Below are 71,886 nucleotides of genomic sequence, written 5' to 3' on the forward strand. Positions count from 1 at the left end.
ACAGACAATTCAACAATAGTTGGAGACTTCAATACCCCACTTTCAATAACGTATAGAACAATTAGACAGAAGATCAACAAGGAAATAGATGACTTGAACAACACTACAAACCAACCAGATATAACAGACTTCTACAGAGCACTCCATCCAACAACAGAATAGACATTCTCAAGTACATAGGGAACATTCTCCAGAACAGATCAAATGTTGGGCTATAGAACAAACCCCAATAAATTTAAAAGCATAAAAATAATACAAAGTATGTTCTCCAACCATAATAAAATAAAATTAGAAATCAATAGTGGGAATAAATTTGGCAAATTCATAAATATGTGGGAATTAAACAACACATTCATGAATAACCAATGAGTCGAAGAAGAAATCTAAAGGGAAATCAGAAAATGCTGGTTCTTTGAAGAGATCAACACAATTGACAAACCTCTGTCCAGTCTGACCAAGAAAAAGAGAGAAGATTCAAATTACTTGAATCAAAAACAAAAGAGAGAAAACAACACTAAGATATCACCTCATGCCCATTAGAATGGCTATAATCACCAAGCCAAAAAAGAACAAACACTGGAGAGGATGTGGAGAAACAGGAACCCTCATACACAGCTGGTGGGAATGCAAATTGGTGCAGCCTCTATGGAAAACGGTATGGAGATTCCTCAAAGAATTAAAAATAGAGATGCCCTATGATCCAGCTATCCCACTACTGGGAATCTATCCAACGAACCTGAAATCAACAATCCAAAGGGCCTTATGCACCCCTATGTTCGTTGCAGCATTATTCACCATAGCCAAGAAGTGGAAGCAACCTAAGTGTCCCTCGACTGACGACTGGATCAAGAAAATGTGGTATATATATACAATGGAATACTACTCAGCCATAAAAAAAGACAAAATCGTCCCATTTGCAACAACATGGATGGGCCTGGAGGGCATTATGTTAAATGAAGTAAGCCAGAAAGAGAAAGACAAACACTGTATGATCTCACTCATATGTGGAATATAAACCAACACATGGACAGAGAAAACTGTATTGTGGTTACCAGGGGCAATGGGGGTGGGGGGTGGGCACAAGGGGTGAAGGGAGCCATATATACGGTGATGGACAAACAAAAATGTACAACCCAAAATTTCACAATGTTAAAAACTATTAAAACATCAATAAAAAAAAAGACAAAACTGAAGGAAAAAAAAAAAAGAGAGAGCACAAGATTACCAACCTTACAGAAACAAAAAGGATTATAAACAAATACTATGAATAATAGTACACAAATTAGATAACTTAGATGAGATACACAAATTACTAGAAAAACACAAACTACAAAAATGACTCAAGATAATCTGAATAAACCTATAATAAGTGAAGAGATTGAATCAGTAATCCACAAACTATGCACAAAGAAAAGCCCAGGCCTAAATGGTTTCACCGCTGAAATCTACCAAACACTCAAGGAAGAATTAATACCAATTCTTCCAAAAAAAAAAGAAGAGGAAGAAACACTTTCCAACACATTTTATGGGGCTAATATTACCCCGATACCAAAATCAGACAAAGATGTCACAAGAAAGCAAAACTACAGGGGCCAGCCTGGTGGCGTAGAGATTAAGTTTGCACGCTCCACTGTGGCGGCCCAGGGTTCACAGGTTTGGATCCCGGGTATGGACTGATGTACCGCTTGTCAAGCCATGCTATGGCGGTGTCCCATATAAAAAAAAATAAATAGAGGAAGATGGGCACGGATGTTACCCCAGGGCCAATCTTCCTCCGCAAGAAGAGGAAGATTGGCAACGGATGTTAGCTCAGGGCTAATCTTCCTCACCAAAAAAAAAAAAAGAAAACAAAACTACAGACTAATATCTCTTATGAACATGGATGTAAAAGTCCTCAACACAATACTAGCAAACTGAATCTAGCAATATATAAAAAGAATTATACACCATGACCAAGTGGGATTTATCCTAGGGATGCAAAGTTGGTTTAACATCCAAAAATAATTAATGTAATAGATCATACAAATAGAATGAAAAACAAAAAAATCACAAGACCATCTCAGCAGATGTAGGAAAAAGCATTTGACAAAATCCAACACGCTTTCATGATTTAAAAAAAAACTCAATAAACTAGGAACACAAGGGAAGTTCCTCAATATAAAGGGCATCTACAAAAAATCTCCAGTTAACATCATACTTAATGGTGACATACTGGATGGTTTCCCTTTAAGATTAGGAACAAGACAAAGATTTCCACTCTTGCCATTTCTATTCTAAATTGTAGCGGAGGTTCTAACCAGGGCAATTAGGCAAGAAAAAGAAATAAAAGGCATCTATATCGGAAAGGAGGAGGTAAAACTATCTCTATTTGCATGAAGTGATCCTGTATATAGAAAATCCTAAGGAATCTACCAAAAAACTATTAGAAGTAATAAATGAGTTCAGCAAGGGTGCAGGATACAAGATCAATATACAAAACCCAATTTAATTTCTATACATTTGCATTGAAAAACCCAAAAGTAAAATGAAGAAAACAATTCCATTCACAATAGTATCCAAAACCAGGAATAAATTAACCAAAGAAATGCAAAACTTATACTCTGAAGTTGATTCTAAATTCATACGGAATCCTAAGGCAACAAGCTACAACTAACAAAACAATTCTGAAAAAGAAGAATAAATAGTGTAAGACTCATACTTCCCAATTTCAAAAGTTACTACAAAGCAACAGTTGTCAAGACAGTGTGGTACTGGTACAAGGACAAACATACAGATCAATGGAACAGAACTGAAAGACCAGAAATAAACCTATACACCTATGGTCAACTGATTTTTCACAAGGGTGCCAATGGTGCTGTGACAATTGAATAGCTATATGCAAAAGAATGAAGTTAGACCCTAACCTTATCCCATAAGCAAAAGTTTACTCAAAATGGATCATACACTTAAATTTAAGAGCTAAAACTGTAAAACACTTAGAAGAAAACACAGGCATAAATCTTCATGACCTTGTATTTGGCAATGGACTCTTAGATCTGACACCAAAAGCAGAAGCAACTAAATAAATGAATAAATAAGTTAAACTTCATCATCAAAATTAAGAACTTTTATGCTTCAAAAGACACTATCAAGAAAGTGGAAAGACAATCTAGAATGGGAAAAAATATCTGCAAATCATATATCTAATAAGGAACTTGTATTCGGAACGCATATTAAAAAGCCCTTGGGGCCAGCCTGGTGGTGTAGTGGTTAAGTTCGCGCGCTCCACTTTGGCGGCCCAGGGTTCATGGGTTCTGATCCCAGGCGCAGACCAACGTACCGCGTATCAAGTCATGCTGTGGCTGCGTCCATATAAAGTAGAGGAAGACGGGCATGGATGTTAGCCCAGGGCCAATCTTCCTCAGCAAGAAGAGAAGGATTGGCAACAGAAGTTAGCTCAGGGCTGATCTTCCCCACCTCCTCCTCCAAAAAAAAACTTCTTACAATTCAGTAATAAAAAGACAACCCAATTTAAAAATAGGCAAAGAATCTGAACAGATAGTTCTCCAAAGAAGATATACAAATGGCCAATAAGCACATGAAAAGATGCTCAGTATCATTAGTCATAAGGGAAACGCAAATCAAAACCACAATAAGATACCACCTCATACCCACTAGAATGGCTAAAATTAAAAAGTTAGATAACAAGCGTTAGTGAGAATGTGGAGAAACTGGAACCCTCAAACACTGCTACAGGAATGTAAAATGTTGCAGCCACTTTGGAAAATAGTCTGGCAGTTTCTCAAATAATTAAACATAGAGCTACCATGTAACCCAGCAATTCTACTCCTAGGTATATATCCAACAAATGGAAACATGTCCACACAGAAACTTGTACATGAATGTAACAGCATCACTCATAATAGTCAAAAGGTGGAAACAACCCAAATGTCCATTGACACACAAACAGATAAACAAAATGTGGTATATCCACACAATGAAACATTATTTGGTCATAAAAAAGAATGAGATACTGACATATGCTACAACATAAATGTACCTTGAAAATATAATGCTAAGTGAAAGAAGTCAGCCAAAAAAAAAAACCATATACTATATGATTCTATTCATAGGAAAGTCAGAATAGGGAAATCTATAGAGACAAACAGTAGCTTAGTGGTTGCTTAGGGATGGGGTAAACAGGGGCAGGGGATGAAGGGATGGTAGCTGAAGGGTTCAGGCTTCTTTTTGAGGTGATGAAAATATTCTAAAATTTACTGTGGTGATGGTTACACACATCTGTGAATATACAAAAAAACCACTGAATTATAAACTTTAAATGGGTGAATTGTATGGTATGTGAATCATATCTCAATAAAGCCGCCTAAAAAATGTAGTAGCCAGCTCCAAAAAAAAACATCATAGTGAAGAAAACAGAATGTAGGGTCAGGGAGCAACATCGTTTTTGTTCATTATTAATCCTTCCTGCCCTTAAAGCCATGCCTGCATGTTTGCAAAAAAAAAAAAAAAAAAAAGGACTAAATGAAGTAGACGAGTGACAGGTAAAAAGCAGGGTAGGAAACCTGGATTTCACCACATGAAAAGAGCACAATTCTACACTATGCAATGTCACCAAAAATTAGACATAAAAATATCCTCACTTATACCTGGACATACAAACTACTAAAAACTAACTTACCAAATAAATTTCTGAAACATCAAATGAGTCTGTGTAAGGCATTGTTTGAAGAACTTAACTTGTATTAATTGATTTAACCCACACAACCACCCTATGTGGTACATATATAGCTGATCTTCATTATTTACAAGTTCCATATTTGTGAATTCAACTACTCACTAAAATTTTTTTGGAATCCCAAATCAGTATTTGCAGCATTCTCGTGGTCATTCGCAAACATGAGCAGAGTAGTGAAAAATTTCAGTCTATCAACACACACGTTCCAGTTGAGGTCAAACAAGGTGACACTCTGCCTTATTTCAGCTCTCATACAGAAACGACCAGAGGATAGAGATGGTAGGGAGCAGTGTGGTGTAATGCAAGAAGCTCCAGTTCTTTAGAGTTTAGGAGAGTTTAAGTCATTTTCCTAAGATCAGAAAGCTAACGAATGGAGGACTGTATGAGCCAAGGACACAAAGTGAAGAAATTGATGGTTGAATGAATTAATAGTTAAAAGGCTAAAAAAGAGACAAAACGAGATCATAAGAAATACTTAAACCAAAAGAAGAAGAAATGGAGAACGGAAACAAAAAACAGATGAGACAGAAAACAAACAGTAAGATGACAGATTTAAATCTAACCAAATCTAATCACATTCAATGTAAATGTTCTAAATGCCCCAATTACAAGGCAGAGATTGTGAAAACAGTGTGGCAGTTCCTCAAAAAGGTAAACATGGAATTACCATATGATGTAGCAATTCCACTCATAGGTATATACCCAAAGAAATGAAAGCAGGAATCGCTCACAGGTATACACCCAAAGCATTGATGTGGCATACAGATACTTGTCCACCAATGATCGTAGCAGCATTATTCACAATAGTCAAACGGTAAAAATAACCCAAGTGTCCAAACAAAATGTGATACACACATACAATGGGATATTATTCAACCCTAAAAATGAATGAAACTCTGATATATGCTAAACATGGATGAAACTAGAAAACATGCTAAGTGAAATAAGCCAGACACAAAATGCCAAATACTATACGATTCCACTCATCTTAGGTACCTAGAATAGGCAAATTCATAAGACAGAAGGTAGGGGAGAAGGGAGAACGGGGAATTATTGTGTAATGGGTATAGAGTTTCTGTTTAGGATGATGAAAAAGTTACAGAAATGAAGAGTCACAATGGTTTCACAATATTGTAAATGTACTTAATGTCACTGAATTCTAAACCTTATAATGGTTAAAATGGCAATTTTTATGTTACGTATATTTTGCCACAATAAAAAAAAAAAGGGCAGAGATCATCAAACTATAAAAAAGCAAGACCCAAGTGTATGTTGCCTACAAAAACAAACACTTTAAATATAAAGACACAAACGGCTAAAAGTAAAAGGATGGAAATAGACCATGCTAGCACTAGTCAAAAGATCTGGCTACATTAATATGGGACAAAGTAGACTTCAGAGCAAAGAATATTACCAGGGATAAAGAGGACCACTTTATAATGATAAAGGAGTACATTCATCAGGAAGACATAACAATCCTAAGCATTTATGTACCTAATAAAAGAGCTTCAAAATGCAAGGAGCAAAAAACAATGGAACTAAAAGAAGAAACAGACAAATCCAAAAAATCACAATAGGAGATTTCCACACCCCTACCAATAATTGACAGAACAAGGAGACAGAAAATCAGTAAATGTTGTTCAAGTCTTTCATATCCTATCAACAAACGTGATAACATTTATAGAACACTCCACCCAATAACAGCAGCACATATATCTTTTTAAAGTCAAAATGAAACATTTACCAAGACCATATCCTGGGACATACAACAAATCAGATAAGCTTTTAAAAGATTCAAATTATGCAAAGCATGTTCTCTGACAGGGGAACTAAATTAGAAATCAATAACAGAAAAAAAGTCTGGAAAATCCCCCAAATATTTGAAAATTAAATAACACTCTTCTAAATAAGCAATGGGCCAAAGAAGAAGTCAAAGAGCATATCAGAAAATATCTGTTACTGAACGAAAATGAAAACACAACATGTCATTATTTGTGGCATATAGTTGCAACAGTATCTAGAAGGCTGTTTATGGCACTCAACACCTTTATTAGAGAAAATGCAATGTACCAAAGCAATGACCTAAGTTTCCAACTTAAGAAATGAGGACAAGAAACGCAAGCTAAACACAAAGTGAGCATAAGAAACAAATAAGAGCAGAAGTTGACGAAAAAGAAAACAGAAAAACAACAGAGAAAAATCAATGAAACCAAAAGCTAGTTCTTTGAGATCAGTCTAGCCAGACTATTAATGGAACAAAAGAGAAAAGACAAAATTAGTATCAGAAATAAGAGAGGTGACATCACCACATTTTCTATCAATAGTAAAAGGATAATAAGGAATACTATGAACAACTTTTGTCAACACATTTGACTACTCAGATGAAATGGACAAAATCTGTGAAAGTTAAAAATTACAACAGCTCATTCAAAAAGAAATAGATAATCTGAATAGCTCTATATCTACTAAAGAAATTGAATTTGTAGACAAAAACCTTCCCCCAAAACTTCAGGCCCAGAAAGCTTCACTGGTGAATTCTACCGAATATTTAAGCAAGAAATAACACCAATTCTAGACACACCCTTCCAGAAAACTGGGGAGGGTATATACCGAGCAGCTCAATCTGAGGCCAAGGTTACTCAAAAACTAAAACTAGACAAAGACATTTCAAGAACACTACAGACAAATATCCTTTTTGAACATAAATGTAAAAATGTAAATGAAGAAATCTTTAGCAAATTGAATCCAACAGTATATAAAAATAATATACCATGACCAAGTGGGATTTACCCAAGGAACACGAGCCAAGTTTAACATTTCAAAATCAATGTAATTCATCATATTAAAAAACTAAAAACAGAAACCATGGAATGAATTAAAACTATAAAACATCTCTAAGAAAACACAAGAGAGAATCTTAGTGACCTTGGCTTTGGCAAAGATTGTTAAATACAATACAAAGAGCAGAAATATAAAAATATATATATAAAACAGACTTCATTAAAATTAAAAACTTCTGTTCTTTGCACTGGTAAGAAGTAAAAAGGTAAGCCACAGAGTAGGAGAAAATATCTGCAAAAGATATATCAACACGTAAGAAACTCTACAATTCAATAAGACAAACAACCCAACTTAAAAATGAGCAAAAGATCTGAATAGACACCTTGCTCGAGAAGATAGACAGCACACAAATAAGCACCTGAAAAGATGGTCACACCATCTGTCATCAGGCAAATGAAAATTAAAACGACAACGAGATAACACTAGACTAGAACGGCTAAAACTAAAAAAGACTAACCAGACTAAGTGCTGGAGAGGGAGTGGAGCAACTAGAACCTGCACACATGCTGGCGGCAATGTAAAATCGTACAACCACTTTGGAAAACAGCTTGGCAAGTTTTTAAATAATCACACACCTACCACACAATTCAACCATTTCACTCCTGAGTATTTTCTCTAAAGAAATGAAAGCACATGTCCACACAAAGACTTGTACACCAATGTTCACAGAAGTTTTTTTGTTTAATAGCCCAAAACTGGAAACAATCCAAATGTTCCTCAATCAGGTGAAGGAACAAACAAAATGTGATACATGCACAACATAGAATACTACTCAAAAATAACAAGAAATGAACTATTGATATATGTAATAACATGGGCGAATTTCAAAATAATTATTCTGAATGAAAGTAACTGAGCCAGGTAAAACAAAGAGTACATATTATATAATTCCATGTATATAAAATTGTAGAAAATGAAAACTTATCTACAGAGTCAGAAATAAATCAGTGGTTGACTAACGACGGGCAGCACACAGTTGTAGGGAGGAATAACAAAGGGCCAGAAGGAATGTTTTAGAGGTGACGCTCATTATCTTGATTATGGTGATGGTTTCATGGATGTACACATATCTCAAAATGTATTAAACTGTACACTTTAAATATGTGCAGTTTGTGGTAGGTCAATAATACCTCAATAAAGCTGCAAGAGGAGGAGGAGAGGAGGGGGAGAACAGAGAGACGAAAGAAAAATAAATCAGTCTAGGAGGACCAGGATCCAGAGTTCAGAGAGGGCAGTGAAAAAGGAGGTCAAGAAACAATCAAGGAGCATTCCCCAGAACTGAAGAACACAAGTCTTCAGCCTCAGAGTCAGCCAAGCACCGATCAAAATAAACTGAAATTTTAAAAAAATCTATACCTAAGTACATAATCATGAACACTTACACTACCAAGGATAAAGATCTTGAAAAAATTCAGAAAGAAAAATAGATCAACTACAAAAGAACGAAAGCAGAACATAGAAATTAAGAGCATGGCCTGCCTGATTTTGACAATGGCTCTGCCATGTATTAGCCAAGTGACCCTGAGTACATTACTTAACCCCTCTGTGCTTCAGTTTTCTTATCTGTAATAATAATAGTAAGGAGTAGTAGTCATGTGGTTGTTATGAGAATTTAATAAATTAATCTATAAAGTGCCTAGAACAGTGCCTGGTATGTGTTAAATACTACATAAGTATCGGTCAAATAAATAAATCACATTAACATTCAACTTCTCATCAAAGGGCCGGCCCGGTGGTGCAACCAGTTAAGTGCTAGCACTCCAATGCGGCGGCCCGGGGTTTGCCGGTTTGGATCCCGGGCAGGCACCGACGCACCGCTTGGCAAGCCATGCTGTGGCAGCGTCCCATATAAAGTGGAGGAAGATGGGCACAGATGTTAGCCCAGGGCCAGTCTTCCTTAGCAAAAAGGGGAGGATTGGCAGATGTTAGCTCAGGGCCGATCTTCCTCACAAAAAAAAACCTCATCAAAAATACTGGATGACATAAGTCAAAAGAACAGCACTTTCAAAGATTTGAGGGAAACTAATTTGCAAACTCAAACTTGATGCCTAGCTAATGACCACTCATGTGTACAAGGGTAGAACAGATTCAGAAAACTCACACCCCGCACAGCATTTCTTAAGAATTCAATTGAGAATAAAAACCAAGGAAGGATTTAGGCCAAGAAAGATGATCAGAAAATAGTACCCTCAACTGAAGAAAGGAATTTTTAAAAATCTCAGGAAGCAGCTTTCCAGCAAGCCTAAAGAACCAGGTGTGACAGCAACAGAAATAAAGACCTCAAGAAGGAGTCTCCAAGAAGAAAGAGGACTTGATAGAATACCTAATAAAACAGCGAGTTTGGATGTGGAACCGTATAAAGAGGAAAACAGAAAGATAACACCAAGAAAAAGACAAAAGTAGCACAAGAAAAGAAACAGTATCACAGCATAACTTGAATCTGGAAAGTGACAAGAATTTACAATACTATTTGATTTTTCAGCTTTTAAAACAATCCCATATATAGCCAAAGCCCTGACAATTTAATTTGGGATGCCAACAAGGCAAAAGGACAGCTGGCAAGCTTGGGGTGAAGAGTAAGAGCAGCAGAGGTAGAAAAGCTAATACCTAACCTTAGAAAGTGAGAAGTCAAGGGATACTTTAAATAGAAGATGTAATAAAAAAGACACATTACTCAAAGTTATAAAGCTTACCAAGAGAAGAAATAAGGACCGTAATTTACTATTAGGAATGGGGCAGGGGATGCCGCATAAGTGACGAAACCCTCTTCTATCATAGCTAGAATTCAATAGATAGATCCAAAACCAATAAATCAGGCATAATCATGATATCTAGAGACAGAACCAAAACAGTTAAAAATGGTTATCTCTACAGAGTAGAAATGGGATGAGATGCAAGTAAAGTTTGATGGAAGTTTTAAAAACAAAGGAAACCAGCATTCAGTTTAACAGTTTCTCTTTGGGAAAAACACAAGGAATACTGAAACTGCCGTCAAAACAAGGCTTTCGGTTCCTCCTGGATAGGAGCTAAGTAAAATTGAAGCTCTCACCAACCTCAGCAAAAGAATGCAGTTCACTGTGACTGACGGGCACTTCCTTCAGAAGCGAAGGGGCGAGGGGCATGAAGCGCCGCTGAACCCTCCCAATCCAGAAATTCTAAGCACAAAATCGAACTCGGACGGGATCACGGGAACGATAAAGAGAAAACTCAATAATGGCCAGAAGTCGACATATACGTTCACAAACAAACAACAAAGTATTTAAGTGCATCCAGGAATTCTGAACATTTCAACAAGCCTTCTGTCCAGCAGTCGGGGCACCTAGAGAAGGGGGCACTTATGAGACTCTGTCTCGTCCTAGACGTTGCTAAGACGCTGCTTTCACCGCAGGATCTAAGACAGCCACAGAAGTCCTTTCACAGCAGGAGAAGACCTTTCGAGCACGGGCAGTAAACAACAAAAAGCTCGCGCGGGGGGTGACTTGACAAGGTTGCGAGAGGCCGCGCTCAACACGCGCGCCTCGCTGCCGCGCTCACTCAGCGGGCCAGGCGCGCAGCCCCACGCCTTCCGGCCTGTTCGCAAACCCGAGCCCGCTGCGCCCGAGGAAACACAGCCGCGGGCGGGGCCTTCCGGCCGGAAGAAGCGGGCAGGGGAGGAGCCGCCCGCCAGCGAGGTCAGACCCCGCTCGGCCCTCGGCCCGCCGAGGCCGCTCTCCCGGGGCCCCGACGAGTGTCGGCGACCAACCGCGTGCCGGGCCGCGGCCGCCCGCGGGGCCCACAGAGCAGCGCGGGCCCCGGACGGCACCCCAGGGACGGGCGGCGGGTCCCGAGGGCCGCGGCCCAGACGCGCTGGGGCTCCGGGCTTGCCGCCAGGCACCGCCTCACCTTCTCTTCCCCGCCGCTGACAGTGATGGACGGGGCCCTGCGGCTGAGCCGGCGAGAGAAAGCCGGGCCTCCCACAGCGGCGGCGCGGCCCCCGCCCAACGTAACCAGAGAGACGGCGGGAGCGGCAGCCGCGGCGCCGGGACTTCCTCCCACGTGCGCGCCGTCGACGGGAAGCGCATGCGTGCAAACACACACGCACTCACGCGCATCCACTCCTCCAGCCCATTGCCATCGACAACCTCAGTTCATTTTACCAAACACAATTTTTGTTTGAAGAAACCCAACACGGCGGTATGTTCTGAAGTCGTGGTATCGTCATCATCTCAATTTTTCAATGCAAATCTCTAGAAGGCACTTTCTACAAATCTTCCAACAGGTCCAGGTAAAAGTTTGCAGATAAATCACTTACAAAGAGTGGGAGAACGCGTTAGTCCCAGAGGCAGTGACTGAAAACATGGGTTCTGCCTCATCCTCAAGCAGTACGACTTTTGTAAGTTACACAACCACGCAAGGTTGTTGTGAGGTTTCACTAAGGCAATGCATGCAAAGCATTAGCACAGTGCCCAACAAATAGGGAGGATCTGATAAATGGTAGTTATTATTACTCTTTTCCTTTTCAGAGTCATGACATTTAAAGCCATCGCTCAGCTATTTATCCTGGGCTGTCCTCGGGGCCTTGGTTTTTTTATGGTTGAAGAAGTCGGGGAGACAATCAGATCAGTCGTTGCCTACGCATTCAGCATCATCAATGTCCTGCAGGGGGGTTTTCTCTTTGTGATACACTGTCTCCTTAATCGCCAGGTAAGGCCAATAATTCTGTCTCTCACCAGCCTAGTCCCGAAGTCTTGTTGAATGGTTGTTTACATTCTCACTCCTCTCTGAACTTTTGTGTTTGTATTTTGGGGTTGTCTTGATTATGGGAAGAGCGTTTCGGTGCTGCTTGGGTATGCCGTGTGCGCTGGGTTTCATAGCATTCTAACCTTTAGCTTTCTGACATCTCTCTCAAGAGCGTGCATTCATCGGCTTGGGATGCCATAACAAAATATCATAGACTGTGTGGCTTAGACAACAGAAATTTCTCTTCTTACAATTCTGGAAGCTGGAAGGCTGAGAGTAGAGAGTGAGTACAGTCAGGTTCTGACGAGAGGTCTCTTCTTGGGAGAGGTCTCTTCTTGACGTGCAGATGGCCACCTTCTCACTGTGTCCTTACGTGGGAGAGAATGAGAGAGAGCTTTCATGGCATAAGGAATTGATAACTAATCCTCTCGGATCAGGGCTCAACCCTTATGACCTCATTTAACCCTAATTACTTTCGTAAAGGTCGTATCTCCAAATACAGTCACATTGGGGGGTTAGGGCTTTACCATATGAATTTTGGGGGGACACAATTCAGTTCATAGCAGAGCATGTATGAGTCAGGATAAGGCAGATTATGCTGCAGTAACAAATAGCCCCACCCTTTCTAATTTCAGTGGCTGACAACAATAAAGGTTTACTTCTCACTCAAGCTACACAGCTGTGGCTTGAACTACATCGTCTTCACTCTGGGTTGTAGACTGAGGGGGCAGCCCTCATTTAGAACATTGGTATTCTTATGGCAAAGGGAAAAAAGATCATGGCAAAGCACAGCTTAGCTCTCTTTTATTGGCCAAAATAAGTCACATGGCCATACTTGAATTCACCAGAGAGAGGATGAATAATCCTCCGGTAGTGAGGTGAACTATAGGAAGGGGCACTGGAATATTTGGCATCATCTACCACAAACTCAGAGAGACTTCAGCTCTAATTCCAATTTTTCCACTGAGTGAGTTGCTCTGTGACCCTGGGCAGGTTGCTTACCCTCTCTGAGCCTTGGTTTTCTCATCCACAAATGTGGCAATACCTACCTCCCAGAGTTGAGAATTAAATGAGATAATGCTATGTAAATCTCCTAGCACAGTTCTTGGCACATATTAAGTTTCCAATGAGGGTCATTATTATAATTTTACTCTTTACAGAAGATTGGGAACAGTTTTCCTGAATTTTTTCCTTTGCTTTTAAGTGAAACCACCAGCAATTAAGATTGGCAAAGAGACCATCTTAACACTTCATTAATTTCTCTTTCATCTTTTATTTCCTTATTAATGCTTGGAACTCTTCACACAGAGAAGAAGTAAAATACAATTTAAGTGTCTTGATGAAATCATGTTGAGTATTAAATACTTAAATATCTTTTAAGAACGTGTTGAGGAGGTTAAAAGAAGGCAACTGATGGAATCACAGGGGTGGTTTAGTGTAGGGGTTAGTGTCATGGCTCTGGAGTAAGAATGACATGATTTTTGAACACTGGCCTTGTGACCTTAGACAAGTCAGTTTACCTCCAAGAGCCTCAACTTCTTCATCTTTAATTGGGGATAAGAGAAGTACCTTCCTCATTGGGCTCATGTAAGAACTAAATGATACATTGTTTATAAAGTGTCTTGAACATGGCTATGTTCAATAATTGGTGACCTTCATCATCATAATCACCAACACCACCATCACTTTCATTATCATCCTTATCATGACCACAATCACTTTTGTAATTACTACCATCATCATCATCATCACCATCACCACCTTCTTTATCTTCATCATCACCTTGATTATCATTATCATCATGACCATCATAACCTTCATTGTCATCACCATCATCACCATCATCACCTTCATTATCATCACCACCATCTTCATCACCTTCACCCACACCATCACCATCATTGTCATCACCATCATCACCTTCATCATCATCATCATCATCATCACCACCACCGTATATAGAGTCCATATGGTGTCTGACATTTAGTAAAGCAGCTTTTCTACAATTGAGGAAGTTGAATTTAAGTAAAATGAATCAACATAAGCATGGCCAAGATTATACAGAAAACCAATGAAAGAGCAGTAGAGAGTAGGGCTTAGATGTATATCTTTAGTCTCCTACTTTAAGGTCTTGTCTCCTGAACCAAGCTCTGGATACAACACAAGCCTCTATATTCCTCAAACTTTCAGGTGCGAATGGAATACAGGAAATGGTTTACTGGGATGAGGAAAGGGGTTGAAATTGAAAGCACTGAAGTGTCTCCCTCAACTACCCACACCAAAATGGTAAGATCAGCTCTTCTGCGGTGGTATGTCCTTGTCTGAACCCAACATCTCATGCTACCAGGAGCTTCCTGGTTTCTTTTATTTTTTTTTTTTTTTATTGATGTTTTAATGGTTTCTAACATTGTGAAATTTTGGGTTGTACATTTTTGTTTGTCCATCACCACATGTATGACTCCCTTCACCCCTTGTGCCCACCCCCCACCCCCCACCCCCACTGCCCTGGTAACCACAGTCCAGTTTTCTCTGTCCATGTGTTGGTTTATATTCCACATATGAGTGAGATCATACAGTGTTTGTCTTTCTCTTTCTGGCTTATTTCACTTAACATAATACGCTCCAGGCCCATCCATGTTGTTGCAAGTGGGACGATTTTGTCTTTTTTTATGGCTGAGTAGTATTCCATTGTATATATATACCACATTTTCTTAATCCAATCGTCAGTCGAGGGACACTTAGGTTGCTTCCACTTCTTGGCTATGGTGAATAATGCTGCAATGAACATAGGGGTGCATAAGCCTCTTTGGATTGTTGATTTCAGGTGCGTTGGATAGATTCCCAGTAGTGAGATGGCTGGATCATAGGGCATCTCTATTTTTAATTCTTTGAGGAATCTCCATACCGTTTTCCATAGAGGCTGCACCAATTTGCATTCCCACCAGCTGTGTATGAGGGTTCCTGTTTCTCCACATCCTCTCCAACATTTGTTGTTTTTTGTCTTGGTGATTATAGCCATTCTAACGGGCGTGAGGTGGTATCTTAGTGTTGTTTTGATTTGCATTTCCCTGATGATTAGTGATGTTGAGCATCTTTTCATGTGCCTATTGGCCATCTGTATATCTTCCTTGGAGAAGTGTCTGTTCATTTCCTCTGCCCATTTTTTGATCGGGTTGTTTGTTTTTTTGTTGTTCAATTGCGTGAGTTCTTTATATATTATGGAGATCAACCCCTTGTCAGATGTATGTTTTGCAAATATTCTCTCCCAGCTGGTTGGTTGGTTGTTCATCTTGATTCTGGTTTCATTTGTCTTATAAAAGCTCTTTAATCTGATAAAGTCCCACTTGTTTATTTTTTCTTTAGTTTCCCTAGTCTGGGTAGGCATGTCATCTGAAAAGATTCCTTTAAAACCAATGTCAAATAGTGTGTTGCCTATATTTTCTTCTATGAGTTTTATAGTTTCAGGTCTCACCTTCAGGTCTTTGATCCATTTTGAGTTAATTTTTGTGAATGGCGATAGCACATGGTCCACTTTCATTCTTTTGCATGTTGCTGTCCAGTTTTCCCAACACCATTTATTGAAGAGACTTTCCTTTCTCCATTGCATGTTCTTAGCACCTTTGTCGAAAATTAGCTGTCCGTATATGTGTGGTTTTATTTCTGGGCTTTCAATTCTGTTCCATTGATCTGTGTGTCTGTTTTTGTACCAGTACCATGCTGTTTTGATTACTATTGTTTTGTAGTCTGTTTTGAAGTCAGGAATTGTGATGCCTCCTGCTTTGTTCTTTTTCTTTAGGATTTCTTTAGCTATTCAGGGTCTTTTGTTGCCCCATATAAATTTTAGTATTCTTTTTTCTATTTCTGTGAAGAATGTCATTGGGATTCTGATTGGGATTGCATTGAATCTGTAGATTGCTTTAGGTAATATAGACATTTTAACTATGTTTATTCTTCCAATCCACGTGCATGGGATATCTTTCCATTTCTTTATGTCATCGTGGATTTCCCTCAATAATGTCTTGTAGTTCTCATTGTATAGGTCCTTCACCTCCTTGGTAAGATTTATTCCTAGGTATTTTATTCTTTTTGATGCAATTGTAAATGGTATTATCTTTTTGAGCTCTCTTTCTGTTAGTTCATTATTAGCATATAGAAATGCAACTGATTTTTGTAGATTGATTTTGTACCTGCAACTTTGCTGTAGTTGTTGATTGTTTCTAATAGTTTTCCAACAGATTCTTTAGGGTTTTCTATATATACAATCATGTCATCTGCAAATAGTGAGAGTTTCACTTCTTCGTTACCTATTTGGATTCCTTTTATTCCTTTTTCTTGCCTAATTGCTCTGGCCAAAACCTCCAGTACTATGTTGAACAGGAGTGGTGAGAGTGGGCAGCCCTGCCTCGTTCCTGTTCTCAGAGGAATGGCTTTCAGTCTTTCCCCGTTGACTATGATGTTAGCTGTGGGTTTGTCATATATGGCTTTTATTATGTTGAGGTACTTGCCTTCTATTCCCATTTTATTGAGAGTTTTTATCATAAATGGATGTTGTATCTTGTCAAATGCCTTCTCTGCGTCTATTGAGATGATCATGTGGTTTTTATTCTTTGTTTTGTTGATGTGATGTATCACGTTGATTGATTTGCGGATGTTGAACCATCCCTGCGTCTCTGGTATAAATCCCACTTGATCATGGTGTATGATCTTTTTAATATATTGTTGTATTCCGTTTGCCAATATTTTGTTGAGGATTTTTGCATCAATGTTCATCAGCGATATTGGCCTGTAATTTTCTTTCTTTGTATTGTCTTTGTCTGGTTTTGGTATCAGGGTGATGTTGGCCTCATAGAATGATTCAGGAAGTGTTCCATCTTCCTCTATTTTTTGGAATAGTTTGAGGAGGATGGGTATTAAATCTTCTTTGAATGTTTGGTAAAATTCACTGGAGAAGCCATCTGGTCCTGGACTTTTATTTTTTGCGAGGTTTTTGATTACTATTTCAATCTCTTTACTTGTTATTGGTCTATTCAGATTCTCCATTTCTTCTTGGTTCAATTTTGGGAGTTTGTATAAGTCTAAGAATTTATCCATTTCTTCTAGATTGTCCAATTTGTTGGCATATAATTTCTCATAGTATTCTCTTATAATCCTCTGTATTTCCATGGTATCCGTTGTAATTTCTCCTCTTTCATTTCTAATTTTATTTACTTGAGCCTTTTCTCTTTTTTTCTTAGTTAGCCTGGCTAAGGGTTTGTCTATTTTGTTTATCTTCTCGAAGAACCAACTCTTTGTTTCATTAATCCTTTCTACTGTTTTTGTGGTCTCAATATCATTTATTTCTGCTCTGATTTTTATTATTTCTCTCCTTCTGCTGGCTTTGGGCCTTGTTTGTTCTTCTTTTTCTAGTTCTGTTAGGCGTAATTTAAGGTTGCCTATTAGGGCTTTTTCTTGTTTGTTAAGGTGGGCTTGTATCGCTATGAGTTTCCCTCTCAGGACCGCTTTTGCTGCATCCCATATGGTTTGGTATGGCATGTTATCATTTTCGTTTGTTTCCAGATAGTTTTTGATTTCTCCTTTAATTTCATCAATGATCCATTGGTTGTTCAGTAGCATGTTGTTTAATCTCCACATTTTGGTCACTTTCCCAGTTTTTTTTTCCTGGTTCATTTCCAGTTTCATAGCCTTATGGTCTGAAAAGATGCTTGTTATGATTTCAATCTTCTTAAATTTATTGAGGCTTGCTTTGTTTCCCAACATATGGTCTATCCTAGAGAATGTTCCATGCGCGCTTGAGAAGAATGTGTAGTCAGCTGTTTTTGGGTGGAGTGCTCTGTATATGTCTACTAGGTCCATCTCGTCCAGTTTTTCATTTAAGTCTAATATTTCTTTATTAACTTTTTGTCTGGATGATCTATCCATTGCTGTAAGTGGGGTGTTAAGATCCCCTACTATTATTGTGTTGTTGTTGATTTCTCCTTTTAGGTTTGTTAATAGTTGCTTTATGTACATTGGTGCTCCTATGTTGGGTGCATATATATTTATAAGTGAAATGTCTTCTTGATGGAGTGTCCCTTTTATCATTATATATTTCCCTTCTTTGTCTTTCTTAACCTGTTTTATCTTGAAGTCTACTTTGTCTGATATGAGTATGGCAACACCTGCTTTCTTTTGTTTGCCATTAGCTTGGAGTATTGTCTTCCATCCTTTCACTCTGAGCCTGTGCTTGTCTTTAGTGCTAAGATGTGTTTCCTGAAGGCAGCATATTGTTGGGTCTTGCTTTTTAATCCATCCTGCCACTCTGTATCTTTTGATTGGAGAGTTCAATCCATTTACATTTAGGGTAATTATTGAAATATGAGGGTTTAATGTTGCTATTTTGTCACTTATTTTCTGGTTCTTTTGCATTTCCTTTGTTTCTTGTCCCATTTATTTTGGACTGCCAGTTCATTTTGGTTGTTCTGTCTTATGATTCTTCTAGTTTTCTCTTTGTTTATCATATGTGGTTTTGCTTTGATTATTTGTTTAGTGGTTACCTTGAGGTTTGGGCAAAAAATCTTGTGTATGAGATAGTCCATTATCTGATAGCCTCCTATTTCCTTATACTAAGTCAATTCAGTCACTTTCCTCTTCCCCTTCTAAGTTGCTCTTGTTATACCTTATTCTATCTTGTGTTGTGGCTGTGTGTTTACAGTGATGAGGTTAAATTTATTTTTGGTGAATTTCTTCCTTTGATCTTTGAGTTTAGTATTTAAGTGGTTGCTAACCTATTCCGGTAAAGATCTACTATTTCTCTGATTTTGTCTACCTACTTTTCTCCTTCCTCCAAGCTTTGCGTTCCCTTTCTCTTCTGTTTTTCAGGCCTGAGGGCCTTCTTGAGTATTTCTTGTAGTGGGGGTCTCGTGGCCATGAACTCCCTTAGCTTTTGTTTATCTGGGAGAGTTACTATTTCTCCATCATATTTGAAGGATATTTTTGCTGGATAGAGTATTCTTGGCTGAAAGTTTTTGTCTTTCAGTATTTTGAATATATCATTCCAGTCTCTTCTAGCCTGAAAAGTTTCTGTTGAGAAATCCGCTGAGAGCCTGATGGGAGTTCCTTTGTACGTTATTTTTTGTTTTGTCTAGCTGCCCTTAATATTGTTTCTTTGTCGTTGACCCTGGCTAGCCTTACCACTAGGTGTCGTGGTGAAGGCCTTTGTCTGTTAATATATATAGGCGTCCTGTTGGCTTCGCTTACTGGTATTTCCTGCTCCTTCCCCAGATTTGGGAAATTCTCAGCTATTATTTCCTTGAATAGGCTCTCTGTTCCTCTTTCCCTCTCCTCTCCCTCAGGAATGCCTATAATTCTTATGTTACATTTTCTAATAGAGTCAGATATTTCTCGGAGTCTTTCTTCATTTCTTTTTAGTCTTAGTTCTCTCTCTTCTTCCATCTGGAGTATATCTGTATTCCTATCCTCTAAAGTACTAATTCTTTCCTCCATATTGTCAGCTCTGTTCTTTAAGGATTCCAGATTCTCCTTTATCTCCTCCATTGTGTTCTTCATCTCCATCAGCACTGATTGGTTTTTCTTTATGATTTCAATCTCTTTTGTGAAGAAACTCCTAATCTCATTGAATTGTTTGTCTGTGTTGTCTCGTATTTCATTGAGTGTTTTTATGATAGCTATTTTGAAATCTCTGTCATTTAGTTTATGGATTTCTGTGTCTTCGGGGTTGATTTCTGGGTGCTTGTCATTTTGTTTCTGGTCTGGTGATTTCATATATTTTTGCATTGTGGTTCCTGTGTTGGTTTTGTTTTTCCTCATCCTGGAAGTCTCTGGTTGCAATTTCCACCTGCTGCCACTGTCTGGTGGTAAAGGGCTGTGTAGTCTAAGCCCCCTGCGCTCTGCCCGGGTTTTTCTGCTGCGATCCGCAGTTTTGTTTTGTTTTTTTTTTTCCCCGCTGCGATCCACGGGTCCAGTCCAGTTTGATCAGGTCTGCCTCGGATCGCTAGATCTGGTCTGGTGGAGCTGCAGACTCCGGGTTGCGGGGAGGGGGGAGCTCTCTCTTTTGCCCTCTGGGTCCCTGACGTGGGAGGCTTCTCGTTTGCCCCTTTTTATCCGCTCTCTGGGGTGCTCAGATGTTGATGGTAGCCCTGTGGCTCCTCTGAGTCCTCTGTGCGGGAGTTTCCCACTGGCTGAGAGAGCCCGAAGAGCTACAGTTTTCCCGCCGAGGGCCGCCCCTCCCCCCTCTCTGGGAGCCGCGGGGACCGGGATTGCTGATCTGATGGGGAGGGAGCGGAGTTCTCCTTACCTCTCCCCATTTCCTCCGGGGGCCCAGCACGTTCCGCTCTCAGATGTGCGGCAGTGTGGATTCCTCCGCTCTAGGTTTTCACTGTCTGGGATTCCGTTGTTGGTCTGTGGCTGTTGCTTTTGTTGTATCTTGTGGGGGAAGAATTCACGGGAAAGCTCACTCCGCCATGATGCTGACGTCACTCTTCCTGGTTTCTTGATCTGAAAGAAAAGAGAAATTGCATTACATTCCTGCATTAAACAGCTGAAATTTCTGGTTTTTGAGACCAAAACCAGAAGAGATCTTCTTTCTTTCTTCGTCTCTCCCTCCCTTCCTCCTTCCTCCCGCCCATCCTCTCTTCCTCCTTCCTTCCCTCCCTTCCTTCCTTTCCCTCTCTTTGTTTCTTTATCTCTGTCTCTCTCTCTCCTTCCTTCTCTCTTCCCATCTTCCTCTCTCTGTCTTTCTTTCTTGTCTCTCTTTCTTCTTGCTCTCTTTCTCACTCTCTTTCTCTCTTTCTTCAGTCCATCCACAAATATCCAATGATAATTAGCAAAAATTTTTAAATTTATTTAGCAGCATTCATTTAACGAATATTTATTGAGTGTCTAATATGTGCCAGGCACTGATTTAGGTGCTGGGGAAAGAGCAGTGGACACATGGACAAAAATCCTTGTCCTCACAGGGCTGACATTCTTGTAGGGGGGAGGCAATGATAAATCACAAAAAGTGGATTTTACAGTATGTTACAAAGTGATATAAGCTATAGAAAAAAGAGCAATGAAGAGAAATCAAGAATGCATGGAGTGGGAGGAGCTCGTTTTTAAATAAGTGGCAATGAGGGGCCTCCATGAGAAGCTTACTCTTGAGTAAAAACTTGATGGGTGTATCTGATGAAAACGACCCCTGGTTTGTGAAATTATCTGGATGGAGAGGACTAGGAATACACTCTAAGCACTTTGGTGGTAAGCCATAGATTCCTGATTGCTATGACTCTTGTAACTGAGCTCGTCCCACACCGTGGCCTAGGGGCTGTGCCCATGGAGCTGTCACAAGAGATGCAAGCTTTATTCAGGACATTAGGCTGAGCCAGCAGAGCCACTGCACCTCCTCCTCATCCTGCACGTGATCTTGTTCCCTCACTCCCGAGCTGTCTCCTGGGGGGCTGCCTTCGGTTGAGTTCTTCAAAACTAGAACCTAAGACAGAGATTAGAATCCTTGTGTTTTATTGAGAAAGAGAAGAAGAGTGAAGGAGGCAGGATGGAGCATATCAGCAGTGGTGTGGCCCCAGTTGGTGTCTGGCTTCAGTCTGATCCCACAGGAGACTCTGGAGTGTGAATTGAACATGGAATTGGAAACACCTTGAGACAGGTGGCCAGCATTTTGTGTTCTCGTGTCATTCAGTCATTGGCCCTTTGGGGAATGGGGTTTAACCTTTCTGGAGAGGCAGCTCCTTTGACTACAGGCAGTTCTCTGGAGGAGGAGGAAGCTGTAAGTCATTAGTAACTAAAACTCACAGCAGCTGCAGTGTGGGTGTTCTGGCCTGGGAAAGAGGATCTGAGTCTGGCACCAAAAGTGTTCAGTGCAAGGGCCAAAGAGAATAGCCCCTGGAAGTCCATGAGGACAGTTGCTGTGGGACAATGCTTAATATTGCCCTGTAGGCAACGCTGTTTTTTGTCCTATATCTTCCAAGATATCTTCCAAGACAAGAATGAAAGGCAAATTTTTGCATTAGGAAAATTTGAGTATTTAGCTCAGTGGTTCTCAGAACCATCTGGAAAGCTAGTAACAATACTAACAAGTAATACTCCATCTTACTTGAATGAGTCTGAGTCTCTCTGTAATTTATTAGCTTTCTAGGTGATTCTCATACACACCAAAGTTTGAGAACTACTGCTCTGAGTGAACCCAATGAGTACCGAGAAGCAGATAATTATAATCCCTCATCCTTGGACAACACTTTATATTCTAAAAAGCACATATTCAATCTTATAAGCATCATTGATCCTCCGCAGCATTTAAGGGGTCCGTCACTGTCGTGTTTAAATGTAGCCCAAGTGTGTGGGTTCAAATCCCAACTCCACCACTTCCAGGCTGTGTGATTTTGCACTAGCCACTTACTGTCTCTGTGCCTCAGTTTCTTCATCTGTAAAATGTGGATACTAATAGTTAACTATCTCAGAGTGAAGATTAAATGAGGTCATATGTATTAAGTGCTTAGCATGCAGCCTTCCACACTGCAAACACACTGTAAATGTTCATAAAAAGATAAAATAAAATAAAGATACCATCATAGATGGTGTTTTGGGAGAAAAAGGCTGTAAACAGAGTCAGATATTAGGACCTCTTAACCAAGCTTTGGACCTTAGTGAAATTCTATCTTGTCATCTCTAGGCATGCTAGAAGTTTTAGTTAATTTCTAAGGTGTTCATTTCTCTTCAACTTTTTCTCCATATTCTCTCCCCTCAAGTAGGAGGAACTGGGGAAGTCATCAGAATCCTATCGCAGAAGAGACGCTGCGTCTGTCCAACCACAGCCTCAGATTCATCTTGTCACTGTTTCTTGGCAAAGAACAGGAAGCTGAGCTGTTTATGGTCGGCGCCCCACCCGTGGTCACATATGGATGAGACCAACGCCACCATCCATCTTTCCTGTGAAAATGAGTGCTGACATATTCCTCTATTTTGGCTTCTATCTCCATAGAAAGAAGGGGGCACATGGGAGAATTCTTAGATCCAGAATCCAGTATTGTACATCACGTGCAGTTAAATGCTCAAAGAATCCTTTCTAATGACGAGGGAAATAAGTGGATCTTCTTCTTCTAGCTGTTACCATCTTGTCCAAAGCTGATTGGCTGACATCTAGATTCAGCTCACAAATGCCTCTCTGGCCTCTGTGTTGCATTTAATGCTCCCAAAGATCTTGCATCACTGAATATTTGCATAACTTAATAATTCCATAAGAATAAATATAAAAAGGGGGTTGCATTCTTGCAATGCAAAAGTACACCACTATCCCTGCTTAGGGGTGCATAGTCACTGGGAAGCATCTTGTGGTCTGATCATCGGCACTTCCCTGGTTTCATTGCCTGATGACTTTTTGGAACCTAGCCTATACCCTGGTTAAACATAATTTTGTTTTCTTAGTGTCATCTCGAACATGTCCTCGTGTAAATGCTCCCAAACTAAAACAGCTTGGAGTATCACAGCAGTGGTTTGGCCTTATTTTCTTTGTTTTACCATTTCTAATTTATTTTCTAAACTTATTGGATTTTAGGCATGTTTTTCAGCACTATAATTACTAAATGCCTGGATAACTTTGTTACTAGACAATGTTTTAAAAACAGTGTTAGATTACAACAATGGTAAATGTTAAAATAGCAGCCAAGAGAAGCCATAATTCATTTGAAGAAATTTTGTGTTCAAATTTTAGGTCCTGGACAAAGGATTGCATTGCTTTTCTGCTTCACCAGCTCAAGTGTCTCCCCCACATCACAGCAATATAACCAGAGTGTATGATTCACTCCACCTGCTGGTTTTTAAATGATGTGATTCCTCTTGAAAAGGTAAAATTTAGGGAGATTCACGCGGTTTCAAAATGTGTGCCTGCATTGTGACTTTATATCATGCAATTTCAAATTTACACCAGTAAAACTTGCATACAATGCAACCTTTTTCAGGAGGACAATTTGGCACTGACTATCCAAATCTAATATTTTGATACATAATGCTTTCATTTAAAAATTCCACTGCTAGGAATTTAGCCTAAAGATATTGTGATAAGGGCATTTATAAATACAGGGTGATAGGATATATAAATTCAGAGTGAGGTGATATATTCTATCTCCCTGAATTATTTGCTGTGGTGTGTTGGGTGGAGGAAAAAGGAGCACCTGGTCTGTAAACATGTTACCTTAAGCCTGTAAATGCATGTACAGTCCACTAGGCTCTCACACCCAAAGAGAAGCCAAGCTGGCCTGGCTTATCCTGCCAGCCACCAAACACTGGACAACAAAGGCATTGGTCTCGCTGAGTCTCTCTGGAGTGTACTGGACCACTTCATGTGTGCCTCCAGGTCACTATGAGCCCCTTGCACTGCTTAACCCATGACCAAAGGTTTGCCTTGATGCATCAGTAGGGAGCACACAGTGGCTAAAGGCCAAGAAAGACTAATCAAATCCTGTGAATAAGGCAGCACAGGGCTTTCATTAGCTCATTGTTGCTTATTTGATCAATTCACTAATTGTTTGCTAACTTATTGAATGAGAATAAATGTGTGTATGGCAATAAACAAGTGACTCACAATTTTACTGTTTGTCTCTTATTTGAACTGGCTCTTTGCTGCAACCCAAGGGAAAAATCTAAATTAAAGAGCACTCTCACGTATAATAATTGTCATTTGGTTTAAATAGAACAGATGCATTCACAAAAGTTCACCAAGTATGTTTCCTGCAGTACTTTTTGCAATGCAAAGTGTCAATCAGTCAGGACGGTTTACATAATTTTTATGTGCAAATCATTGACGTAAATAATCAATAAACAATCTATAGACTAGAAAGGTAAGGTGATATTTCCCTGAGCCAAGCTGCGGACTAGCCTGGAAGTGCAGTTTCCACTGGGGAGGAGGGTCCTCTGTGGAAGCGCGATTCACAGCATGGTTATATACCGTTTCAGAGCCAAGAACACACCTGAGAGGAATACAATTTTGTTTTTCTCGAAGTCATAAGGAGAGGTTTTGCTGCAATTTAGCAGATACACAGCAGGTCAACTTGACCTTGGTTTTCTTGAAAGAAAAACTTATCTTCAAAGAGGTACTGGTATTGGTATCAGAGGAAGGGAAACATTCACCTCCATCTTTAAAGAGCACATCTTTTGCTTTGGGTAAATGAAGCAGATGTACAATGCATGTTTGGTGAGCCATAAGTCAGGCTGCTCTGGGAAGAAACAAGTTTTAGGCCAAATCAGGTTTAACCCAGAATGGCTTCCCCATACACCTCAATATGTGAAAACTTCTAATTATTCTTATTATTTTCATCAACATAATGTAATAAATAATATGCAGTGAAATTTATTAAATGAGACATGTTTTCATGTGCTCTTATAAAAAGACCTCCAAGATACATGTGTCATGCGAAAAAAGCAGTGTGTGGTTCAGTGAGTAGTGTAGAATCCCTCTTCTGTTCAAAAAAAAAAAGTTTATAAGTAGACAAATTTTTATAGGGTCACTTCCCATCAAAAGGATCGAGTGAATTCAAGAGAATATCCTTCCTCTGTTCCAAACAGATAAAATGAAGGGAGTTAGGGGCTACTAAGCTATAGTTGGGCCCATCTAAGCTGATTGGCTTGCCTCGAGTCAGTTCATTTATGGTAATCAAGCTACTTGGGCTACTGGAAGCTAGATTTTCCTTATTGAAGGACTTCTCACTTTGTAAAGGGCTCCAGTGGCAACATTTCTGAAGATTCTTCATTCCAGGGTCATCCTGGTGCTATGGGTTCCCACCTGGCATATGTGTAGTGTCATCTCTGTTATTGAGCAAGATTTTATTAATCAATAACCTGTGTTAAGGTAGCAAAACTAATTTCTGCTGCTCAATGTTTTATGTGCTATTTCAATTCCCTCTTTTCTTTGTACATTCCTCAATCTTGAAGGAAATAGAGTGATGACCACTCTAGCTACTTCCTGCTGAGTAGGGGGGAAGATCAAAGTTTCTGAGTCTTTTGTTCTTAAAAATAATCAAACCAAAGAGACGCATTTTGTGGTGTCACATTTTGATCCCCTACATTTCTGCCACTGAAACTTCAAGAAGTTTCACAGTCCAGAAGCTGAGTTGGTAGATTGTTCCATCTCACTGAACACCAACCAGTCTCTTAGTTCTGGCAATAGGTCAGTCCAGAAATGGACTGAATGAAATGCATTTCAGGAGGTGGTGATGTAGGTAGGCTCCCAAAGTTAGGCCTATGAGCAAGAAATCAGGTATTTAAAAAGAGGCATTTCTATGAAAACAAAAGAAAAACAAAGGTTAATGGTTGAAGCCAGTTTCTGAACCCACGAGAGTCAACTCAATCAACTCTTGATCTTGATCTTTTGTTAGCAGTTGTATGAAGCCATCAGTTTCTCTGTTAGAGTTCTGTAATTTCTTACCCAGTTCAGTTTTATGATCTGAAAGTTTATCAGAAAGATGTATTCTAGAGTAAGTGTCAAAGACGTTTCCAGGAATCTCTGAAACATTTGCAAAAGCACCAGAGTAAAACAATAACTGTCGGTAAATGACAAAAGACTTAAATATGGCAATTGACAAAGAAATTTGATTATTTCTGACATATAATGTTTTATAACCAGGAGAGATCAGAGTTTTAAGAATGTTATATAATTTATAAAATACATATTAATAACATTTACACATGTAATATCACCTAAGAAGGTTTGTTATTTACTAAATGGAAAAAGGAAGCGTTTTGACCCTACAGCCCTCATCCAGAACCTCTCCATTCCTTGGATGACTGGCAGACCTAACAGAGAGGTGGAGAATGTCTCTGTAAGGCATACACTCACCTGTCTCAGTGGAAATCTCATTCTCTGGGCAGAGAGTGCAGTCAGAACAACAGACAGCCTTTCTCTCCTAGGGGCTCTCCCTAAATCCAGGACCCCAACTCTCACTGCATACAGAGTGCAGAGTCTGGAGAAAATCAGATATCTGTTGGTAAAAGCTGTGATATTTACTTAATTTTCCAATAACTACAGTGTTTTAGAGTATTGGGCCTTTAACAGATTTGATTTTTTTGATTTTTAAATACCTAAATCCAATTCATTGATTGGATGCCATGTTTATTGTATGATATAAAATATACAAATAGAAACACATAGTTGAATAAATGTGTTCTATTTCCATCCACTGGATAAATGGTAATTGAGAAAACTCATTAAGCTGGAAGTCAGTTGTTAAATGCCCATATGTGGTCCTTTATGAACCTCGGAGGGGGCACAAAACCCCACAACAAGATTTTGCTTATTTATGTATAGTGTAAAGCATTATGATTGAGTCCAACGCACCTCAGTAATTCCCGCAGCCCAGTCTATCACCTCCTCAGATAAAGACAATTCTTGGCCACGTGGAGCATGTGGGGGAATACTCTCCTACTTTCACTGTAAGTCCAAGATCTTCTGGAAAATTCCAAAAGCTGAGAATGGCATACTCTGCATCTGATTTTCTTTCTTCAGCCAAATTCACCGAGTCACCAGTGGCATTGTTAAATTCTATGTTCCTCAGAAAGGGGTGTAGAGATGGGGAAACGAGATGAATCGTCTTGTGATGAAGTGTATCCTGGTGTCAAAGATGGAAAACTTGAATGGAGGAAAACCCTTCATTGTCTATAATTCCAGATCATAATGTGAATTTCTTATAAGCGTCCAATGAAGCAAAACAAATGGAAATATATGGAGAACTAAAATATTATAATGTTTCTAAAGTATCAGTTAGTTTCAGGAGAAGATGCTTGAAGATAAGCAGACCAAGACAATTAGTGGGTGTGGAAATCAGGCTAATCTCAACTGCAGAGACAAATCTATCCACACCCATTCACTATCTGAATTTTCCCAGGGCATCAATCTGCAAAATGACCTTAGCAATACATAAAGTGGTTTCAGAATTAAATGATATCTTTTATGTAAATTATTTACTATACTTTTCCATATAGGCACTTAAAGGACTAGTTCTCTTCCTGTTGTCATTGAGGAGTTTCATGAGAAAAGGCTGGATATGCCCTATTGAAAACATTCGGCAGGCAGAATGTTGGGATCCTTTGTAACACAAAGCATTGATATTGACTCAAAGAACACCTTCTTCTTGAAGCTAGCACATTCTTCTTGATGACCATTACTACCCAGGACTAGATTTACATTCTGGAGAATGAAACAAGTACAGAACCTCCTGTGCTTTTGGAGAAAGAATCCTAACTACTTGGTTTGAGCACTATGGAATCCCATCAGGAAGTCACATTTATTACAGGACATGCTATTAAACGGAAGAGAAATTACCTGCCAGGGAGAAATCACCAGCCCTTCCCCACTTCCCGTTGGTTGCATTTCTACTTGTTGGAGAAGCATCTCATGAAGGGTCCAGGCCACAACATACACAGCATTGTACACGTTGTAACTCCCTTCTGTCATGGCCATGTCTAAACGATGCCAAGGCAACCTCCCCAAGGAGGCATTAGTTGGACAATTCTCCAATGTTTTACAGTCAGACAACTTGCAATCAAAAGAGATGGCCCAAAACTTATTAAGGTAAATGCCTTCTGGATATTTGGAAGGGTTAACTGTCTGCATAAAAGTTTCAAAACCAGGGATCTCACCATGGTGGTGTGAAAAAATGAGAGTCCCATGGAATGAGTCAAGTATGAAAGCTCTTGGACCGGTGGTAAAATCCTGCTGTGATGTTGTGACCCAGACTTTCCATATCTCTAAAAACATCCATTTAGAAAAGCTCAAGCTTATTAGAGAGTCAGCATCACAATAAACAATAACCAATTTCACTGATGATTCCTTGATCTGCAGATGATATTGAAAGTTCCTTGAGGTATATAAACTTCCAGTGACAGGGATCATTTCCACAAAGGCTGCACGGATTCCATTCCTGTCCATCTCTCCTCTCAAGTCTGAGAGAAATTGAACACCTTTCTTGTCTTCTGAGACGACTAGCCCCACCAGGTCCAACTGAAATGAAGCAGCAAAGAGACCATGCCAAGGGCCAGAGATGTGTCCCCGGGGGCCATCTGATAGAAACATAGAAACTGGTCATCATCATTCAAGATGGGATCAAAAGGACCCTAAGCTAAAGGGAAAAGATAGTTGGAAACCACATGAAGAAGAGGATTGGCAAAAAGCTCACTCAGTCTTAAACAATATTCAGCAACACCTGGAAGTGGTAGAAGGGGAAATTTACTCATTTCACTATCCAATCATCTACCACTCCCTGAGAGATTTCTATAAAATAACTGATCAGACTCAGAGTTCCAGGAACTTCCCTTGTCTCCTTCTCCTTCATCCTCCTCTCTACTTCAAACAAAGGAAACATGCACACCTCACCAAGACTCTGTACACTTACCCTTTGAGATCACATCCTTTGAGAGATGCATAAACCCAGTCTTCTCCTTTCATTCTTTTTAGACACCTGAGAATGGCACCAAATGACACATGGTTTCATCTCTCCCCATCCTGCCCATCCTTACCTGTGGAAATTTGTAGAGTGTCAGCAGTGTTCCATTCTGGGCAGAAATTGCGCCTGTTGCTCCTGTAAGGACTGCTACAGACTTGCTCTCTCTCCTATAGTGGTAATTAGGAATGTCCTTGCCCAGCCCTGAGAGCCAAATCGGGGAACTCTCAAATGCCTTCTGTTCGCTGGGCAGGGCATTATAGACATCAAATCCCAGCGACATGTTGAGTAAAATATGGGGCTTCTTGTTGATCTCCTCAATGGCGAAAACCAAAGCCAGAACATACTGGTAGTTCTTGTACTGAAACCTGCATGGAGGGATAGAGATCCTTAGGGAAAAGTCTCAAACCACTATTCTTCAAAGTGAATGCAATGACTTAAATAAAGGAGAATGGCCAGTCAACTCATTTTGTTTATGGCAACTCAAGAAGCCTCTACCTTGACTCTTCTGAAGCCTTATAATTTATAGCTAAAGCAAATAACATAACTTAGGCTCTGGAATGTCCTTGCTGAATTCCACACACATGGACAAAAGTGTTAATTTTATGAAGGAAAGTGCAATGAGTAGAAAAGCAGATCACATTCAGAGAGAGTTTTGTAAATGATTTTTTGGTTCAGGACCAAAATGCTTGTTCATATGAGCACATCATTAAATTCTTCATAGAAGAGCAACAATATTAACATGAGATTTGAGATAGCCCTGGGCAGGAAAGGTAACTCCAACTCAAGGGTGTGGGACAAGCAGAGAAGCATGACCTATGTGGGTTGAGAATGGTGCAGCAGAAGGCTGGCAATCAAATTGCCTAAACTTCTGCCCCGTCAGACTTCTGTGTCTGCCACCATCAAAACTCAGGTAACTAAAGTGAAACTTCAGAGATCCGAAGAGGGAAGAATCATCACAATCCAGGAACATTTGGAAGAAGTATAAAGGACTGAAAACTGGAAACACAGGAATGTAAGAGACACAGCATTGTAAAGTTTAAAAAATTATTATCCACTTCTTATTTTAAAAATATAAAAATAATGTTAATATTAATAATTAACATCTTTAGAAGTACCTATTCTAAACAGCCTCTATTGTCTTCATCTTTTCTACAGACTTGTGCACAGAAAATCTCCGAGGCCAGAGAAAATTCTTTGCATTTCTATTGCCTGGGATCTGTAATTCCATCCAGAATAAAACAGAGTAGTCCCTTGTACTTATTCCAAATGTTCTATATGTTGAGACCTGATTAACAGCCTAGCTCATGCTCACTGCTTGTTAATGCTCCCTGTGTGCTTGAGAAGAATAGACATTCTTCAGTTTCGGGGTATAGGGATCTATGTGTGTACAATAGACCAGACATGCTAATATAGTTTTCAAACATTCTATTATTAGATATATGTTATTATTTGTCTGAGAAAGAACTGAATTTCTTGACTATAATGGGAAATTTTCTATTTTTTCCTCCTCCTCCTCCTTCTTCTGCACTTCCTCCTCTGTCTTTTTCTTCTTCTTCCTCTCCTCCTCTTCTTATCCCTCCTCTTCTTACTCCTTCCTTTTCTATTTGAGGCTATATTATCTTAACATGATAGAATGTATAAGATCACAGGTACTATATCTTTGTGATGAGTTGAACTTTTATATCACTGTGAATTGACTACTTGATTCCTAATGATGCATTTTATCTTTACCTATTTTATCTGATATCGTTATAGCTACCCTGGACTGACTTTGAATGGTATTTGTGTAGTGTATCTTTATATGTTCTCCCACATCCTGACTTCCTAATTTTTCATATGTTCTTTGGTTTTCACACGTCTTGTAAAGAGGATTAGATAAATTTGTTACTTTCCCCTCCAATTTGTCAATTTGTATTTAACTAGAAATTTTATTTCATACTTTTGCTCCCACTATCTATAATTTTCTTTTTCTTTTTCCCTTTTTTTTACTTTATTTCTCTTTAAAATGTATCTATTTATACTTGCTTTCCATATTTCATTGTATCTTATTTATTAAAGTGAGAATTGCATTCTCTATTTCTATTTATCACCAGTCCACCCAGTCTGAAGTGGACATAATTACTGATTTCCTAAGAAATTCATGGACCCTTTAACTCTCAGATGTCCCCTTATGACTTACTTGTTTTTGCTGTCCAGTATTTTATTTCTGCTTTTTCTTTAATCTCATTATCCCCTCCATATATAACTTATCTTACACGTTTTCTAGTTCTTTGTCTTTCTGTGGTGCATCCTATGTTTCCTTCAGAATTCAAACATAGTTCTTTATTCTCCCTTCTTCTGTATTACTCCTCTAAGGAATTTTAAATCTCAACAGTTATGTATTATTCATCTCTAAAAATTCTGTAAGGTTCTTTGCCAAATATGTAGGATCATTTTTAGAGTCTCCTGTTTGATTTTCGTTTTGTGATTCCATTTTTTGTAAACAGTTTATACATATTTATTTTATATTTTGAAGTTGGTAAATCTGATAGTTGACGTTATAAGGTTCTAAATCTATTGTTTTATTTTAAGTTTTATTTGTCATGTTTTGATGACTATTAATCAACAATACCATGTGTTTCCTTATGTGTTTGATGAACTTTGATTATGAGCTCCTTTTTGTATGATTTCAATATGTGGAGAACATAAGATATTAGCATAGGTTTCTTTCCTTCAGAGAAGAATGTCTCTGGCTTGCGCTCCCAGTCATTTTGGGTGACGCCAAGCTGAGTGACTTTATTTTATTTTCTGTGACTCAGAACTAATCTGGGATCCCAGATTAATCCATTAAGGTGCTGGTGACTCAAATACAAGTCCTTTCATTACAGGAAGCTACTGGCCTTTGACCACTGGGTATATCCAAATTTTTTAAGTGCTTGTAATTCCTTCTTTTGTCCTTTGAGGTTTCTCTTACTTCAAGAAAACACAGGAATGCAATTAAAATCATATTTTATGAATTGTCTTGTTGTTATTGGAGGGAAACCCTGGCATTAATCTAGTCCTCCTTAATCCAGGAATTCTTTCTTTTGGACACTCCTTTGCATTTATTTCTTTTAATATAAATTATTTCTTTTAGTTGAAAAGAAAATAAATTTTCAAATCAAATGCATGAGCTTGGGGCGTGGAAATAATTTACAGGCTATTTCACAAAATAAGGTTAGGATATAGAAAATTTTACAGCCTGTAATATTTCTATGGCTTTTGTATATTTAACTGAAACTAGGAACGTGCATTTAGAACATATGTAATCAAATACTAGGAGAAGAATCGTTGAGAGGCACACTCCAGGGAACATTCAGTTTCTGTGAGGTGCACACATACTTCACATACACTGATGGTCATGTGACAAGCCACGATGTGGCCTAATTTAGTTCAACGTAGTTCAGGTGTGATATGAACAATTAAATTTTAAGGAGGGAGAGTGTGCAGAATTTGTAAAAGCCCCATATATATCCAATATAGGAGCATAGCATGAAATGCTGAGAATGAGGAAGAAGAATCATGTAGGTGTTATGAAAATGAATTGAAACCCCTAAATAGCAGAGAATGGCATCCACACTATACTTTTTGCAGATGGTGTGTCCTTCTTGAAAATAAAGCACCCAATTTCTGAGTAAAAATGAAGAATGTATTGTGTCAGTTGGGTCCTCTAACTGCTGAGATGGAGTCAGGAGTAGAAGAAGTTTATTGTGACATAACACCTGTGAAAAATAAAAGGATTGGGTAGGGTGAGACTTCACTCCAGGATACAGATTTTACAGCCTGTGAAATGAAAAAAAGAGGGAGGATTCCAATGACAAGGTGAAGACGCTAATCAGAGGGCCCCACCCCAAACCTACTGATTCTGAATGTCTGGAGTGGGGTCCAGCAATCATTCTGTGTTTTAACAAGCCCTCCAGATGATTCTGATACATCATAAAGTTTGAGGACCACTGGTTTAGGGGAAAAAAAGCACCATACCAATGAAACAAACATGGAAAAGATGTAACAATTGTCCAAATACTTTGTGTTAATGTTGTTTTGAAAAGTGCAAAATACAAACTACTTTAAAGGAGGCACACAAAATTTAATACCATCTAGAATAAAGAGCTCAAAATTTTTAATGACAATTATGAATTCTTTTGATTAATGTAAATTATTTTATTGAGGTCATATTGGTTTACAACATTGTGAATATTTCAGGTGCATATTATTATATTTCAGTTTCTGTATAGACTGCATTTTGTTCATCACCAATACACTAGTTTTTGTCTGTCAGCATACATATGTGCCTCTTTACTGCTTTCACCATCCCCCACCCTTTCTCCTCTGGTAACCATGAAACTGTTCTCCTTACCTATGTGTTTGTTTATCAAGTTCATGGAAAAACCTGGAAATGTCACAAATATGTGGAGACTAAACAACATGCTTCTGAACAACTATTGGATCAGTGAAGAAATCAAAAGAGAAATCAAAAAAATACCTTGAAACAAATGAAAATGAAAACACAACATACCAAAACTTATAGGATGCAGCAAAAGCAGTACTAAGAAGGAGTTTATAGCAAAACAGGCCTACCTTAAGAAACAAGAAAAATCTCAAATAAACAACCTTACACTATACCTAAAAGAACTAGGAAAAGGAGAACAGAGTCCAAAGCCAGTAGAAGGAAGGAAATAACAAAAATCAGAGCAGAAATAAATGAAATACACACTAAAAGAACAATAGAAAGAATTGATGAAACTAAGAATTGGTTCTCTGAGAAGATAAGCAAAATTCACAAACCCTTAGCCAGACTCACTAAGAAAAAAAGAGACAAGGCTCAAATCAATACAATCAGAAATGAAAGAGGATAAATTACAATAGAAATCACAGGAAAACAAAGAATTATAAGAGAATACTATGAAAAGCTATATGTCAATGAATTGGATAACCTAGAAGAAATGGATAAATTCTTAGAATGATACAACCTCCCCAAAGTAAATCAAGAAGAAATAGAGAATTGGAATAGACCAATCACAAGTAAAGAGATTGAAACAGTAATCAAAAACATCCTAAAAAACAAAAATCCAGGACCATATGGCTTCTCTGGTGAATTCTACCAAACATTCAAAAGGGATTTCACTCCTATCCTTGTCAAACTCTTTCAAAAAATTGAAGAGTTGGGGATGCTTTCTAACTCATTTTATGAGGCTGACATTACCCAAAGAGCTCAATTTATACCTAGATAAACTGGATTTGGGGAGAAAGGAAAGAAGTAAGAGACTATTATATTTTTCATCTAACATAGAGGAGTCGAGGTCAGACTTCAGATTCTGAGTTCCTCTTATTTTTTAAATTAAACATATTCTAAAATAGAATTCAAAAAAGATATATATACATCTAACCTGGTAGAGAACAGTTTAATAAGGAAAATTATTTTAAATAGAACGAAACTAAGAAAAATGAAAAAAAAAGCCAAGCACAAAGTTAAAAATAGAACCACAGGATAAAGCTATATATATGTTATCCTGTATTTAATTTACTGAAATCAGTTTTTCAATATTGAATGCTACTCTATGTCATTCCAGGAAGATATTGGAAATTAACATTGAACAAAGATACTGAAATAAAGGGGATTTTCAATGATATTCCATAGAAATGCTCACAAAAGTAAAGCCACAATTAATATGAAACTATTATACAGGAATGTATATACTGACACACACATATCTGTAGGCAATAAGTATTAAGGAATAGGAAAGCGATTACAGATTCAACAGCATATACTCAATAACAGTATCATATACACAAAAAAAGATTTTAGAAATATGAAGTAAACTGAAACAATAATCACAATATGAGAATCCAACATAACTCTCTTAGTCTTTGTCCAAAAAGTCAATATAAGAATCACGTATATTTTAATCTTGATTTATTATTAAATATTTGTGGCTCTTGCACACACACACACACACACACACGTGTCTACATGTAAATCTCAAATTTTCTACTCTAAAAGCAGTGAAAGCATATTATTATAAAATTAGGTCCTACCCTCATCCACCAAGCAAGTTCTACATCATAATCAATTCCTGAAGCCATCAGAAGAGATTCTGACTCAGTAGCTCATCAGATGAATAGCTAGATTTGAAACCCCGTTCATTAAACAGCATGCACACAAAAATGCTCATTAACTGCCAACATATCATAAACAAATCACACAATTTATAAACCACTAATCACTCTCATGAATAACACTTTGGTCAAAGAGGAAATCAGCCTCTTTTACCAGTGACCCGCCAACATGGGCCGCGTTCGCACCAAAACCGTGAAGAAGGCGGCCCGGGTCATCATTGAGAAGTACTACACCCGCCTGGGCAACGACTTCCACACCAACAAGCGCGTGTGCGAGGAGATCGCCATTATTCCCAGCAAGAAGCTCCGCAACAAGATCGCAGGCTATGTCACACACCTGATGAAGCGGATCCAGAGGGGCCCTGTGAGAGGTATCTCGATCAAGCTGCAGGAGGAGGAGAGAGAGAGGAGAGATAACTATGTTCCTGAGGTCTCAGCCTTGGATCAGGAGATCATTGAAGTAGACCCTGACACTAAGGAAATGCTCAAACTCTTGGACTTTGGCAGTCTCTCCAACCTGCAAGTCACTCAGCCTACAGTTGGGATGAATTTCAAAACCCCACGTGGAGCCGTTTGAATCTTTCTGCTGTGCTGTAATATTTGCAATAAACCTTGAACAACAACAAAAAAAAAAAAAAAGAGGAAATCAAACCAATGATTATAAAGGAGCAGCAAGGAGACCAGGAGAGACAGGAGAGAGAAAGGAAGAAGAGAAGAAAAATGTCTGTTCTGAGAGAAAACATCTGAGCCTTAAATTTTTTGAGTAGTAAAGAAAAAGGAAGAAAAAAAGCATACGAATTAAGCTCTCAACCCAAAACCGGAGGAAAAGAGAAAGAAAATAAATATAAAATAATTTAGAAGAAGAGATTGAGGCAGAGATAAGAGTACAAACAAACATAAAGGAACTTCAGAAGAAAATTAATCAGTCGATCTGAGTCTTTGGAGAGATCAATAAAACAGACGTCATTCAGACAAGGGTGACAGAGAAAAATAATTTGAGGAAGACAAACATCAACGACATTAGGTGAGAAAATGGGATCATGAGCAAAGTCACAGAGGAAATTTTATAACCATCATGAGAATATTGTGCATCTCCACATGTAGATATCTTTTGGGATCTCAGTGAAAGTGTTGCTTTCTTAATGAAAATGTAATTACCCAAACTCGCTCAAAGATGAAATGGAGAGAAAATTCTACAAATGCTGCCATATGGTTTCAAGAGTTTCTAAGAAATAAAATTCCTAATATACCACAGGGCTGGGTGCCTTTACAGATTAGTTGTTTCTAAAACTTAAGGAAAGATGTTTACTCTACTAGAAACTCTTCCAGAATATAGAATAAGAAGAAACATCTCCATTATTTATGAAGTTAACATGAGCCTGTTACCAGCACCAAAAGGAAATTATGAGCAAGGAATAATCATCAATAGACTATTAGAAAATCAGATAATCTTTTAATATCCTCATATTTAATGTCTGCACATTTCTGCCAGGAGAAAAACAATATGCTCATTGACGTATATAAAGCACTTGATGAAATTCAGCATCCATTTCTGATGGGACATATTATTTTTGGAGGACACTTCCTTAACATGTTTTTTTTTAAATAACTGAAACTGAAGAAAACACCGTCTCACGCCAATATCTAGACCTTGCTTAAAACAAAGACGAGTCACAACTGCACGTGGACAAGGGGCAGGCACAGAGGACCACCCTCCAGCTGGGCGTGCTCTGCACAGCCTGGGATTCTCCCGCCAGCAGATACGAAGGTACCGACACCATGAGCCATGGGTGCCTATACAGTGTGTCGTCTCCCTTGGGAGTTGTGGGATAAAGATGCTTTAAAGTGCATGCCCATTAAAACCAGGAAAATACAATAATTTCTCTTAGAACCAGTATTATTGAGCATCTTTCTTTTTTTTTTTTTGTGAGGAAGATCAGCCCTGAGCTAACATCCATGCTAATCCTCCTCTTTTTGCTGAGGAAGACCGGCTCTGAGCTAACATTTATTGCAAATCCTCCTCCTTTTTTTTTTTTCCTCAAAGCCCCAGTAGATAGTTCTATGCCATAGTCACACATCCTTCTAGTTGCTGTATGTGGGACGCCGCCTCAGCATGGCCAAGAAGCAGTGAGTCAGTGCGCGCCCGGGATCAGAACCGGGCCGCCAGTGGATCCAAACCCCGGCCGCGAGTAGTGGAGCACGCTCACTTAACTGCTAAGCCATGGGGCTGGCCCCTTGAGCGTCTTAATTGAATTCCTAACTTATTAGATAATGCAATAAAATAACTGGCAAAAAGGTCTTATAACCAAGGGAGAAGTACAGTCCCCAACCAAGTACTAAATAAATATGCAACTGTCAGCAGCTTTTCAATATAACATTAATAACACAAAAGCATTTTCATAACCTATTTATAATACAGCAATAGACGAGAAAAATTGTAATGGCAGTTGTGGACAAAATTATAAATCTCTACTAAGAAATGTAAAAGCATTTAAACAATATTGTGTGATGTCAACATTCTTGAAAAAGTGTTATCAGAATAATACAATTCAAATTAAAATTTGGAGGGAAATTATTTGCAGTAATGGCAAAACTACTGTAGACATTTTCTGGAAGCATGGGAAGTTCAGGAAACTAGTGAAAATAGTTCAGAATATTAAGGGGAGAATGTGTTTTTCCAGAAACAATCATTACAATTATTAACTTACTTCATATCTTAAAGCACAGTGGTAAGAGCACTGGAAGATATAGACATATCAACAGGACAGACCAGATGATAGAGAGATGACTCTGTGTAAATATAAATATTTCACGCATCACATAGCTGTATTGAAAATCAGTAGAGATAATGAATTATTCAATTAATGGTGAAGATAAACCATTGTGGAATATAAAACTGAGTTAATCTACTTCACATCTGAGGTAAATAAATTGCACAGTCTAACAAATTTATAAAGAAAAATAAAGTGCTAGAATTAGCAGATATCTATATAAAATTGCAGATTGCGAAGGCATGGCAAAAAGGCAGGAAATATAAGCCAAAAGATGATTAGAGTTTACTCTACATGAAAGTTCATGTTCTTTTCTATTTTAAACACGACATACAGAAAAATATTTAAAACAAGCAACAACATGGTAACATATTTTCAGAATAGTTAACAACCAAATCATTTTGTCCTCAATATGTAAAAGGTTCTTTAAAAATGAAAAGGCCTACAGTTGAATAGAAAAATGGCAAAAGCCATAGAAGGTAACTCATCAAAGAATATATTCTTATTGAGCAACAGACACATAAAAATGAGAGATCCAACATTAACAAGGGAAATACAAATATAATCAATGAGATACTATTTTCACATATCAAATTGGCCAAGTATTAAAAGAAAACCATGAAGGAAATACATACTTCCCTTCACACTTATGGAAATATCAAGTAGTACATATGTGGAAAGTTCTTTGGCAATATATCTAAAAGGCCTTTAAAATATACCTAATGTTGCACTTAGTCATTTTACTCCTAAGAATTGAATCAGAGTAGAGTGAGAATATGTGTCTATGAGTTTGCCCATTATGTTCCTACGTATAGTAACAAATATTAGAAACCAAATAAAAACCCCCAAATTTCTGTTAGATTAATATTATGCTAGCCTCGAGGATATAACAAATACCTTATAGGCAAAATAATTATCTTTGGTTAAGGGCCGTAGGATCATTACTTAAGCACAGTCATTAGTCAAGGATAAGTAGATATTTACTCATATAGAAACATATTGATGATATTTTATGTAAAAATAGGCTAAAGAGGAATGGGGACAGATAACTCCAATTTTGTAATGTGTTCATATTTATAAGCAGAACAATGAAATGTATGATGAGGACCACATTATGATTCCTGCAGGAAACTGCAGGAACAGGAAGATAAAAGTCAAAAGGAATATCTTAGAAATGTCTGCAAATCTCTGAGTCTGTGTGAAGTGTGGGGTGGGAGAAGCGGAGGTGGGAACTGCAGCCTAACCAGGTATATACATATATCACGTATCTATACACACATATACATGATGTGGACTGGAGAAGCAACTCTAATGCTCCATCGACTCCTTTCAGCAAAGTCTCTTCCTCTCCCCTGGAGACATCCAGACCCCTTTCTGCTCTGGGGCTCTGCATCTGAGGTCCTGTGTCCAGGTGAAAAACACAAGTTGGAAAACATGTTTGAAGATCATCCTCTCCAGCCCCAGGCGCTATGATCTCATTCATGTCCATGGATAGCAAGGCCCCAGGGACCACCTCCTCTTGGGCATATTAGGTCCCAAGCCTGTGTCAACAAGCCATCTGCATCAACACCATTTGTGATGATGCAAAGGAACTGCATCAGAGGAGCCAATTTCAGGTGTAAGGGGAAAGGGTCAGAGAGGAAAACCTTTCAAACTTTCACCATTGAGTATGATATGTAATTGCTCTGGATAGATAAGATCAAGTAAGGGTCACATAGGATCCAAAAGGTGGGATGGAGGTAGAAAGAGAAAGGCACTTGAACAGGACAAATTGCCAAATACAAACGCACTAATGGCTGATTTCATGAAAACAAGGCACAGAAAAATAACCCAATCCATCCATTCCTATGACCACTATAACAAAAATCTGTGAAACTGGGTTTGCCAATATAGTTTCATGATGCATGTGACCAGTTATACCTGAAGGTATTTTCTATGCAGTGGAAGGACCAAATAGAATGTATGTGTATTTTTGTGGGGGGAGTGGAACTCTCACAACTTCTGTCACCCTTCCCCAGTCTTTACTAATGATAAGAATATTGTGACCTTTTTCTCAATCGCAGATAAAATGCTGTAAAAAGTAGCTTCAAGACTATTCCCACATAACTAAGCTGCCCTCCGAGTTCCTCACTGTGAAGAAATAGCTGTTGCTTCTGCTGTCAAAACTGTAGTGAAATGACAAGTGACAATCGGTTAGTCTGGTCTCTTGGAACCCTTTTTCCTCCTCCCTATTTGCTTGTGCATCTTCCATTCTCCATCCCCTTTTCACTGTCTTGCCATTCATCTTCTATTTTCTGACAATACGTAGGGACCTGTCTTAGTCCCAGCTCCACCTACCAGTCCATTCCAAGAGAGATTTTGGCTCAATCAGCCAAACAAAAATTCACAAAGTCTGGTCTCATTTTTCATCTTACCGTACCAGGATTGGGCCCTCAGACCAGTTCAAAGTACAGCCTGGTGGTTCCCTGGCCTCAAAGATTCCCTCCTCTCCCTGCTTACATCCAGCCCACTACACCAGCTGCCTGCCACCACTGGCACATGCACATTCTCCAACTCAGATGGTGCCACTCACCCCACAATTAACCCTGATGGGAGCCATGTTCCACTTCCGACTCGGAAGCCTGTGTTCCATTTTCAGTGCTGATCTCAGACCACCTCTGGTGCGTGCCTCGGTTCACTTATGGTGCAGCCCTCTGTGCTCCCCTGATGACCTGACTTGGAACCGTCAGGAAGTTAAACTTCTAGTTCAACTGAAAAATAGTAGGAGAGCCTCTGCCTCAGGTAACGTTTTGAGATATATGGTGCTCCTCCCTGGCCCCACTCCTCTGAACTCGAGCACACTCCTACCCCTCAACCTCATGATGATAAGTCAAAGGACTCTGTGGAGCCCCTCCAGGTTGGGCAACAGCAGGACCTGGGACTCGCTGGGTCACTGCAATGACCCAAAGCTGTATCCCTTGTGAGGTAGGAGAGGTGAGAACTTGGGTTCAGGGTTTGAACATCTTTGAATTAGTCTGGCCTAATTCTAATTATTTTTATTGAATATGTAGCATTTTTTTTTCCTCTGTGGGTATAGATGTATTACTTCTAGATGCATTATGTTGTCATCTCCTTCCTTAGGGCATCCTTGTTAAGTTTCTACCTAGACGCTTATGTTCAAAGATATAGTGCAAGGATGCACCCTCTCTTTGCATTCTTGCAGACAAAATTCCCCTATGAAATATTTGTGTACAAACCATAGTAAATGTTTTCATTTATCCAGTTCCTCAGGCAAAAAAAAAAAAAAAGAAATATTGATAGTTATCCTTGATTCCTCTCTTTTCCTCTTGTTCCACATCCTATCCATCACCAAAGTGTGACAAATTTTTCTAAGTTATATACTGAGTTCAGAATTGCTTGCCTGGATCATTTCAGTAGCCACGTGCTTCCTCACTTAGTCCTCTCTGGTCCATTCACCAACCAGAAACCAGGGGGGTTCTTTCGGGATGTAAGACAGGTCCACACCCTTTAGTGAATTCCTAAAACAGATTTTGGAGTTAGACTGCCTGAGTACCAGCTCTGTGACCTTGGACAATTACATAACCTCTAACATTCCTCGTAGGTAAAATGGGAGTTAATATTGTTTGCTCCAAACATTGTTGTGAAGATTAAATGAGTGAATACATGTCAGGTGCCTAGAACATGCCTTGCACATGGTAAGGCAACATGAAAATTTTCACTATAATTATAATAAAACTTACTGTTGTGATCGCCTATTAATTAAGTTGAATCATATGAAATTTCCCATATACAACCATTTTTGACATATTATTATTGTTGAATAAATGATAAAACTAAGTTTAGAAAGATTGTGTAGCATAAAAAAAGATTGGAGAGGAAAATATTAATTAGGAGAAAAATAAGATGAAGTAGATTGCTTTGCTGGCTGGCCTGTAATCTGGCTGTAATTGCTTTGCAATTTACAGAACACTTTCTGATACATTGTTTCATTTAATTCTTATAGAATGCTTTTCAGGATGTTATTACTAATGTCTCTGAAGGAGTAACTGCCTTGCCCAAGGTCACCCCACATTAAATAACACAAATAGGATGGAAACATATTTTTGAGTGTGAATTCCATGTAATATTTTGTTTTCCCTTCCTATCATCATCTTTCCTCTCAAGAAAGTGCTGAAATAGTGTTGATCCATAGGAACCTAGTATTAGAGACATCTTTTATGTCTGCTCATAATCTCAACCATAGCAACCATATAATACATTCTGTGACGTGCTTACGCTCAGATGATAAACACTATGTCTTTGAAAGAGTGGTGATGTAAGAAGGAATTTTGGTTTCATGCTTTCTAGATTTTCAAGTCCATGCTTAGAGCTCTGGAGAAGCTTGAAAAGAGGAAATGGGTGAAAATAGTCCAAAATGAAAGAAGATTGATGCATATGTAACTTTAGTGATCACCTCAAATGTCTCTTTTTGTTTATGGTCTGTGTCACCCCACTAGAATAAATGCTCGTAGTGTAGATCACTGCTGTCTTGCAGCAAGTGGTAAGGCAATGAGTTAATATTTGTTGAAGGAATGAAAATGGCCTTAAGTACGTCTGCTCTTTATACACCAGAGAACAGCCCCATTCCGGGCAAATGGCATCATTAGTTAGCTTTGAAAACTCATGTTCTTATTTGCTCATAACCATGGATTCAAAGCTCCCTTTTATTTCCTGCTAAGTACACAAGAATTGTGTTGTGTCTCATTAGGGAATGTTTGCACAGTCTCACTACAAAAGAAAGACCTTTTAGCCTACGGTCTGCTGGTTCCAGCAGGTGCCAACACTATACTTCTCTCTAAACAATTAGCTATCGATTTGCTATCCTTATAAGCAGTGATCTGAAATGGAAATTAATTTGATCAGTGTCATGTAAAAGTAGACACTTACTGTGTCTCTAAGTGATGATGTGTATAATAATGTTGATGGAGAAGAAGATAACTAAAAATTCACTCTGGTTTTGCCAAGTGCATCTGGGTAAAGGGTACCTTGAAATCATAGAGCTTTAGAACTCAAAAACACTTTTCAAACTCTTTATATTACAGATGAAGAAACTGAGGTCTAAAGAGGTTAAGAGATTTGACCATGATTAATTCTTGAGACTAGGGTAGGATTCTCTAATTCTCAGCTGACCACATTGTCATGTCTTAGCACCAAGTAGCCAAGAGAGAGAAGTCTGTTGACTTCTAGGCAGAAATGATTCCTCTTCACATTTTTACTTTCCCTCTCTTAGATGTCTGCTCTGCCCTGACAAGGAATTTATCTGGTGTTTACACTATGCTTAAGCTGAGGAAAATGCTACTGGCAAACATTATTGTGATTCAGTGTGGCACTGGAGAGCCCAGTCATGGAAAAATGAGAATAGAAAGAATAAGAGGTAAATGATATTAGAGAAGAAGAGAAAAATCTAATATTTTAGTGGGAAATAACATAAAATTTAGAACTAGTAATTAAGTTGAGTAATGTGAAACAATACTAGATAACTATATGAAAAATCAAAACTACTGTTATATTAGCAACAACTAGTTTAAACATGTAAATAATTTTTCTAGCTTTTGGAGCAATGAATTATTTAAAATAAGCATTTAAAATAATTGGATCTATTCAATATGAAGTTATAAGTTATATAAGTTACATGAAGAAAATTATAAAGATATACCAAGTGACATAAGGCTCTAATTAAATGGAGAGACAAACTATATTTAGGAATGAAAAGAATTAGTGTTTCAAAGAATTCCGTTTTCCAAGCATTATTCAGAATAAATATACTTAAAACCAGCTTTCAAAATGGTACGGTAGTTGTTTTATAGACAATAAGATATCCACTTTCAAAATAAAACACTGGGCCATAAACTAACATTATTCACAAGTAAATCACTCCAAATGGATTATGGGGCTAAAATTAAAAGTAAAAATCCCCAGTGCAAAACAGTGGTGGATGACAACACAGGAGAATATCCAATATCTCAGAATTAGTACAGTTATTCTTAATACATACGGTTAAAAATGTCCGGTTGAAAAGAAGAATGAGAGAAAGTACAATGAAAGATGATATGGTCTCAGATTTTCTTTTAGAATCTGAATCTTGAGGGGACTATTCCAGTCTAAAATATTGGATAAAGAAATAGAAATCTGTAGTATTTAAACATATAATGAAAGGACATATTTAAATAATAGTATCATGTGTCAGTTAGCTTCTGCTGTATAACAAACTGTCTTAAAATTTGGTGGCTTAAAATAAAAATAAAAATAATTTATTTTTTCTCAATATTCTGTGGATTATCTGGGCAGTTATTTTGATCTGGACCTATTGGTGGCTCAGCTGGGATTGGACGGCCTAGGATGACCTTACTCACATATCTGATGGTTGACTTGAAGTCACTTGGAGTGATGGAGATGTGCAGTCTATCTAGACTCATTTACATATTGACGGCCACAGGTTTCCCAGGGGCAGCCAGAGAAGGATAAGTACCAACAATGAGCAAATGTTTTTCAAGCCTTTGCTTACGTCATTTGCTAATGTCCCACTGGCCAAACCCAGCCAAAAGCCAGGAGACAAGGAAGCCCATTGATGTAGATCATCTTGATTAACCTTCCTGGGTACAGCAAGAGAGAGAAAGTGAATTTGCTGGGGCAAATGGAAGATAGCCAGAATTGTTCACTCCTTTTGTTTCTGAGAATCTACTCCTGTCAGTCAACTGGGTTGAAGGTTCTATCCCTGCCCAGGAATTTTATCAGCTAGTGTACCATCCTGAGTGCTCTCAAAGCATTGATACTCCCATGTGTAGTCTAAAATAGTTGCCTCCACAAGTGTTCTTCATGTAAGATGGGTTATGGCGTTCTTGGGAGGAAAGTGCAAACGATAATTAACATAAAGGTCCTGGTTCCTATAGGGTGGACACTTCTACCAGGAGACAAAGGATGAATCCCATTGAATGTTATGACTGCTGTGATGCCAGCACAAGGAAAGAAGCCATCATGGCTTCTGGCATGGGTAATTCTTCCAGAGGACATGGGCCTTCTGTTATACAGTCAGGACAGAGAAGACATTGGGCATTCAGGTAGCCCACCGGGATATCTTTTGATATTCTTTCCCCAATTTTGTTGATAAATTAGTGCAGCAGCTGTATTCTGAGAAGGGCATGGTGACCAGGTGCTCAGACACCTTAGGGATGAACATCTGGATCATCCCTCCAGGTAAACCACCTAGACCAGCAGAGGTGCTTGTCAATCTAAACGGGAGAGTAGGAGGAGTGGGATGGTAAGTATCAATTACAGCACCAACAAAAGCTGCTGTTGAGAGCTGCCTGTAATTTGTCCCACTGATCTTCCTCTTGTAAGTTTCCCCAGTCAGCATGACCAACCAGAACACTGTGTGTACTGGCTTTAAGAAGCAAGTGCATCTGAGGGGCCTAAGTGATGGACCATCATGGAGACAGTGGTATATTTCCAAGATTCTTCTTTTGGGCCGAAGTCATTCACTCTTGTAGCTGCCAGAAGTGTTTTAAGGAAAGTGCCACACCTAAGATTATGACCACTCCCAATGGCAGCCCATTTCCAATGACTGGTTCATGTGGGGGGTACAATGGCCTACTACCGTTGCCTCAATTTGAGACACGCTGGATGCCCTCTATGGGATCAACTGTTGTCTCCATTTTTAACCTACTGCAGTTCAGTCTCTTGTTCTGTCCAGTCTCAGTTCTCTCCTTTAGACATGGTTACCTCAAGCCAGCGACAAACTTATTGTGCCAAGGTTTCTTCATCAGTAAAACGGGAACAATGAGAGTGCCTACTCTGTAGACTTGTATTAGGGATTCAATCAGTTAATATATGTAAAGCACTTATGAGGCACCCTGGTATATAGTAAACATTATATATCATCTTTTATTATGAATTAATTAAAGTTCATTGTAGGATTATACTGACCAAAATAAGCCACACACAAAAAGAGCAAATATTGTACGAATTTCAATAACAGGCAAAAAATAATTTGTGATAGGAAAAAAAACAGAATAGCAGTTGCATCTAAGCGCAGGTTGTGGCAAGAGGTGGTGCAGAAGTAGGGACTGGCTGAGAGGACATGAGGGAACTTTATGGGATGAGGAGAGGATTCTACATCTTGATAGGAGTGTAGGTTACACAGGTATATGCGTTTGTCGAATGCATTGAATTTTACATGTTAGGTCTGTATGTTGCACTGCATGTAACTTATACCTCAATTTAAATTAGAATCATTTTGCTAAGTGAAAGAAGCCAGAGACTAAAGGCATTTTATTGTATGATTCCATTGTATGACATCTGAGAAAAAGCAAAACAGTAGGGAAGGACAATTAATCAATGGTTTCCTGGGATAAGGAGTAAGAGAGGGAGATGACTACAAAGGGGCAGCACAATAGAATTTTGGAATGATGGAATTGTTCTATCATGAATGTGTTCACGTGTGTATCATGCTCAGTCATGATGGTGTAGATGCATACACAACTCTATGCATTTGCCAAAACCCATAGAATTGTACATCACAGAGTGGATATTACTGTAGGTTAAAAAAAAAATTAATCCACCAGCTAGTGGAGGGAATGTAAAATGGAATAGAGGCTATATAAAATGAACCTAAGTGTATTACAAATGAAATAACCATAATGAAGGGTATGAGAAGGAAATGAAATTTACTTTGGAAAACTGTGTTAAGACCGGATACTGTAAGGCTGGATACAAAAAGAACTGACCAGAAATCCTGGAGTCTAGTTCATAAATTTGTTTCTCAGAGGGGTATGTGTTAGCAATTCTTAAACTACTTTATTTATGTACTAGGGCTGAACAGCTAAGTTAATATATTGTAGATCATGAGAGCCAGTTTCTCACTGTCAAAGAAAGATGTTACAAACAAGGGAAGAGAGAAGACTAGAATGAACACTGGGTGCTGGATTAAAATTGGAAGCATCAGTATGAATTCATGCTTTTGATGAATGGATGGATGGATGGATGGTAGAAGGAAGGAAAGACAGAAAGACAGAAAGATAGATAGATAGATAGATAGATAGATAGATAGATAGATAGATAGATATAGATAGATAGATAGATAGATAGATAGATAGATAGATAGATAGATAGACAGACATAGACAATGTATGTATGTAGAGGATAGTATACATTCATATATTTCCAAGGCCTATCGTCTCAAAAGGCCTAGAAGCAATTATACTCCAGTAGCAATGAGAACACCTATCACTCAAATCTTGTTTCTAAAGTACTCTTCTAAACAAAAAGGAAAAAGAAGGAACCAGGGCTCTTTCGAGAAATGGTTGATGCCAGGGCTGGGGTAGGTAAAATACAACCTGATCCTGAAACACCTTTGAAGCATATTCCAAGAGAAAATAAAATTCACAAAGAGGCAGCCCACAAAATATGCCTAAGAATCCCCTTCAGGTCCCTGAATAACACCTAAGCTGTGCATATGAAGGGAAAGACTCTAGGAGATTTAGAAGAGAAAAACCACTGGAAACTGAATATTGGGCAGAAATTTCAGAGACCACACATCCCAGGAGTTGGAGCTTGGTTTTCAGATTCATCTGGAGTGGAATGACCTTGATAAAAAACCCTGGGTTCCCATTATGACCCTAGAAATGTCACACTAAGAGTAAGGACTTCACCCTTTGAAAAAACTGAAATAAATCTGTCCTTTTAGAGGCTAAAACCCAGCCATCATAGGTTCTAGGTGATCCATTAGTAGTACAATTGCCTGCCCTGACAAAACCTAATCTTTAGAGGAATGTAACACGATTAAGAGCCTCTACGGGGTATTGTGCACAAGATCCAGCATACAATAAAAGGTTACTAGACATGCAGAGTAGCAGGAAAACCTTCTCTATTATGAATATATAAATCAATAGAAGCAGACCCAGAGACAATGCAGAGATTGGAGTTAGCAGACAAGCACTTCAAAATAACTATGAAGAAAAGGGAGGAAACATGGACAATTGTAGACAATGAAAGACAAACTGCAAATCTTTAAAACAACCAAAGGAAAAGGACACATTGCTTTCAAAAGAGCAACAATAAGACCCATAACTTTTCAAAGAAACTATAGAACAAGAAGACGATGAGCGGCTGGCCCCGTGGCATAGCAGATAAGTGCCCGCGCTCCGCTGCTGGCGGCCCAGGTTCGGAACCCGGGCGCGCACCGATGCACCACTTGTCAAGCCATGCTGTGGTGCCGTCCCACATAAAGTGGAGGAAGATGGGCACAGATGTCAGCCCAGGGCCAGTCTTCCTCAGCAAAAAGCGGAGGATTGGCATGGATGTTAGCTCAGGGCTGATCTTCCTCACACACACACAAAAATAAATAAAGCATTCACCTTAAAAAAAAAAAAGGAAGAAAACAACGAATGACATCTGACATCTAAAGTGTTTCATGGAAAAAGAAAAAAACCCTACCAATCTAAGATTCTGAGACCTAAGAAAAATATTCTTCAAAAATGCAGACCAATTAAAGACGTATTTCAAAGGGGGTTTAAAAAAACAAAAGCTGAAAGAATTAATCAAAAATGGAACTGTACTTCAAGAAACACTAAAAGCTCTTCAGGCTGAAACAAAAGAATTCCATGTGGAGACACATAACGATAGCGATAATTATCAGCAGTAAAAAAATGTAAGGAAATATAATGAATATTGACTGCATAAAAGAACCCTGTATAGTTTTACAACTTTTGTGTAAGTCTAAACTTTCTCAAAATAATATGCTTTTAAAAACACAATGAACTAATCCCCCAAAACTACAGATGATGGAAGCCACTGCAAGAGATCCCCCAGTCCACCTCCCAAGATTAGAGATTACGGAGCCCCAGCAAGTGATACTCACAATCTGCATCCAAAAGTAGAGGTGACAGAAGCCCTAGCAAGGGACCACCCGTTCCCTCCAAAGCTAAAGGCAACAGGACCTCAGATAGCAACTGTCATCCGAAACCAGGCGGAGAGAGCCGAAGGGAACCACTGAGCCGAGGAGCGGCGGAGACACGCGGAGGGAACCGAGGACGGGCGTAAAGAGCCGAAGATGTGAGGACACGGCCGAGGTCGGGCGGAGGGACCGGGGTTTGGCGGGGGGGGGGGGGGGGGGGGGGGGGGGGGGGGGGAGCCGAGCCCAGCCGGAAAGCGGCGAGAGGCGGCGGAGAGAGCCGAGCCCCGGGCCGCGGGGAAGAGCTGACAGGTCGTGGGCGGTGAAGCGAGACCCGGCGGTTGGCGCCGCAGAAGGAAGCGGAGGCGCGGACCGCGGAGAGTGAAGGCGACCGCGCTGGATGGGGCCCTGGATGTAAAGTCCGGAGCCTTTCATGCACCCGAGCCGCCCCGAGCGCCCCCACGGAGGGTCGTGGGCCCGGTCCCCGCTGCCCTCCTCCCCGCTCCTCCGGCCCCGCCGCTGCCCACGGCGCGGGGCGCTCTGGCCTGACAGCGGCGTGTCCTGCGCCCACGACGAGGACGCGCGTGTCCCCGCGGCTGCATCCTCCGGACGTGGTGGCCGCGTGGAGTCTGGCGCCGGTGTCCGCGCGGGGACTGACCCCGGGGGTGCAGCCTCTGAGCCGCGCTGAGCCCGCGGACCCAGCCCCTGGGGAAGCCGCTGGGGGTGAGTAAAAATGTCTTATGTCTGAATTAGCATTTGGCAAAAATAAAAAAAAAAGCGTGCAACTTATGTTAGAATGAGATATAAAAGCAAACTTAATAAAATAAGGTTTTTATGGAATCAAATTAATTTAACATTAAAAAATGAGCTGTTTACAGTGGGGATCATCCTTTCCTGAGTATAAAAATTATAAGAAAATATTATACTAAAAATACTAAATAATACCTTAGGCTAAATTACCTCGGAAGAATTTAATATAAAAGTGAATAAAAATCATGGTAAACAGAAATTGCAGTGTACCAGGACAAACAGATCTTCTTTCTTGTCACACGAAACCCTCCCTCTCCCCCACAAGACCATCTACTCTTCATTTTTGTCTCTCAAGAGTTTAAGAAAGTATAATTTTAACACAACCAAGCATAATAGTCCAGAAGAAGCAGGAGTAACATTAAATGAGGCGAGTGAAACTGAGGGCTGCTCATGGGGAACCACTTCCCCAGGGCCACACCACTCGGCTTCTTCAGCAGGACCTTCTCCTGTTTTCCATCAGGTCTCAGAACATCCTTCTTGGCTCCTTGCTCTCTCTGCCTCCCTGGCAAACCTGTCTGCCCTCAGGGCCTCATCCTTGCTTTTTTCACTTTCAGACTCTGTCTGCAGATGTCTCCATAAGTTACTGGCTGTCTGCAGAGTGGCTGTGAGAGACAGACACCCGCTCCTGGGATCATCTCTGCCCCATCTGAAGACTGTGCAGCGGTGGGCTCGGGGCTGGTGTGTAGAGACCCAGCACCAACACAGCCCAGGGATTCACCTGGACTAGGAGGTGCAATTATTTTTAAGGTATTTGTGATATCGAAAGTACTTAAAAGTTCTCCTTCACTGCTGCAGGCCTGGAGTCCCTGCAGTCTCCTGTGTGCACAGAGTTGCTGGGGCTTCTGCAAGGTCTCCTCCCGTTGACTATACCTGACTTCATTGTCAGGGTGGGAAGGTATCCTTGTGACAGGCCTCTGGAAAATGCAGCTGGTGCGTCTTGTAGGAAGTGCAGACCTTTCCCGATGTCTCTGCTTGGTCTTAGTTAAATGGACTTATCTTTTCTTCTCTGAAGTCTGGGGCATCATATTTCTTTTGAGCTTCCCCTTTGACAACAAAATGAAAAGTGCAATTTGAATAAAATGAAGAACATTCTCAGCTCATTTGGATCTTCCACCCTCCTCTCTCCCTGGGGAAATGTGTTTCAGATTGGCCTGTGCATCACAATCATCTGGAGGGTTGTTAAAATTCAGATTTCTGGACCTCAACCCAAGTAGGTCCAGGGTGGGGCCAAGAATTTGCACGTCTAGGTGTTCCCGGATGATGCTGATGCTGCTGGCACAGGCACCTCACACTGAGAAGTAGATCCTGGGACATCAACCTGATATGAGTCAAGGACAGAAAGCTCTGATCATTACCCAGTGCCACCTCCAGACCCTTTCCCTCTACCATCCTCCTCTGAGGATGTCCCCCCTTCCCATCCTTGTCACAGTCAACTAAACACATGCTGGTACCCCCTGACCCACCATCATGTGGATCCACAGATCACAGGTATCTTTGTATCCCAAGATTTAGGTTTTCAGTGTCTCTCTTTTACTCTGCTTTAGGACACAATCACCTCATTTTCCTAGCTCCTTTAATGCCTTGTCTCCAATGAAATCATATTACCTCTCAACCCTTAGGTGCTCACTTCGCTTGCACTCCCACATCCCATCTTCACTCAAATATTCTCCTGTTCATACGTAAATAACTCACACAGACCATATTCCCATCACACAGTTGCATCCACTGTAAATAACCATTTTTCCTCCCCTGACTCTTCCTCTCTCCTCCTACTCCTCCCTGTTACTCTCGGCTCCACCATCTGGCTTAACAGAACAATTGATGCTTCTTAGAAGTCAATCCTGCTCCCACGTTTGTTACACATCCACGCCCTCTTCTAGGCCATCCCATCCATTTCCCTGGCTTCAGATACCATTGATGAACTAGAAATGCCCATTGAGTCAGCAAGATCTGACTTCACCCTCAGATCCAAATACCCATCTGCCCACTCACCACATCAGTGACAACTCGATGACTCAGCTCACAGTGAGCAGGTCCCAAGTTGAAACAGCCAGTTCTCCAAATAATCACCCATATCTCAGTGTCCTCTAAACTCACTTGTTGGTACTAATATCCTGTCTACCCCTGAGTGTCATTCTGGACACCCTGCCACCCCACACTCGTTCATCAGTGAACCATCCATCCACCCTCCTGAATCCACCTAAAGATTCTCAACTTGTGAATAATTCTTTAGCACCTTTCAGATTCCCTACAAAATACCATTTCCACAGAGTGACCTATCCTGATCCAGCCATCAAAATTAATATCACATTTTCTCTGTGTTAATTTTTTTCAATTTTTAATTGTATGTGTATAGTATTATCTATTTATTTCATAGTGTTTTTCTCACTAAATTGGATACTCCATGAAGAGAAGACTAATGTGGACTTTAATGTTTTATGCTGCCATATTCAGTCATTTCTTTGCCCATCGAAGGTGCTTAGATATATTTATTGAAAGAAATTATTCAAATTCCAAAAAGAACTAAATTTTTCAAAGAAATTCACTCAACCACAATTATACAATGATATAATCTGTTTTGTGGTATACTGCAATAAATTATCACTAAGATTTCAAATCCTTTCTCTGTAATCCATTATAAGATTATAGTCATAATAATCTGTTTAAAATGTAAATCTAGTCAGTGCACTTTTCCTTTTAAATCTCTCATTTCTGTCTTCAGAAGATATTTTTTTAAAAGTGAAACCATAAACCTCACTTCATTCCTGTTGTCCTGCCATAATTATTAATACCACCCCTTTCGTTCCCCAGCATGTCCCAGTTTGGAGGGAAAATTAGTTGATCCTCCCATTTATTGAGCACCTATTGTATGCCAAGTTATGTACTAAAACCTGTGATCCAGAACTTAACAAAGTCACTGCCCCTCTTTATTTTAATCTTGGTGAGAGGAAAGAGTTAATAAACAGACTGAGGAATCTCTATTATAGTGTTAGGTATAATTAAGTGCTGTGATAAACAGTAAGGCCAAGACAGAGACAGAGAAAGAGGGAGGAATAGAGGAAAAGTGGTAAGGACGGATGAAGGGAGAAAGAAATTAACTACGTAATTATTGATGATGAAGCGATTAGGGAAGGACTAACTGATGAGGTGATATTTGAGCACAGAACTGAATTTTTCTTAAAAAAGACCAAGCGCATTGTGGGTAAAGAATTTTCCAGAGAGGGGAACACTTAAACAGTGCAGGGCCGAATACTACACCACTTCCTAGTGATGTTGTTGGTTGAAAATAAAACAAAACCATCTAGCCTATTATCCCAGAAAACTTCACATAGAAAAAAGTACAATAACTTGAACATGACTTAACAAACATTAACACCTAGGAAAGAACTTTAATAAAAAGATATCTTCTTGTTTTAAGAGCTTCTCTCTGGGAACTTAAAGAGGTTTCACAGAAGGTCAAAATGTACAAATGGACACTCTTGCCGTCCATATGGATTCCACGCTCACCAGAATAGGCTGGCTTGGAAAACAGGCCGATGCAGGTTCCTCCATGGCTGCAGAGTTGTCCTGCTGACCCCACTCCTGATGTGCAGACAGCCCCTGGATTGCTGGAAAATGCAGTGAGTTCTGCCTCTGATTCCCCTTTTATGGAGGAAGGGAGTGGATAATCCAATCAGTGGATAATCCAGAGGAGACTTCCTGTTTCTTATCAATGGGATTTGAGCGATTCCTAAAGATTTATACCTAAACACAAAAATGTTGGGTTATTGACACTGTCAGATACTGTTGGTAGATGAAAAAATTTAATACACTTGTGTGAGGAGATGGTATTTGCAGTTTCTATCAACATTTTAATATTTCCTTTTTCTTCCACTATTGATATTTTCTGTAAAAATAGGAATGAAAGTTTATATGTACAAAAACGTCCATACAACTTATGTTTTAATAGGAAAAAATAGAGACTGTGTAAACGTTTATCAATAAAAGAATGTCCAAAATATTTATTAACAAGTCTCTAGAATATATCACACAGCCATTAACAAGAAATTAGTATTTTGTGCATTTACATCTCATGTAATTTCCAGTAAACTTGTAATTATTTCACCCGTCTTACTCTTTCCCTTCCCTTTGACCTGAATAATTAATGTTCCTTTACTCTCTTTACTTCACTGATGTTGATTTAACTCTTTTATTGTTCCATTATTTTCTCTATAAACTTATTAGTTGGAATCATATAGAAATCTTTGTTTAATTGCACTAATGGCTAAATCCTGAATTCTTAATACAGTCTAATATGAATAATTACTTTTACCACCTCCCCCAAATGCTAATACCTTCAACACTTTCAATTCTATTTTTAAGCTTCCTGACATTTGTATTACTGTTTTCATGCATTTTATTCTACATATATTTTAATCTCCATGAGAGATTTCTAGAATTACTTCACAAAATAAAATTCATTTATATTTATTTATAAATTATCCTTTCCTTTCCTCTTTAGTCCTTCCTCCGTTCCTGGTTTTCAACCTGAGATTATATTCCTTTGGATGTGATAACTCACTCCAGTATTTTGTCTAATTCAAGGCTGCTAACAATGAAAAGTTTCACTTTAAGTTTTTCTAGGACATCTTTATTTGGGGCACTGTTGCTGCTGGGTGTAGAATTCTGGTTTGACATGAGATTTCTTTTAGCATTTTAAAAATGCTGCTCTGTTGATGTCCATCTTATTTTATTTATGGTTAGAAATCACCAATTGGCCTTTTTCTTGCTTATTTGGCATCTATAGTCCCTAAAATCCTTTACATTAACTTTGGTTTTTAGACCATAGTTTAGTTCATTAATATTTCCTGTGTATGCACTCTGCTTAGGGAATGTTGAATTAATTGAATCTGTGGATTGATGTCTTTCATCAACTTGAAACATGCTTGTGTATTTTCACTTCTGATATCAATTCCTCTCCACATTCTCACTACTCCCCTTTTAATCACATCCCTTGTGTATTCTAATTCTACCCTGAATTTTCCAATGTCATTGACCCAGTGGTTTTCTTGGAAGATTTGCTCTTGAACTGTCTTCCATTTTAGTAAACCAGCCTTTTGCTGGAATCAATTCCTTCTTTAGTACTTAAATTCTTAATTTCATTTCTAACATAAGCACAATATATAGCTTTAATTTTTTAAAAAAGAGATAGCAGAGCAGTTTGACAATAAGGAGAAAATGATTTCCTTTTGATACAATAAAGCTAAAATAGATAAGAGAAAATTATAAATTGGATCATATTAAGTTATATGAGGAGCCAGTATTCATTAAAATTCACCAGTAAGACCCAGGGAGCAGAAAACCTGAGTATCTTGTTCTTTGTACTGATGTGGACTACCTTTTGAAATGATAATATTTAGATTTCTTGGGTTAAATAAAAATGTTATAAAATCCAGTTTCATCGGTTTGTATTTACTTTCTTTAACATGTGTTCTGGAAAACTTAAATGACATAGGTCACATTGTGATATCTCTGTTCGTCTTGGTTGGATAAATCCATGATGTGATGGTTAATTTTAGGAGTCAGCTTGACTGGCCTCAGGGGTGCCCACATAGACGGTGAAGCATTATTTCTGGGTGTGTCTGTGAGGATGTTTCTGGAAGAGATTAGCATTTGATTCCATAGTCTACGTAAACAAAGCCACCCTCAATAGTGTAGGTGGGCATCATCTAATCTGTTGAGGGCTCAATAGAACAAAAAGGAAAGAAAGGCTGAATCCACTGTCTCCTCCAGACCTGGGATGTCCATCTTTTTCTGCACTTGGACATCAGACGTCCTGGTTGTCAGGCCTTCAGACTTTGACTGAATTATATCACTGGTTTTTCTTGTTCTCCAGCTTGCAGATGGCATATTGTGGGACTTCTCAACCTCCATAACCTTGTGAGCCAATTCCTACAATAAATTTCCACTTCTATAAGTTTATATATATTCTATGGTTCTATTTCTCTAGAGAATCCTGACTAATACACATGGATAACAAAGTGCATATTAAGTGCACATGGAGGAAATTTTCCAAGGCATAGGAGGCTCCCCCAACCCCACAGGAGGAAGCAAGTCATCCCATCCAGGCAGCAGGCATGAGCATGTGCACGCACACACACACACCCCCACACACACAAACACAAGTAATTTGAAAATGTGCTCAAGCTCAAACTCTCACTCTCTGCCTTATTGTTCATCACAGCAGTGATTTCTACATGGCATGTTATACATCCTTTGCCATTTATTATCTCTTTCCTCCCACTAAGACTAAATCAAACAGGGGCAGTCAGTCTGTTTAGTTATTTTGTAGATCACAGGTTTTATACCAGAGCTTTGCATGTAGTAAGTGCTCTAAAAATCGAATGACCAAATAGTTTTCCCTCCAAACTGGAACATATCAGGGAATGAAAAGTGTAGTATTAATAATTATGATAAGACAACAGGAGAAATATGTGCTGAAGACAGAAATAGGGGATTTATAAGTTAAGATGAACTGATCACTTTTGCATTTTAAACAGATCACTGTGACTAGAATCTCATGATTGTATTATGAGGAGAAAGGATTTGGAATCTTAAACTATTCTTGCTAATTTATTGCAGTGTACCACTCTAAAGGTGGTATCTTTGCATAAGAGTAGTTAAGTGGATGGATTTAAAATATTTCAGGAAATAAAGTTTTAATGTTTCAATTTTATATGTATATAAATATCAAATATATATTGTACACATAATATATGTGAGCCCTTTATGTGTGCAAAGCCATTGTGAACACTATTGTGGGAAAATTTGGAAAATCCACATTAGTCTTGTCTTCATGGAGTATCCAGTTTAGTGAGAAAGAACTAAATCTTGAAAGAAATAGATAATATTGCACATGTAACTAAAATAGAAAAAAAATCAACGAAGAGGAAAAATGGAGTTTTGTAATTTAGGTTCCTAGTGCAGGCGAGTTCACTCTGTGGAAATGATATATTTTATGAGATGTGAAAGGTGATTGGAAATAAATCAGAAGTGGATAACCTGTAGGTAGATTCAGGAGAGTGGATGGATGGTTCATCGATACGTGAATGTGGGGTGGCAGGGTGTCCAGAGCGACACCCAGGGCTAGACACATTATTAGCACAAACAAGTGAGTTTGGGAACCCTGAGAGAGAAGCAAATAATTTGGGGAAGTGGTTTGCTCGACTTGGGACCTGGTCATTGTGAGTTGAGTCATCACTGATGTGGTGAGTGGGCAGGTAGATAAATGGGTCTGGAGGTCAGAGTTAGGTCTCTGCTAATCTTTGGACATATTTGGCTCATTAGTGGTATTTGAAGCCAGGGAAATGTATGGAGTTTCCCCAGAAGGAGGGTGCCGATGGGGAACAGGTGTCAGAGCAGGGTTGACTCCCAGGAAGCATCAGTCGTTGTGGGGTGGTCATAAAGAGAAGCCAGAAAGTGACTCAGGAAGTTCAGACAGGCAAGAGCAGGACAGTGTAAGGTGGTGGATCCCAAGGACAAATAGGCTTTTAAAATGACGTTGAAGTCCACAAGGTCACATGCTACTGCAGAGCATGTCAGACAAATCATGACAAGTCCCCGGTGGATTGGTAAGAGACATGGCTTGTGAGGTTAGCAAGAGAAGCATCCACAGAATGGGGATGGGCTTGAGTGGGCACTGTGCAAACACAGGCATGGGGCTATATGTGAACTTTTCACCATGGATCCCTGGCAGGAGGAGGAGAGGAGGGGCGTGGAGGGTGAGGACTATTGGGAATGCTGGCTGAGAGATTGTTTTGTAGATGGTAGAGATTTGTGCATATTTGAAACCTAAGGGATGATTCCAGTAGGGAAGTGATGGAAAGTACAACAAATGTGGAGGGCATAATGTAATTGAAATTGAAGAATGAGATAAAATTTAGAGTGGTTTCCGCAAGAAAGAAATTTCTTTGGATATAACAACAGAAAAGGTGTGATAAATGAATTCCTTATGAGGAATATTTATAGATCTGATGACTAGAGAGTCAAATAGTTCTTGTTTGATGGTTAACAATTTATCTGTGAAAAATGGAGGAGGTCGTAATAGAGATTTATGGAACTCAAGAAATGGAAAGAAATGAGCAGAGCGTTCAGGAAGCATTAGAGAAATGCATATAGGTCCATTGGTTGCTGTGATTCTCTGTTGGGATCCACAGGCTCCTGGTGCATTCTCTCTTCAGTGCAAGTGTCAACATGGCATGGCAGGTACATTACTCAACAAACATGTGATAAGTGAATAATTGGTGGCATCATCAGGTCATTCACAGAAGCCAAACTGAGAGAGAGCTTCCTTAGGTCAGGAAGGAGAAGCATTCCTTTATATTTGTGATGTTTTGATTTGTAATATTGTAATGTGAACAGCAAGTATACTGTTTTTATCAAAATTGTGTTCTGAAGGTTTTCAAAAATCTCTAAATCTCAGAGTAGAGAAAAATCAATCTCTGTGAATCTGTTACTTGCTTCAAAGATTGTCAACTCGTATACCATCTGGCTTTGTTTATCCTCACACCAAGACCCCAAGAACTAACCAGCTGAGATGGCTGAGAGTGCATCATTTCAGCTGTAAATATTTCCATTTCTGGTACAGATGAGGGAATTTTGGAACACAAACAAAATAACATTATCACACACAAAAATAAAAATGTCATTCGGATAATCAACTATCTAGTCAGTATCCAAAGTCTCCCAGTTTTGTCAAGGTTATTTCCTGGTTTTACATTTTATTTGAGTCAGGATCTTAATGAAACCCGTCTTTTGCAATTGGTTGATCTGTTTCTGAAGTCACTTTTAATCTCTTGTTGGTTCATGCATCTTGGGATTTGGGTGGAATATGAGTGTGTGTGTTTGTGTGTCTACACCGATGTGTGAATTCTTTCTTTCCTGGATGGGAGTGCCCTGAAAGGAAGGACCTGGGCTGTGGTAACCAGGATTTCTACTCTGCTTCTGGCTGAACTGAAAAGGCGTCCCTGGGTGACACTTGCAGCCTTCAGAAAGGAGGGGGAAGAAGTACCAAGGAATTCAAGACAATGGCCCTTGTCTTACAGGGTGTTTCCAGGGCATGATGTTCAAAATGCCGGGTGGTAACCCTTTAGGTCCAGGTCGTCGGGTGGGTTCTCGGCATGAGCTCTGAGCAGTGTCTGTTAAGCACCCACGTGGGGAGCATTTCAGTATTTTAATTGGTAAGGTTGTGTCTGTTGTGTCTGTGGTGTCTAAGATTGGTGGCATTCCCCTGCTGGACCCACTTCTATACCTGCCCCTCTCCTGCCTCATCTTTCAAAACTCCCAACAGGAAAGTTTCACATCCCTGTAACACAAATCCATATAACCACAGCACAGACTGGGGAAAAGAACACAGCTGTCCCAGGGGCTACATGCTCTATGCGCTCAGGCCAAGCTGCCCCTTTGGGACAAGTCAGTAACAACACGACTGAGTGTGTAAACTAGTGATTGTCTGAGACCATGGACCTGAGAACCTCATGGGCCCAGATGTCACCCAGGGCAGCAAGGGCTGGTGTGGGTCATTCCGTGGACAGGATTAAGGGCTATTGTTCTGGCAAACCAGAGCTCACCCCTGATCCATCAGGCCCAAGTGGGGAGGAATGGCCACGATATACCTGACAGAGAGGCTGGGGGCCTTCTAGGGAATTTCTACCCTAAAAGAATCCTACAGTGAAGTGCAGGGATGCTGGAAATCCTATTTCACAGGGAGCAGTGAGGTTTATAGAACAAAGTCCTGTTGTAGGTTTAAAAGCTGCATCATGAGTCTTTCCCTCTAGACATGAAACAAGCGGGAAAATGACTTCCACGGGCATGGGCCAGGATCCCAGGAGGATTCCAGTCTAGGCGAAGGGTGAACAGGGAGCCCTAGAGGCGGCCTGATGGGGATGTCCTGTCGGCCCTTAGTCCATCTGCACATGGTCTTCCTCTGTCCGTGTCCGTTCCACATGCAAACTTTTATCTTTTTACATTTTTTCCTCATTTAGTGTTGATGCGAATCCAGACACTGATTAGAAAACGGCAAGTTCCAATATCTGATCAAAGAAACCTCAACAAGAGAAGCAAAAAACATTCCTTCTTCCTGGAAAGCTGTAGAAAGACAGCACCGTCCTGGGGAAGGACATGGTCCTGGTAAGTGCTATTTGAAAGACACCCACATTTCAGTGGTTATTGCTCTGCCTGGGCAAGTCCCTCCAACCTCTACATCCAGGGAGATCTGAGGGGCTGTCTCTGCTCCTGGCCCAGGTGAACCACACTGAAATCCACCTGTCCTCTGAGGAAGGGGGACTTGAGGGTTTCATTCAGTAGCCAGGGAGGAGGCTGGCCCTCCTCCCTTCTCCCACATACAATAAGCTGTGACCATACACAAGTTCTTAATTCAAGGAGGAAAGTGAGATTCTGTGTCTCATTTACATGAGCATAAGAAGTGAAAGAACCACACCACAACACCCAGGTTGTGACAGAAACAGGATATAACGTTAAGAGTCAAATCTACCATTTACTATTAAAGAAATAATATCACTCCTCCCCAATGGGTTAACAGTGGCTGGCATGGAGATGTCAGGGAGTTGGAGGGGGTGGTGCCCTCCCTCTGGGGCTTTAGGGGAAACCAGGGAAAATCTTAGGATGTCCTCGTTCACTCAGGGTGGGAAGAGCTGGCCCGGTGCACCCCGAGGGTCCCAGTGTCCCTGCTGGTCAGGAGGAGCTGCACTTGTGGTCTCCAGAGTGTGACGGCTCATCGCCAAGGGCATGGTGGCTGAAGAGAAGAAACAGACTATTTTGGGGAACCTTCCTGAGATTCATGGCACACCTCCCTGGCCCCCTGCACTCTGATCCAAACCCTGTACCGAGTGCTCAGTCCATCAACAGCACCCCGTTTGTCCCTGATGCAGGAGGCATCATTTAGCATCACCCATTTCAGAGGATGCAACTGAATCCCAGAGAGGAGAGGGGAGCGGCCTGTCCCAGGCCTGCTCAGCAGTGGAGCTGGGATCCAGTCTCATGCTTGGCCCGAAGCTGTACTGAGCCCCTGGATTCGGTCGCTCCTCGTCCCAACACTCACTTGGCCCTGAACTGGAGGATGTCCGGTTCTTCTTTCTCCTGAAGAGCCGCATTTTGCTCGCCTTCTGGTGTGTGGGCTCCAGCTGGCAGGAGACCCAGTAGCTACAGGACAGAGTGGACCTGTGAGCTACCAGGAGCCACACCTCAGGTGCCCCTCCCAGAGCCTGCCAGCAGCTGAGTCCTGGTGCCCCATGGGTCACCACGCTACGAGTTCTGTGGCTGATCAGCGAGCCAGGCCACAGGCTCTGGAGCTGGCCATCAGAGAGAGTCTGGCCTGCCCTCACCCAACTCCTGTCCCCCTCACCTCTCATGGACACTGATGGGCTCCATGGCCTGGAACCAGGCCCCAAATCGCTCGTCGGGCTCCAGGTCATATGCATTTGCAGCCTGCTGGAGCAGCTGGATCCTCCTGATGAGTTTGAATTTCTGGGAGGAAGGACAGGATGCAGACAGGGCTTGGGTGGGGAACGCTGCCAGGGACTTGTGCGGAGTGAGGATCTGGTCTGGGGTCTGTGCTCACTCAGGAACCCTCCTTCCTTCCCACTCCATTCAGGACTTGCCTGTCCTCACAGTTGCCTTGAATTAGTTCCTCATCCAGGAAGGTGTCCTTGATGCCAGCCCCTCCCGCACCCGCCAACGTGATGGGATGCCCAGCTTTGTGGATCTGACTCTCCCAATAAATTTAAGGCCCAAGGGATGAGGCCAGAGAAAGTCTTGCCAGGCGAGGTCTCTGATTTCCACATCCCCATCCTCCCCATAGCTGCTCACCTCACACCATTTCTGGAAGTTGACCCGATTTCCCTGGAAGGGAGACAGCCAATGTCCATCAGAAACAGCCCCCTAAGCCCATAACCAACCCCCATCCCACCCCTTCTCAGGCTGCAGGAATGTCAGGGCCCAGCAGAGGGCAGACCTTCCACAAAAAGAACTTGACACTGGGCCAGGCTCTGGGCTCCAGAGCAGGAGGGACAGGGGAGCTGAGGCCAGAGACCTTATGTAGCACACCCTCTCTGATGACAGACGGGCAGACTGAGGCCTCAGGGAGGAAGGGACAGCTGGAACACAGAAGTGCTTCCTCACTTGCAGGGGCTGATGGCACTCCCCCAGGGGCAGGGCCTGAGGGGGAGGCTGAATCCATCTCAGACACAGCCTCCTGCAGCTCTGCAGGCAGGCAGCTATGAGCTTCACCAGCCCAGGTAGACTGGTGGGGGGCTTATGCGGAGCGTCTATTCACGCATTGCTAAGATGGGCCTGACTCCCCAACTCCCAGGGGTGGCCATGGGGCTCTCATGAGAGGAGGTTTGCCAGGTACTGAGAGCTCAGGTCCCAGTGCAGGGCTCTCGCCTCCCAAACGTCAGGATCCTGCTCCCTGGCCCCATCTCCAGGCTCACTCACTTCCAGATAATCCTCCATCCCAATGTCCAGCAGCTTCAGGTGATAGAGAAACATGCCCAGGAAGGGGACGACACCCTGTGAAATCAGGGTGGGAGTGGTAAGATGAGTCCCACCTCTCAGGTGCCCCCATGGACCCTCCCCCAAATCCCTTCACCCCAGCCTCCTGCCCACCACAGACTCCCACAGAGAACAGCCTAGGACCCTCAGTGGCCTCCCCCCAGTTGCCCCCTCCAGGACCACCCAACTTCCCCAGTCACCTCCCAGGGGCGGCTTTTGGCAAATCCCAGGGTATGTGGTCCCTGCCCCTCCCCTCCGTAACCCATCCTGGGCCCAGCCCTTCCAGGCCTCCTCCTGGTCACTTCCAGGGCAGGCATTTCAGGCTCTTGGGCTCCAGGAGCTGGGCTGGAGGAGGAGGGACCCTTCTCTTAGAGAGGCCTCCAGCCGTGAGGAGAGTGACCCCTCCTCTGACACCTGGACCCTCCCCGTCAGGCCACCTCACCTGCTGCTGCTGCCTCTCCTGGGCTCCCTGCGGGTCCATCTCATGGATGGCCCTCACAGATGACACCTCCTGCAGGGTCAAGGACAGGCTCAGGGAGGCCATGTTCCCTTCCCCGTGTCTCCCAGGGCCCTGATCTTGGACCCTGGCCATCTGGTGTCTATGGCTGCTCCCATTCCAGGGTGCCCTGATGCTAGATCACTCCCAGCTCCAACACTCCCTCCTCGGTGCCCTCAGGCCTGCCCAGGCCCCTAAGCCTCTCTCCTCATCAGGAAAGTGTGAGGAGGACTCCCCATGCCTCCCAGGGTCCCCTGAGGACTCAGTGTCATCTGACTGTCACCAGTGCTGTACCCTCCCCCGTCGAGGAGGAGGAGCACAAAGCTGCTGCACATTCTTCTCCCCCTTGTACCTCATCACCCCTGTGAGGCCTGCACCACAGATCATCTCCCTCCATTTCCCAGATGAGGAGACCGAGGCCCACAGAGGGGCAGTGAATTGCTAAGGGGCCCACAGAGGAGACCGCTGCCCCTCGCAGCCAGAGGCCCTGGCCCCCGGCCTTCACTCCTCCTCCAGACACACCTCTGACCAATGTCCTGTCCTCTGGACTCTCGGGGTGTGTTGAGGCCCTCAGTCAACCTGAGCCATGGATGGAGAGGCACAAGGTGTCTCCGGGTCCCATGCAAGTGGCTTCTGTGTTTTCCAGCCCCCTGGGATTCTCTGACACCAGGCTGGACCTGAGGCCATGCCAAAGGCCTCAGCTCCCTAGGATCCCCTCAGGATGGTCCCTGCACAGAACTCCTCCTTTATTCACTAAAGAAGGGGACCCCCTTGTGCCACATCTGAGTGACAGTGTAGGGGGTGACCACGGCACTGTGTAATGGTGACATTTGCATCCTTTTTCACTTGGAAACTTCTAATGTCCCTTCTCCTTTCTCAGCTCTCATGTTTGAAGTCTGTGGTCTGAGCCTTTGTACAATCCCTAGGCCCCCCCTGCCAGGGCCTCGATGGAGGCCATTAAGAATCTGTCAGGAAGGTCCATTAAGAATCTGTAGGTTCCCTGATAATTCTCATTGCCATCTGGGGCGTATCCTTGACGACAACGCCCTGGGAGAGACTCACTGGTTTGTCAGCAGTGACCACTATCGGGCTAGACTGCACAGACCCAGAGAGCACACAGTTCTGTCCCAGATCCACCATTTGGCCCAAGGCTGTGCAGCCCCTGTGTCCACAAGGCCTGTGTGACCTCACAGTGCCCATCCCTGGGGCAGGCAGAGTGCCCTCCCCTGCGAGCTGCAGTGAAGACAGAAGGAGCAGCAGGGGCCTGGCTTTCTGAGGACAGACTGGGCTGCTTTAGGAAGAAAGGAACCCCCCCCCCACTCCATCCACCCGCCAGCCTGAAGGATGATGAGGGCCAGCTGATGGGTCTGCATGGAAGCCAGACACCTGCTCATTCTGCCAGCTCTTCACCTCTTGGAACAGTCCAGGCGACACCACTGTATCCCGTGACCAAGGCCTCCTGCCCCAAACAGTCCCCACCTGCCCCTGCAGCTCACACCCCCGCTTCCTGTCCAGCTGGACAAGACAGACCGTTATTTCTCAGGGAACCTTAAGTGAAAAACTTACCAAAGCACATCCTGCCTGGTCCCTCCCCACCTCACCTCCCGTCCTTCCAGATCTCCAGCCTCCACTCACCTCCTTGAGAAGCTTCCTGCTCTCCCGGTGGCATGTTTGGAAGATCTTGTTAACTATTTTACAGTTCTTCCTGAGGAGGGAAAAAAGGAAAGAAACACTGTGGAGTGGTTTGAGGGTAAATCCCTTTCATTTGAAAACCCAGAAGATCCAGACAGCCTGGATGAGCATTTTCACTGTGTCGTCTGAGCCCTGAGGTGTCTGGGACTGGGGAGGGGGCTCTCCTATTGTCACCTGGGGCCTCCATTCTCTTATTTTCTCAGCAGATGTGTTTTAAACAGTCTTAATTTCACGTGGACAGAGAGTTCTGTTGCTGCAAACACTTGAAAATCTTCAATTTGGTTCAAGCCATGATCTGTCACTTAGGGAAACTGATTCCTGAGGCAGAACCACTGGCCTAAGTTTTCAGAAAGACTTGAAGCCTGCCAACCAGGTCAGACCCTATCCCCAGGGTTTGCTGTCTCCCAGGAGGTCCCAACTGACTGAAGGGCAATGCCAGCCCTGTGGGGGGTGTCTGGTCCACCCAGGTGGTGCTCGCATGGAGAGAGGCCTACCCACCTGGACACCTGTCTCCACGTCTCTTTTAAACGTTGAATGGAGGGGCCCTCCAGAGCCCAGAAGATCGTATGGAGAGAGGAAAGGTTCCTCAGGCCGTGGCATTCCTGGGGAAGGGAAGAGAATGAGCTGTGAGCGGGAGCTGGAGCCCTGCTTCCTTTGGCTTCTGTCCCCTCATTGACGTCTCCTGTCCTGGATGAGACAGCGGCTCAGGGAACCCGGAAAAGGCACAGCTGGAACCTGATGAGGAATACTTCCAGGGAGGAGGATTTCAGCTCAAGCCAAGAAAGGAGCCCAGGAAGGGGTGAGCTTCCTACCACTGGGACCAGGAGTCAGGTCATCGAGGCCTGGCAGGAGGGGCCTAAGGTTTGTGCAAAGGCTCAGACCACAGACTTCAAACATGAGAGCTGAGAAAGGAGAAGGGGCAGTTCCCCCGACTCCACAGAGGGGCTCCCAGGGCCTCCCACATCTTACCTGGGCCACCTGGATCCAGAGCTCCACCACCCTGGCCCTGTCCTGGGCCGTCATGCTCGGGTCCCCAATGCAGGTGGTGATGATACATTCGACCACTCTGTTAAAGTGGGTCATGGTGGCATGGATGGTCGGTGCCAGGTGCTCAATGCCCCTGTTGTCACCCTGGGACAAGATGGAGTCCAGGAATTCGTGGGGCTTCACTGTCTTGAAGAGCTCCTGGGGAGGACAGGGAGTGTCACCCAGCCCTGCCACAGCCTAGCTCAGCTTCCGCAGCCCCCAGTCCCAGGCTGGGTCAGTGGTGAGAGCTGGAGCTCAGGAAGCTGAGAATGCGGCCTGAGGCTTGTGGGAGTCCCTGGGTGTTGCCTGTGTCCCCTGAGGGCACCCAGCACAGGATGACCCAGGAACCGATACTGTGGCGCAGGGAAGTGGCATTTGCTCGCCGCCCAGTCTCACTTCCTCCAAGCACCAGAACTTGGCTCCTGCTTGACCATCTCTAGGGGCATCTTCGAACCATTCTGACCATCCTGGGGTCTGACTCCTCTTTCAGATGCACATTCCCCCAAGGCAGCAACAACCAGGGGCTTTGTTTGTCTGCCTTGTAGTCATGTACACATGAGGTGCCTAATTAGTGCTGAGGCTGTTGAGGCCTCCTGGGCAAATGAGTGAACTACCCAAGGACGAGACAGCACTTCAGTGTGCTCCCCTCCCCCACCAAAGCGCAGACTCTGCCCAACTTCCTCTCTGCTCCACCTCATCCAACTGCACAGCCACTCTGCATGGCAGCTGCTCTCAGTGTCCATCTCTACTGTCCACATGAGGACAGCAAAGGCTTGGGAGTTAAGAAGGCCGCTTAGGTCACATGAGGGTAAGTGGGGAAGCAAGAGGTTGGACCGAGATCATGGGATTCTGGATCAGGAAATGGCAGGTCTGGGGCAGCTGATGGCACAGGGAAGGCCGGCCCCACCTGCCCTGAGAGCCCCGCTGCTCACCACATCCATCAGTGTCAACTGCTCTGCCACCAGCCGGGGAGGGAACTCCAAGAAGTCAGGCTTCTCCTCCCTCAGCAGCTTCTTGGTGGTCACGTCCCAGGGGCAGGCGGGCTCTGGGGCTGGATCTGGCTCTGCTGTTATCTCTCCAGGTGGAGAGAGGATTCTCCCTGGAGCCAATGGTCCAGCTGGCTCCAGCTCAGGAGCTGGCACTGGGGCTGGAGCTGAGGTTGGTGGTGGCTCTGGCCCTGGAGGGACTGATGGAGGTGACACTGGCTCCAGCTCTAGCACAGGTGGTGGAACTAGAGCTGGAGCTGGATCTAGCCGTGGAGCCGGCCCTTGCTCTGGCGCTGGAGCTGGAGGGAGCTCTGGAGATGGTACTGCAGCAGGAGAAAGAAACAGTGTCACTCAAGTAGCTGACTTCCCCTGTCCTGTTAAAGCCAGGAAAGACCCCACTGCCTTGAAGTGAACCAAGCCTCTGAACATTCTGCAATTTGTCATCCCAGACTGCAGTCACCTCACCTTCCAGCTCTGCCTCAATGGGCCGTGGATGCTCCAGCTGGACCTGGAGAAGGTAGGTGTGGCCCTGAAGCCCCGAGCCAGGCAAGCTGAGATGCAGAGAGGCCAGCTTCATGCTGAAGCAGGGATAGTGCAGGAGCTCCCGGAAATCCTGCCCTGGGTCCAGGCAGGTTCCCACCAGAGAAGAGATGGCACTAGGGGAGGCAATTGGGCAACAGAGTCAGAGGCCTGGCCTTTCCCTCCACACTTCTCACCCAGGGCACCCTGGCTTGGGACTGGGCCCTATGCCTGCCCCTCTCCATCCAGGTGAGAGCCACATGGCAGCCCTGACCCCTGTGAGGCTGTCCTGGCAGTGGCAGGCCTGCTTATCCAGCAGGTTGACACAGAGTCTGTTGTGACTCTGTTCCCACTGACACTCTTCTCCTGAAGGTCTGGGACACAGCCCACCCCAGCCCTCCATGCACTTGTGCAACTGGATTGAGCACTGAGACAGATTTGTGACCAGGTTGCTCACACACCTCCTGTTCTGGGCCTGGAGACGGTGGTCAGAAGAGGTAGATGTGGAGAAGGGGAGGCAGATTCAAATGGGTCTGTGGTGGGAATGGGTTTCTAGGGGAGAACTCAGCCCAGCCACCCCTCTGGTTCCCAGGGGTCCTGGCACCCATCCATAGCTCTTTGACTCCTGTCCTCCTGGAGTGGAAGCCACCGGGCCTCTGCCTTCCCATGGGAACCAAAAGATGCGTGAGATGCGGCTTCTGACAGGCTCCCCTCAGCCACAGCCTCCATCTCTCCCCCCACAGCTTGTTCTTTAGAGACAGGAGGCCGTCCTTCTGGACCCAAAGACCACTCACTTTTTTAGGTGGTCCTGCGCTCTGCCCTCCTGGCTGGAATAAGGGGAGATGCCTCCAGATGTAAAGGAGGCTATGAGGGCATCCCTTGGGATGGACGGTGGATGACAAGACCTGCGAATGATGTCTAATGTCAATGTCTGACTCTCAGACGGAAATTGAGGCCACGCATTGTGTCTCCTTCATTCACTGAGTTTACTGTCTCCAAATGTCCTGCATGCAGTAGGTGCTTAATCTACATGGTTGAATGAATGTAGTCCACCCAGAACCATCCCAGACACCTGAGTGGGCCTAGGGCCTCTCTGCTGCCCCAGAGATCCTTGATTGGCTACCCCAAGGAAAAGGACCAGGACCAGCTGGATGGAATCTCCAACTCCTTGACAGGGTGGTTTCCATGTGCTTTTCCAAACTCAGAAAGGCCGCATTTCAGAGATGGGTGAGGCAGACTACTTTTCACGGGGAAGAGAGAAATAAACACCATGAACAACCACAGCACGTCCACAGCCCTCTCTGCAGAGCCAGACACCAGGTAAGCACCCGCCATGGCTGATCCCATTAGATCCTGCAAGATCCCCTTGAAATTTATCCTCTCCCACCCTACTTTTCAGAGGAGCAAACTGAGGCTCAGAGAGATTTGGTGACACTCCCAGGACACACAGCTGGCAGGGGACAGAGTCACCACTGTGCTGAGGAGGGAGTGGCCACTCACCTAGTAAACAGCTGGTCCAGGACCTGGTGGGATGTGTCTAAGGCCGAGTAGTTGACCATGAAGGTGGTGAAGCTAGAGATGTTCCTCCTCAGGAAAGCTGGTGCAATGGACTCTGTCAGCTTCTCCATCATGCCTGTCTGGAGGGCCCGCATCCTGCAGGCCTCATTTAAATTCACGGTGGACTCATCCTCACACTGAGGGAGAGGAGGAGGTACATACACTCAATGACATCATGGTGAACCACCGAGAGGATTGAGGTGACTTTCTACCCTCCTGTGTAGCTGGTGGGAAGGAGTGGAGGTCCAGATTCCTTTGGGAGTGGGACTGTGGAGCACTCTAATGAGAAAACCCTGGGGGGTTCCAGGGGATACTCAGATTTGAGTCTGCATTCTAGTAGTGCCTTGGTCATCTCAGAGTCCTGGGTATGAAGACCCCTCTGCACCCACACTCACCTCAGACCAGCCCTCTTCATTGATGGACTGGCGCACCTGTGTCCTCTCCAGGGAGATGGCGAACTGGAAACCATCTACCAGCTCCTCAGCCATCACTTGGGTGCAGCTCTGCAGTGACAGTGCCCAGAAGTCAGGCCAGGAGGCATCAGGGGCCTGCCTGGACTTTGCCACAGAGGGAAACCCCACCACAGTTCAGGCACAGAGGGGCATCTGCATAGTCTCCATCAGGGAAGGAATGTGATGACACCTCGACGGCCTGGGATTCACATGTGGGTAGAAGAGCTTGCTCTCCAGCACTCACCATCCTCTCCTGCAGCCAAGATCTTCAGTATGAACATGACACACCACCAGATCTCCACCATTTAGCTACCTGCTCCTGCTCAGGGTGGTTCCTCCTCATACTAGCTTCTCTAATTCCACCTCCCACATACACACACACACACACACACACACACACAATGAGGGTCAAGGGGTGTGGGGCTGTCCGTTTGGGATCACAGTTGTGGCCTGACCTAGAGTGGCCTGCCCTGGGCTACGCTGTTACCTGATGGTTCCTCCTGCCAAAAGGCCACAGACATTCGAGGCGAGGGCTGAGCCAATGTCTAAAGTGACTTAACATGCTCTCATTCTTGGCTTTCCGGGAGCCAGAGCCTCGGAAAGTCACGGGACAACACGAGAACATCCTGCTGTGTCGAGTGTCTCCACTCAAATGAACTGGACAGGAGGCTGTGGTTACAATGTGGGTGCCTGGTAACCAGAGTTCTAAGTTCTGTTGGGGGCTGTCACCAAGGAAGTGAGGTCACTTCTTCAAGGTTCTATTACTTGGCCCCTTCCTTCAATCAGACCCACCCAAAGCCCCCGCTAGGCTGTTGGCTGCTCTCCCTCCTTGCCCATGTCATCTCCATCACTGTACACAAATATCCGTTACCACCCTCCCCACAGCTCCTTGGGAGTGGAACCAGTGGCCAGCTTTGAGGAGACAGAGCTGAAGTCACACCTCTTTTATCCTACCAGTTCTGTGTCGTGGAAAAGCCACTGTGCCTCTCAAGATCTCCCCAGTCTCCCAACCTGCACAATGGGGATGGTGCTAAAAACAACTTTCTAGGAACATCGTCAGGTGTATATGAGATAATACCTACAACACCTGTGGGCTGGTGTCACATGTGTCTAATGCTGAACCTCCCATCTATGTCAGTTCCATCTGTGCAGCCTCCAAAAACCCCCACTCCATACTTCTTGTCACACATCATTGGCCTGAATTTGGTCTGGTCACTCTTATCTGCAAGAGGGGTTAGGAATTTTATCTTTTAGTTTGTTGAATTGCCACCCAAAATAAATCCGATTCTGTGTTCTGAATATTAAGGGAGAAGGTGAACAGTGGAAACTCCCCGTGCTCTCTCCCTACACTAACCTTCATGTTGAAGGGGAGGAGATGATCTTTTCAGATGAATCAAGCATGTATTTACCTACCACAGGCTTTCTTTTCTTGTTGTTTATTCATCCACAGAGAACAAGAAGTCTTGCTTCCAAACCAGAATGTATGAGACGTCCACTGCCCTCTGATCCCAGCAGAATGACCAGAACCAATTTGTTGGCTTTTATTTGCCTGGCCCTTGTAAGTAGATCTGAGAACATTCTTTCTATGTCCTTCATAGAGTGGGTCTGGGAGGGTCTGAGGTTGTAGAGAATTGTAGGCAAATAGCAGGCTCCTGAAAAACTGAGTCAAATTTGAATCTCTGTAATTCAAAGAAGGAGAGTGATATCAGCATCATGGTGGAAGAAGACACCTCCTGTTTTTCTACTCCTGCACTAACAATGCTTTGGCATCCATCCATAGACAAAAGTGCCTTTGTGGGAGAAGTGTGATCCAGCACCATACGCCAAGGGACCCAGAGGGAGTCTCACCCAGCCATGCATCTGGTGATAGGCAGACAGACATCGGTCCCAGCTCTGGACCCTGCAGTGGCCCATGAACCAGCTCAAGCTCCTTTCAGCTGCTGCATGGAAACCCCTGAAAACACTGTCTTATATCATGACACACAGAGGAGAGGGCCTTTGTGGAAGTCCAGGTTTCACGAAGAGAAGTTCCAGCCCTCTGTTGGAGCACAAAAATATGAGTCTGGATGGGTTGAAGAGCTTGGAGGCATTGGCAGATAAGTACTCTTAGAGGGCTTTAAAGGATGTGGATCCTGTAACTGCACTGAGCACTCCATCAAGAAGTCTCCCATGACTTGTGGGGTATGCGTCACCCATGGATCTCCCCAGCTGGCCCTTAGGCACCCCCAGTGCTCTGCGTGCCTTACAT

General features: G+C 41.9%; 3 protein-coding genes, 2 long non-coding RNA genes and 1 pseudogene across 6 annotated transcripts; 2 read left to right on the forward strand and 4 right to left on the reverse strand.

The window, feature by feature from the left end:
- The first annotated feature begins 11,708 nt into the window (after positions 1–11,708).
- LOC131395091 (uncharacterized) lies at positions 11,709–24,868 on the forward strand. Of its 2 annotated transcripts, none has more exons than XR_009216265.1 (4): positions 11,709–11,840; positions 12,079–12,259; positions 14,486–14,581; positions 23,035–24,868. It is a non-coding gene; the product is annotated as an uncharacterized LOC131395091 (long non-coding RNA). The 2 variants fall into 2 exon arrangements; XR_009216266.1 differs by having other exon boundaries at positions 23,038–24,868.
- A 249-nt stretch (positions 24,869–25,117) lies between these two features.
- LOC131395670 (uncharacterized) lies at positions 25,118–27,290 on the reverse strand. The gene is made up of 3 exons (XR_009216374.1): positions 27,117–27,290; positions 26,614–26,723; positions 25,118–25,251 (listed from the first exon to the last, which is right to left on the reverse strand). It is a non-coding gene; the product is annotated as an uncharacterized LOC131395670 (long non-coding RNA).
- An 8,712-nt stretch (positions 27,291–36,002) lies between these two features.
- LOC131395672 (small ribosomal subunit protein eS17) lies at positions 36,003–36,492 on the forward strand. The gene has a single exon (XM_058527515.1). The coding sequence runs from the start codon at positions 36,023–36,025 to the stop codon at positions 36,428–36,430; it is 408 nt and encodes a 135-aa protein (XP_058383498.1). The 5' UTR covers positions 36,003–36,022; the 3' UTR covers positions 36,431–36,492.
- A 14,010-nt stretch (positions 36,493–50,502) lies between these two features.
- On the reverse strand, positions 50,503–56,148 carry LOC131395385 (methyl-CpG-binding domain protein 3-like 2B; annotated as a pseudogene).
- A 6,351-nt stretch (positions 56,149–62,499) lies between these two features.
- On the reverse strand, positions 62,500–63,651 carry LOC131395092 (ral guanine nucleotide dissociation stimulator-like). Its single transcript, XM_058526892.1, has 2 exons — positions 63,353–63,651; positions 62,500–62,928 (listed from the first exon to the last, which is right to left on the reverse strand). The coding sequence occupies exons 1-2, from the start codon at positions 63,500–63,502 to the stop codon at positions 62,746–62,748; spliced, it is 333 nt and encodes a 110-aa protein (XP_058382875.1). The 5' UTR covers positions 63,503–63,651; the 3' UTR covers positions 62,500–62,745.
- A 1,448-nt stretch (positions 63,652–65,099) lies between these two features.
- LOC131395386 (ral guanine nucleotide dissociation stimulator-like) lies at positions 65,100–69,316 on the reverse strand. Its single transcript, XM_058527283.1, has 3 exons — positions 69,130–69,316; positions 67,538–67,766; positions 65,100–65,111 (listed from the first exon to the last, which is right to left on the reverse strand). Exons 1-3 carry the CDS (start codon positions 69,279–69,281, stop codon positions 65,100–65,102), a joined length of 393 nt encoding a protein of 130 aa, XP_058383266.1. The 5' UTR covers positions 69,282–69,316.
- Positions 69,317–71,886: the final 2,570 nt, after the last annotated feature.

Source organism: Diceros bicornis, chromosome 31 (assembly GCF_020826845.1).
Source record: "Diceros bicornis minor isolate mBicDic1 chromosome 31, mDicBic1.mat.cur, whole genome shotgun sequence".
Classification (NCBI taxonomy): Eukaryota; Metazoa; Chordata; class Mammalia; order Perissodactyla; family Rhinocerotidae; genus Diceros; species Diceros bicornis.

Coding starts and splice junctions, on each gene's coding strand:
- LOC131395386 (XM_058527283.1), bottom strand. CDS start 69,281: ATGCGGGCCCTCCAGACAGGCATGATGGAGAAGCTGACAGAGTCCATT. Junction 67,767..69,129: donor CTGGACCAGCTGTTTACTAG/GTGAGTGGCCAC, acceptor TGCCTCCCCTAG/TGCCATCTCTTCTCTGGTGG.
- LOC131395672 (XM_058527515.1), top strand. CDS start 36,023: ATGGGCCGCGTTCGCACCAAAACCGTGAAGAAGGCGGCCCGGGTCATC.
- LOC131395092 (XM_058526892.1), bottom strand. CDS start 63,502: ATGGCCAGGGTCCAAGATCAGGGCCCTGGGAGACACGGGGAAGGGAAC. Junction 62,929..63,352: donor AGGAGAGGCAGCAGCAGCAG/GTGAGGTGGCCT, acceptor CTGATTTCACAG/GGTGTCGTCCCCTTCCTGGG.